The sequence below is a fragment of the Staurois parvus genome, unplaced genomic scaffold (genome assembly GCF_062004578.1).
Source record: "Staurois parvus isolate SC_StPar_1 unplaced genomic scaffold, SC_StPar_1.0 ptg000052l, whole genome shotgun sequence".
Classification (NCBI taxonomy): domain Eukaryota; kingdom Metazoa; phylum Chordata; class Amphibia; order Anura; family Ranidae; genus Staurois; species Staurois parvus.
Genome location: NW_028317848.1, coordinates 8,290,466 through 8,351,413, shown reverse-complemented (window position 1 = coordinate 8,351,413; position 60,948 = coordinate 8,290,466). Strand labels below are relative to the sequence as shown.

Genomic DNA, 60,948 nt, shown 5'->3' with positions numbered 1-60,948 from the left:
ACCTTCTACAATCTACCTTCTTTTAAACCTTCTACAATCTACCTTCTTTTAAACCTTCTACAATCTACCTTCTTTTAAACCTTCTACAATCTACCTTCTTTTAAACCTTCTACAATCTACCTTCTTTTAAACCTTCTACATTCTACCTTCTTCTAAACCTTCTACACTCTACCTTCTTCTAATCCTTCTACACTCTACCTTCTTCTAATCCTTCTACACTCTACTTTATTCTAAACCTTCTACAATCTACCTTTTTCTAAACCTTCTACACTGTACCTTCTTCTAGCCTTCTACATTCTACCTCCTTCTACACTCTACCTTCTTCTAAACCTTCTACAATCTACCTTCTTCTAAACCTTCTACACTCTACCTTCTTCTAAACCTTCCACACTCTACCTTCTTCTAAATCTTCTACAATGTGCCTTCTGTTAAACCTTCTAAATTCTACCTTCTTCTAATCCTTCTACACTCTACCTTCTTCTAATCCTTCTACACTCTACTTTATTCTAAACCTTCTACAATCTACCTTTTTCTAAACCTTCTACACTGTACCTTCTTCTAGCCTTCTACATTCTACCTCCTTCTACACTCTACCTTCTTCTAAACCTTCTACAATCTACCTTCTTCTAAACCTTCTACATGCTACCTTCTTCTAAACCTTCTACACTCTACCTTCTTTTAAACTTTCTACAATCTACCTTCTTTTAAACTTTCTACAATCTACCTTCTTTTAAACCTTCTACAATCTACCTTCTTTTACACCTTCTACAATCTACCTTCTTTTAAACCTTCTACAATCTACCTTCTTTTAAACCTTCTACAATCTACTTTCTTTTAAACCTTCTACATTCTACCTTCTTCTAAACCTTCTACACTCTACCTTCTTCTAATCCTTCTACACTCTACCTTCTTCTAATCCTTCTACACTCTACTTTATTCTAAACCTTCTACAATCTACCTTTTTCTAAACCTTCTACACTGTACCTTCTTCTAGCCTTCTACATTCTACCTTCTTCTAAACCTTCTACACTCTACCTCCTTCTAAACCTTCTACAATCTACCTTCTTTTAAACCTTCTACAATCTACCTTCTTTTAAACCTTCTACATTCTACCTTCTTCTAAACCTTCTACACTCTTCCTTCTTCTAATCCTTCTACACTCTACCTTCTTCTAATCCTTCTACACTCTACTTTATTCTAAACCTTCTACAATCTACCTTTTTCTAAACCTTCTACACTGTACCTTCTTCTAGCCTTCTACATTCTACCTCCTTCTACACTCTACCTTCTTCTAAACCTTCTACAATCTACCTTCTTCTAAACCTTCTACACTCTACCTTCTTCTAAACCTTCCACAATATACCTTCTTCTAAATCTTCTACAATGTGCCTTCTGTTAAACCTTCTACATTCTACCTTCTTCTAATCCTTCTACACTCTACCTTCTTCTAATCCTTCTACACTCTACTTTATTCTAAACCTTCTACAATCTACCTTTTTCTAAACCTTCTACACTGTACCTTCTTCTAGCCTTCTACATTCTACCTCCTTCTACACTCTACCTTCTTCTAAACCTTCTACAATCTACCTTCTTCTAAACCTTCTACATGCTACCTTCTTCTAAACCTTCTACACTCTACCTTCTTTTAAACCTTCTACAATCTACCTTCTTTTAAACCTTCTACAATCTACCTTCTTTTAAACCTTCTACCTTCTACCTTCTTCTAAACCTTCTACACTCTACCTTCTTCTAATCCTTCTACACTCTACCTTCTTCTAATCCTTCTACACTCTATTCTAAACCTTCTACAATCTACCTTTTTCTAAACCTTCTACACTGTACCTTCTTCTAGCCTTCTACATTCTACCTTCTTCTAAACCTTCTACACTCTACCTCCTTCTAAACCTTCTACAATCTACCTTCTTCTAAACCTTTTACACCCTACCTTCTTCTAAACCTTTTACACCCTACCTTCTTCTAAGCCTTCCACACTCTACCTTCTTCTAAATCTTCTACATTCTTCTAAACCTTCTACACTTTACCTTAATTTAAACCTTCTACACCCTACCTTCTTCTAAACCTTCCACAATCTACCTTCTTCTAAATCTTCTACAATCTACCTTCTGGTAAACCTTCTACATTCTAACTTCTTCTAAACCTACTACACTCTACCATCTTTTAAACCTTCTAAAATCTACCTTCTTCTAAACCTTCTACAATCTACCTTCTTCTAAACCTTCTACACTCTACCTTCTTCTAAACCTTCCACATTATACCTTCTTCTAAATCTTCTACAATCTGCCTTTTGTTAAACCTTCTACATTCTACCTTCTTCTAAACCTTCTACACTCTACCTTCTTCTAAACCTTCTACAATCTACCTTCTTTTAAACCTTCTACAATCTACCTTCTTTTAAACCTTCTACAATCTACCTTCTTTTAAACCTTCTACAATCTACCTTCTTTTAAACCTTCTACAATCTACCTTCTTTTAAACCTTCTACAATCTACCTTATTTTAAACCTTCTACAATCTACCTTCTTTTAAACCTTCTACAATCTACCTTCTTTTAAACCTTCTACATTCTACCTTCTTCTAAACCTTCTACACTCTACCTTCTTCTAATCCTTCTAAACTCTACTTTATTCTAAACCTTCTACAATCTACCTTTTTTTAAACCTTCTACAATCTACCTTCTTTTAAACCTTCTACAATCTACCTTCTTTTAAACCTTCTACAATCTACCTTCTTTTAAACCTTCTACACTCTACCTTCTTTTAAACCTTCTACAATCTACCTTTTTTTAAACCTTCTACAATCTACCTTCTTTGAAACCGTCTACAATCTACCTTTTTTTAAACTGTCTACAATCTACCTTCTTTGAAACCTTCTACCTTCTTCTAATCCTTCTGCACTCTACCAGCTTCTAAACCTTCTGCACTCTACCTTCTTTTAAACCTTCTCCAATCTACCTTCTTCTAAACCTTGTGAAATTGTAGTGTAATCGCCAACCAAAAACATGGCCAGAGCTAACTTAGCAGCAAGGACCATTCCCTATGTGACAGTGACTGGGTATGATGAATAGCCATTCAGGCTCCATGTTCTGTATAGTGAGGAGCCAGGAATGAGAGTCATGTATGTTCCTATATTAAGAAGCACTGTTTTTTATGGCGAAGAAAGCCGCTAGAGAATGAGTGGAAGGTATGTACTCCCTTTTCTAAAGCAACCAATACTTTGCCCTCAATAAAAAAAGTGTGGGGTCAAAGCTACAGAAAGAAGTAAAGATGATATGTGTTGCTATGTATTTTATTATAATGAACAATTAGAGACCGTGTGTAGGGAGTAAAACTGTTAGATAAGAATGTACAGCAGCCTCTCTCAATAAGGGTTCTATGGAAGGATGTTGCTCAGGGTTCCTTGAGTAATTTCTGCATCTCAGAATTAGACAATCGAATTCCTTTTGTAATACTGCAATCGAGAGGGAGACACCTTCAGCAGCCCACATAGAAGTGTGGCTGGCAGACGGGGGTAAGCGAGCACTAAAACACTCTTGGCTGACCTGCAATTGCAGTTTAAAAAGACAAGCAGACAGCAGAACCTTGATTTTGGAGGATTTTGTCCTGCTCTGCCACACTAGGTGTGCATGGGGCCTACTGCAAGTTGTTGCTGCATTTGTAGAGTATGGAAACCAAACATTTCATACTCCTGATAAGTGCCTGCTGTACCATGTACTTTCATTTCAATTTTCAACTGAATGGGATATGTTGCAAGGTGAGGGGTTTACATATACTTTATGAAGCTGTTGTGTTTTATTATAGATATATCATGCATTATCCTCTGTCTCATGAGTGCTCAGGCATAAAACTATAAAAATCTCCAAAAATGACTGGTGCCTATCTTTCATGACTCAATACATGCCAAGGCTTCTACCTTCAGAGTGCATGTGCCCAGGAGCTACATTAAAGTGAGTGGACTGGGGCATTTGGAGTGTATACCTGTAAGACTGCTTGAAGGTCATCTTACATGACATGGGTGATAAAGACGTATAGGAGGAAAATCAATCTGTGCCCATCAGTGCTGCCAATCTGTGCCCATCAGTGCTGCCAATCTTTGCCCATCAGTACTGCCAATATGTGACCATCATTGCTGCCAAGCTGTGCCCGTCAGTAAGTGCCACCTATCAGTGCCCTTCAGTGCTGCCATTTAGTGCCCATCAGTGCTGCCTATCAGTGCCGTCAGTAAGTGCCACCTACCAGTGCCGCCTATCAGTGCCCTTCAGTGCTGCCTATTAGTGCCCATCAGTACCGCCCATTAGTGCCATCAGTGCTGCCTATCCGTGCAGCTTCATCAACGCACATCAGTGAAGGACAAAAATGACTTGTTTGCTAAATTTTTTAATAGAAACATAGAAAACCTTTTTTTTTTCAAAATGTTCCATTCTCTTTTGTTTGTTTAGCAAAAAACAAAACACCACTGGTGATTAAATTCCACTAAAGAAAGCTCTATTTGTTTTGATAAAAATGTCATATGGGTACAGTGTTGCATGACCGCGCAATTGTCATTCAACGTTCGACAGCGCTGGAAAGCTGAAAATTGGCCTGGGCAGGAAGGGGGTGAAAGTGCCTGGTATTGAGGTGGCTAAGGAAATCTTACGCTCATTTAAAAATAAAATACTGGTCAATGAATTTAGGTGCAAATATACCAAATAGCTTGTAAGATGCCTGATTTGTGGGCATGACTCAAAAGTGGTGGCAGAGCTCAGCTGCCAACCGCCCCCTTGTGTAGTGAGTGCACCTGTGTCGAGTGCTGATGTCATCTGATGTCATTCTCACTAGATCAGTCCTGAGTCAATTGCAGCCCTCTAAAGCACAGGCCCTGAAGAGTGTAGCTAACATGCCCCCTCTATTCCCGGTGACGGCGCTTGTCTCGGGCAAGAGCATGGAGCTGGAGACAAGCGCCATCAACCAAGACTCAGTAGTTATTTATCTCTGTCCTAACGGAAGCAAGTGGGACTTCTTCTCTAACTGGTGGTTGGTAAGATTTCGGCAGGTATGGTCAAAGCTTTTATTCTTACTTTTGGGTTGAGTAGGAAAGGGTTAGAGCCCTTGTTAGAGTTTGTAGTATCACTGTGTAGATTCACCCTCCTTATTTTTCCCGGTGACCCTTATCAATGAAACAGAAAATGTTTGGAAACCTAAAATGTTCCATTTCCTCCTAGAACAGGAATAAAGAGGTGAAGTCCTCTGCTTTTCTGAGGACAACTGTCTAAAGCTGGCCATACACTGATTGAATTTTGAGTCGTGGAGGGCCCTGTTGGCAGGCTGCAGATAAGAGGGTACCATCAGTCCTCCTGTATGGGGTCCAGGCCAGCAGGGGGACGAATCGGATGTGGGCAGGGAGGGTGATAGGCACAGTGGGGGGGAGGGTATTGGCAATTACTGGAACTGATCCCCTGTATGGCTCTCTGAAGCAGCTTAAAGCTGGCTTCTTCTCTCTCTCTCGCTGGCTTTCCGCTGGTGCAGACAGAGCCATACAGGGGATCGGTTCCAATATTTGCCCCTCCGCTGCACCCATTGCCCTCCCTGTGCACCATATGTTTCCCCCTGTGTGCCCCCACAATGCTGCCAGCTTCTTTCCTTTCCACCAGCAGCTGCAAAAGCACAATAGGATCCTCCAGGATGGAGAGTGGTGGAAGGGTCCGGTAACTATGCCACATTTACCAGCCCCTTCTTTTCCTGAATGAACGCAATGAGTGATCAGTACCAAACACTCACTGTGTTCAATCATAACTGAAGCATAGTAAACTGTGTTTTTTTTGGGGGGGGGGGCTGTCAGATTGGCTGTATGGGGGCCCGTGGTTTCTAACAGCAGCCCTGCCTGTTGGCATAACTCTGCCCAACATCCTTCATCCTGAAAGTCAAAGGAGCTGGGCGACTAATTCTAGGCCAAACAGTGAAAGCAGCCAATCAGCCATCCAATAACCTTGTGATTTCTCTTTTTTCTTTACTGAGCACCGGGAGTACAGCTATCACTATACTCCCAGCACTCTGACAGGAGAGATACAGCTGCTGTGTACAGGGCTAAGAATAAGGGGGTAGCACTGGCTATCTTCTATGTGACCAGGGCCCCATAAGTTCAACAGGGGGACCCATTGAAGTGGAGGGTGAAATTACTGGAAGCAATCCCCCTGTAGCCCCCTTGCAGTGCAGCCAGCTTCTCCTTTTTCCCCACCTGCTTTCAGCTGCTCCTGGGGGAGCCACAGGAGGATAGGTTCCAGGAATTGCATTTCTCCAGCTCCAATAATCCGCCCTTCCTGCAGCTTCGGGGAAAAAAATGAAACAATTGTTCCAGTGGACAAGTGGTAAAGTAGTTGTAAAGCCTTAAGGTTTTTTTTTACTTTAACCTCCCTGGCGATCTGATTATGTCAGTATTTTTGAATGTCAAAGTGGTACATTGTTTTGCATGGAAATTTGTTGTTTTATATTGTAGAACTGTAATTCTTAGGAATAACTCACTTAAATCTGTCCAAACAAGAGTCTAGTAAACATCCCGGGTATGATAAAGTTTGAAACACGAAATCATAAAATATAATAATATAATAATAAATTTAATTCAATAATATAATCAAACCAAAAACACTGAAATTTGAAATAGAGCACCAAGTTCGCACATCACTGAGCTCAGTCGCAGAATCGTCGCTGTCGTCACTTTCAGTGTCTGATGACAAATTTCCCCACGAATCATTATCACTCAATTCTGCAAGTGGTTCTGATTTACTATCACTGTTCTCTAGCCGGTCTAAAACCGCTTTTGACCTAAAGGGACGCTTTTTGGACGCCATGGATGTTTCTCAGTTTCTAGGCAGAAAGAACAGTAAAAATGCAGGCAGGGCACAGGACAAAGCACTCGGGACAAAATGTATGTGAAATGCTTTGATACAGTAATGTAATCATAACAGATTACAATGTATTGTGTGTATGTCATGTTTTTACTTTTTTTAATCTCCCGCCGGTTCCGCCCCCCCCGCATCGCGACGCTTGCAGGGAAGGGAACCCGGAAGACAGATGCCGGTATCAGCCGGAGGACACAGCGGGAGGACATCGGGGAATCGCAGGACAAGGACTGCAGTGTAGGAGTGTGGATCGGGGTTACTGCTGTTGGTGCTGACAATTAACCCCGAGCTACACTTGGGATCACCGCCAGGGAGGTTAATGAATTCTATGCATTAGGGTAAAAAACACCTTCTGTGCCTGGGATCACCCCCCCCCCCATCATACTTACTTGAGCCCCATCAGGATCCAGTGCTGTGCATGATTGCCAATGCTCCCCTAGCTCTGTCCCTCCTCACCGGGCAGACTAATAAAGGTGAGAACCATTGGCTCCCTCTGTTGTCAATCAAACTCTGTGATGAGGGAGTGGGTGGGCCGGGGCTGTGTTCTACTCTGCCTATGGACACAGGCAGCAGGGCTTGGGAGCGAGCCCACACGAGTGCCCCCACAGGAATTGACTTCCTATGGTGGCACTGAAAGAGGAGCCAGGAGCCCCAGCGTGTAACAGGTCAGTATCATGTGTTTAATATTTTAATTAAAAAAATTACAAAGCTTTGCAATCTTTTTTAGAGGGAGATTTCCTATCACTTCCTGTTGGGTTTTAATGACAGGAAATGCAGGGAAATCTTCCCAATGAAGACACAGATGTACATAGATAAGCTGAATGGGATTTTAGCCCTTGCCTACCCTATTAGAAACATGAAAATGAAAGGTTTGGGGTATACACACACTTTAAGAACATACATGATTTTTCAAACTAGCCGAATTGGTTTAGAACGTATCTGTAGTGAGCACATTGCCTGTCAGTGGGGGGGGGGGGGATTCCAGATAGAGATCCCCCTCCTTCCTCCAGTATTATTAGTATTCTGCTGCAGTGAGACCGGCTCTGCACACAGTCACTAAGCCCCGCCCCCTGTCCATCACCCGCCTATCCCCATTATGTCCACACTTGGCAACCTCTCTTCAAAGATACGCCTGGGGAGGGGCGGACGGAGCGCCACATAACTAGCCACTCAGAAGAGGGCGGGGCGTGTCCCGAGTGACAGGCGGCGTCTGCCATTGGCGGGGAGGAGGGTGTGGCGAACAGTCCGCGTTCCCATTTCATAACGTCGGAGCCTGTGAAGGACAATCGCTGGCTGTGACGTCACGGAGCGGAAGGGAGGGCTGCCGCGGCGGGCTGTGTGGTGGTGGTGGCGGCAGCTGCACCGGGCAGTGAGGTGGTGGCCGGGCTCCGGGGAGGGCCGCAGGTAGTGACTGTCTGTGCGTCTCTGCTGCTATCTCTTGTGTGTCTCCCATGTCGGACTGTCCCTCTGTCTCTCCTGCGCTGCTCTGTCCTGGATGTTGGCAGCTTGTTGTGACAGGAGAATGTGTGTGTGCCCCGGGCCCAGGCGGATCGGTATGTATCCCCCCCTCCTCCTCCAGTCACAACTCCCAGGGAATGGGGGGAGGGGTTGTGCTCTGAGCTGGCAGGGTCACCCAGCTTAAAGGGTTAGTCCACTTATACTACAAAGCTGCCTGTACAGGGGGAGGGGGAGAATACAAATGGGCTGAGCAGAGTTAGGTTGGGCAATGGCATAGTTGTAGGCTGTTCATGTACTTCCCGAATCCTGACTGAAAAACTCCCAGATATAGCATCACCCTATCCTGTCTTGTTGCTAGGGTGTTGCTAAGACACTCCTAGCTGTTACTGCTCACCCCCACCATCACAAGAGAGAGCTCTCCAATCCCCCCCACACGTGTGGTCCACCATCTACTGATACAGGGGAGAAAGAGAGCACATGTGAGGGGTTATGGATCAGCTGGGGGTGTCTTAGCAACGTCCTAGTAACAAGGAATGATTCCATCTCCTGGGAGTTTTTTGGCCGGGCTTTGGGAGGTACTTAAAGGCCTCCACCTATAGCAAGGGCATCATTTAACTTGGGTCAGAGCTGCAGCGTGTGTTTTTATCTGCAGACTCCCATTACCTGCATAGGCAGTTTTGTAGAAAAGGAACACTGAACTCCAGAGAAAATTGTGAACTACCTTCCCCCGCATTTCAGGCTTAAATCCCATTTTTTTTAATCTTCAGTAGCTTAACCCCTTTATGACAGCTATATATATATATATCTATCTCAAAGTGGGCGGGCCTTAAAGTATATGTAAATAAAACAACCTGTTCAGATTAAAAAAAAAAGAAATGAAAGGCAAAACATTTATAGATACTTTTTTTTTTTTTTTTATAAGTGACCACATGCCTTCTGTTCTCAGCTGCATATGAGCTTAGGGGGTTGCAGCAGCACATTGATCTTTCCAGTGAATGGCTGTGCATGGGGTGGCATGTCAGAACGAGTCTGATCATTGGAGGAGGGGACACTGAGTTCCCAACACAGCTAGAGAACTGACCACTGTGCTCTCCTGCCTAGTGTGGTCAGTTTTAATAGGAAAGCAGAGGGACTGGCAGGAACAGCAGGGATTTCACACAAAGGAAGCAAAACAAAGATAACAGGATACTTTTTCATACAAATATATGGTACAGCAGGCACATATCAGGAGTATGAAATGTTGGGTTTACATACTCTATAATGCTCCTGTGATCAGGGTTGTGCTCTTGTCAGCACTCCAACAACTGTGATTAAGCTGTTACTGACATCGCACGGTCAGCTACTGACCATCGGTGGCTGGAAGATGATGTCAGCACCATGCAGCCTATAACATTACTCCATGATCAGGAGCCCCACCTTCTGTCTTCAGACATCACGGAGCATTGAAATCTCTAGTTCTGGGGTAGTTTCACTTATCCCTCACTCCTCCGGCAGCCATCACTTCCTTCCTTTTTCAGAAACTCCAGGTGGTGGGCGGGCCTCTTGGCGTCCTCCACTATAATGCCAGACTGCTGGCTCTGAATTGTACATTATGAGGTTGGAGTGTGACTGATGGAGCTTCAGGGAAGCGGACGCATGGAGAAGAGGAAGCCTGTGTAAGCGAGGTTGGGTAAGGTAAGTAAAACTGCATGTGAAGTGCTAGGTCCTGTTCACACTAGAATGCTGTGCGGGAAACCCATGTTCTGTGTGGGTTTACCACACCGCATTCAAGAACACACTGCCCTTGCGATCTGCAGTGGGTGTCAGTGCAATGTTAATGACACTCCAAACGCAGATGGGTTTGCCCACACCAGATCACATGATATGAAAGTACCATGCAATCAGGTTGCAGTAGTGCACGCACTACTTTTCATGCGTTATGATTTCAACCCAATCAAAATCAATGGGCTGCGATCTTACCGCACAGAACTGCATGTGAATTGCACAGGAATGCACGTCGTGTTCTGTGTAATTCCTAGTGTGAATGAGCCCTAAAGCTGGGTCTAATGCATAGTTTTATTTCTCATTCAAGTGGGCTGAATGGGGGGAAAAACAGATTTCCTTGTTTACACACGGTAGTTGGCTGGAGGAATCCTCCCTGCTGTGCCATTTTATTCTGATAGCAGGGACTCCTCCGCTCTCAGAATACACTGATCAGCGCTGCAGTATGAAAGTTTGCTGCAGGCCCATTCAAAAGAAACCCATATACCGATCGAACAGGACAGGGGGGGCGCACACAGATCAATATTTGGCTGGTCTCTGCTGAACGGCTGTGTGCACCTAGCTTTAGTCATCTTTTCAGGAAAAATGAAAAGGTGAACTAACGCCAGACATCTTCCCTGTGTGGGTGATGAGTTATCAGTGCCCGTGCAGCTGCTGTAGTGGTTCAGGAAATTGACACCTTCGCTCTTCTCCGTGCAGCAATTCCGGGATGGATCAGAGCCATTCTGATTGGCCAATGCTGACCAAGAGCACCACCTTTATCCATTCTGGAAGCTCTGCAGAGTTCAGATTTCTGGACCAATACACTGGCTGCATGGGCACTGACAGCTTGCCACCCATGGAGGTAAGTACAGCTTGGGGGGGGGGGGGGGTGACAGTTTATGGTGTTCACCTCTTAATTTTTTTTCTAAAAAGATGAACCATCCCCCTTAAAGCCCAACTTTGGGATAAAATCCACCCCAGTCTAATCATTAGCATGGGCCTGGGGGTACCTCTATAAACCCCAATATTATTTTTTTTTTTTCACTAACCTTGGGGTGCTGTTACATGATTGTCCAGTGTCAGGCTCCCCTCTGTTTACTTCTTGCTAGGATCTTTATTTTGGGTGTCTGTCACTGCCTGAGTGAAGTGGACAATTCCTCTTGCTAAGCAGTGGAGGGGTCCTCTTAGGATCCAGAAGAGATCTTGCGTAAGACCATGAGGTATGAAGGGAACTGGACAGTGAGGGTCCCCACAGGTGGGGAACAGTATTTGCAAGGGACCTTGATGGATTATTATTATACAGGATTTATATAGCGCCAACAGTTTGCTCAGCACTTTACAAAATGAAGGCAGACATTACAGTTACAATACAGTTTGGTACAAGAGGAGACAGAGGGCCCTGCTCATTAGAGCTTACAATCTTGGAGGAAAGGGATGCATTGGTCATTGCAGGATGATGCAACTCCTGCACATGTGCATTTTGTACAGGGTTTACATAGCTCAGTGTACATTCCAGAGAAGACTGTGAGCCGGCAGGTAGGTTTCTTCTATTGCACATCTCTTCTGTAATAAAGAGCTGCCTGTTCACGAGTTTTATAAGTGGGGCTTTAGTTCTGTATCAACACCTGGCGGGATGGGAAGATAAGGAACAAAGATCAGTATTGAAAGGCATAGGCCATGGTCACGGGGGGGGGGGGGGGGGGGGCTCTGGTTCCTACAGACTCTTCCTTCAGTCCCAGGTCTGTAATAAGGTACAGATCTTCAGTTATGGGGCTGGAGGAAGTACTGATGGACTACAAGTATGGTGGCATCACCCACTTGTAGATGGGACTTGTAGTGTTTCTATTCAGACTGCTGTGAATGGATGGTACAGCTGTGTGAGTTGACCCACTCTAAATTAAAAAATCAATAGGACACTTCGGGGAGAAACACCCTGCGATTCAGATAATTGGAGGGGAGGTTTCAGGGTGGGGGATTGGAGAATGTGTCTGTTCAAGTTACATCCTAGATAGAAGTGTAATCTGAAACATGGTTGGAAAAGTGAACTAAGCCTTTAAATGTTCACTTGCCTTCCTCGGGTACCATTAAAAAAGCACTTTTGCTTCTGTTATTCTTCACTTACCCAGCAGCGGCCCTTTACTCCCTGTAGCACTTGGGGTTGTGGGTGGGCCCTGCAATGCAGGATTGCTAGTGTTGCATTGTGATGCTGTTGGAGTGTCTGTGACCGACAGCGAAAGGAAGCAGCTTTGAGGGACCAGTCACATGGAGAAGAAGCGGACTGCATGAGCAAGGGATAAGGTAAGTAAAACTTCATTTAAAGGTACTCTAGAGATAGATAGCAAGTTCCCCGTGTTTACATCCTGTTTATACAGGTACCTGCTCATACGTCCAGACATGCGCTGCGATGATCTGAGCCGGAAGTTCGGCCCCTTCCTTCCTCCGCAACTGCTTTACAGATCCCAGAAGACTGGGACCATTCACAAAGCGCAGTGCTCTTCACACATGTGTAGTATGAAACCAGCTGTGAAGTCACAAGGCTTCATTGCCAGTTCCTTTACTGAAGATGTCGGCACCTGCCCCCAAAGCCGATTGAAGAATCGGCTCAAGTGAGGACACCGCTGGATCCCAGGACAGGTAAGTGTACTTAGATTAAAGTCAGCAGCTACAGTATTTGTATCTGGTGCCGTTTACATTTGTTGGGTGGGGGAGCCTGGAGCTCCGCTTTTAAGCTTTGCAGTTCTTTTGGGGGAGTCCCTGCAATAGTAGTTTAGCGTTTTCCCTGGAGTTCAGCCTTAAATCAGAGAATTGTGTATCTTATTTGTTTATGTAGAGAAATCCTATCACTCAGTCCAGGGTGCATGCAGCTGTTTACATTTATGAAGAGCATACTTTGCAAAGCCTGGCACTGACTAAAGACTGCAAATACAATCAGACCTCCAAATAATTCATTTTTGTTTTTTCTTTACATAAATGCTCTAGGCTTGAGCATGTGTAGTTGTGTGTGTTGTATCTCCCAAGCTTCATTTTTATTCAGAGGGTCTGGAATTGCAGATGCACCCAGAGAAATCAAGTTATTGACTGAAGAATATTCAGCCCAGCTGATGATTGTGTCTGCAGGTTCTTGGATATAGTTGCAAAAAGATCAGTCTGGGATGACTGTCAGCTTTATGGAGGTCTTAACAGATATCGAAATCCAAGAATAAAGATGTAAAATAGTGCAGTTTACCAACCCCTAGATGTGGTGCTTGCATTAGTTTTTTTTTTTTTTCCTCCCAAGCTAAGAACCCTCTCTGCAAACACGGAAAAATACCCAGTGATTTTTGCCCAGAATCCAGTGTCCTTGTAACTTCATGTGGCTTGAACTGAAATGTTAAACAATTTATCTTTCATCAGTCTACCTTTTGAAGTATGGTTTGTAAATACTCTTCTCCCATGTAATGGAGATGAAGAAGAGGTATTTGTAGTCCAATCTAGAAAGGCCGTCTGGCTGACAATGCTGCTTCTCCATATATGCAGTGAGTGAGTGTAGCCACCCTGTGGCAGGCAGAAAGTGTGTACTTTCACTTGGGTGAGCATTATAGAGGATTGGGGGGGGTTCTGAAGCTTGAAATAAGAAAACAAATGCAGCCACCATATCTAATGACTAGAGCTTCAATGTATTATGGGTTTGGATAAGGCTTTGTGTGCTTTAGATCTTAACAGATCTTGTCCTTGTAATTGCCTCTATGTAACTACAAGGTGCCTGCTTATAAACCAATTTCTACTTGTAGGGCTGGTTCACATTACAATTCCGGATGCATCGTTTCTCCGTGTGTGTGTTGGTGTTGTGTTTTTTTTTGTTTTATTTTATTTTTTTTTTCCCATTTCGGTTGAGGATGTGTGTTCCGTTGTGTTTTGCTGCATTCCATGTAGAAAAAATGCAACTCGTTTTAATTTTGTGGACTAGGGCCATTGGAATACATGTTAAACAATGTCCATGCATCTTTGATGCAAAATAAAAATGCATAAGACTGCAATTGGTGTGAACGAGCCCTTAAAGCGACCCTGTCCTTATGGGGAAGAAAATGAAGCACAGCCACTTTGTAAAGGAAGGTTACTGACCCCTGTTGAGTGGGTATCGGCTCCAATTTTCACTCTTGCAGAGCTGAAAGTGTTGCTGTCATGCGACACTATTACTATTATTGTACAAGATTTATATAGCACCAACAGTTTCCGCATTGCTTGCCAGAATAAAGGGAGACAGTACAGTTACAATACAAAGCATAACAAGGGTTCAGAGGGCTCTGGTTGTGAGAGCTTTCAATCCAAAAGGAAGGGGCAAGTGATACAAAAAGTGAATGGCGGTAAGGGATGAGTTGATGAAGAAACAAACATTCAGTTGTTGGAGGTGGTGTAGGCTTGGGTTTTCAGGACTGCCTAAAGGCTCACCGATTAGGACAGCCTTTTCCCACCAGGGTGCCTTGAGGTTTCTTCAGGGGGGCCTTGGCAAAATGTCTAAAAATTGCCCAAAACTTGTATACAAGCCAGCGGGTGGAGGAAGCCTGCCTTTTAGTTGCACAAAGCCACAGGTTTTCATTGTGCGCCATTATGACCTTATAGCTGCCGAAATCCTGACAACCAATGAAATAATCAGTTGTTGAGCATGTTGGTTGCCTGAACATCATAATATTATTATTATTATTAATTATATATATAATTTTTTTTTTTTTTTTTAATTTTTTTTTTTTATATATATATTTATTTTTTTTATCCTCACCTGCCCCTCTCTCAGTGCTGGGGGTCACATTAGCTCAGTGATGGAGAAAAACTGAGGGAGATGGGAAACATTGGAATACTAGTCAGTACCAGTGTGGAAAAGTGTATTTGCTTTGGAAGAAAAAATCACCTCTAATGTTGGGTGTCCTACATGTGTGGATGTTGCTGCGTTCTATAAAACTATTAGAATAGCTTTTTCATTTTAGAATAAGGTGCCCCAAGACTGTTCATAATTTTAGAGAGTGCCTTGACATTGTCCATAATTTTAAAGGGTGCCTTGAGTGAAAAAAGGTTGAGAAACACTGCATGAGGATACAGCTGGACAGATTGAGGTAGGGAGTTCCAGAGGAAGGAAGAGGCTCTGGAGAAGTCCTGGCAGCGAGCATGGGAGGAGGGAACATGGCTGCTGGTGTGCTGGAGGTCTTGGGAGTAGCAAAGAGAACAGTTTGGGTGATATTGAGTTTCAGTTTGGTAATGTAGAGGAATTGTGGATGACTGTTAGTGTTTACCTCTCGTGTGCTCACACATAAGAGGAAGGGAAGTAAGTCACCTCTTCCCCCATGGGGACATTGAATCAGACCTGCTTCTTTGCCCTTCATGAACACTGTGGAAGTGGTGTGGGTGTGCTCTGTTTGCAGACATAGTGGGGGCTCACGAACCCCAGTACAATGCTTTGCAGGTTTACAATTTGCTGAAGACTGCACTTTACATTGTGGGATGTTGGGTCTTGGCAGAGCTATATGTTAGACTTGGCTTACAAGGTGCTTTTGCGACATGCAGAGGCAGTTTATAGAAGGTATGTTCAGGCGAATTAAGTCATTTTAATGACCAAGCATACACACAAAGTGCTTGATTGTTTAGTAGATAACATTGAATTGCCCAAAAGGTATTTATGCCGGGATGAAAAATGTCTGGCTCATTGGCAGGGTAAGCACTATTTGTAGCATTACAGCTCACCATAGATCATGTTTAAACTACCACTGTAAGGGATCCATGGCACCCTCCTGACGGTGCGCATGACCGTGTATATGTGATTAGCTAAGTGCACATGAGCTCAGATCAGAATATCTGCTTTGCTCTACTTTTTAGGGCTGCACACAACTCATGCAAGCTAGTGGGGAAGCACCGTAAATGCCCAGCAACCATGTGCGATGCATGTAGGTGCAGCAATTACCTGCCAGTCAAATACGTCCTGAGAAGTAATCTAAATGTGGATTGCTTTTTAGATGTGTGGCAGTTTAGCTGCATCTCAGCTTGACCTTGCAGAAATATGGCATGCAACATCTAGGCCAATACTGACACTGTAGGTATGCATTGCCTTTGTAGAGCATTCCAAAGCTGGAACAGTGCGGCCTACAGTCACATTCCCAGGATGTCAGGGCTGATCGAATGCCTGAGCAGCCAATCCAGAACATTCTGAGTGCAGAAATGAGATAATCTCCAGGGAACTTTAATGCAGATCCACCGTACAGAACAGGAGTGCTTGCAATACACGGCCATGTGAGTCCTGAATGAAGTACACAGCAAACAGGTTTATCAAGGATTTTATTATATGAATAAAATACACATTTGTAAAAATAAATGACGTGCAAAAATGCTAATGATTGCTGCTTAAAAGTAGAATGTCATTTTCCTATGTTCTAGGGATGCAGCAGATTCACCGTGATGTCACATCAATTCCACTCTGTGTGGTTGGTCATTTTTGTGTCATCGTTCATTCTGCAGAGAACTATCACCTGTCTTGGTGGAAAATTCTTCTTTTTTTTTTTTCTTGTTATTATTCAGAATGTATCAATTGCTGTACCAGAGTGACTCTTTATTGGGTTGGGCAGTAAAACTTTCAGCCTGTGGTCAGCTTTAGACTTTGGATCTGATCAGCAACGTTTACCAACAGTTATGTAGTTTGAGGTCCTGCCTGGCTGAGTATTCAGGAAATACATTGTTTGAATTGTTGGCACTTGCTCTGTATAGTTATTGGTAACTTGCAGTACATTTTTGGCCAGGGTAGATACAGAAGGGTGTATCTAAATGTATTATCGACAAGTGCCTAAAGGGAGTGCCTTTAGTATTCATAAAAATAGTATTGTATAAAAATATATTGAGCTGAATGACCTAGCGCACACAAACATTTGCAAATTCTGGCCCTCATTCTTTTAAATGTCTTCTACAAAAATGGAATCGGGTTCTCCAGTTCGTTTGTGTGTTTTAGTCATCAGCACTTGCATTTCCATAGCCTTAGTAGCTGAGTTGTGCTGCTAAAATCATCAGCAGTTACTTGCTGTGAGTAACAATCAATCAGCATGCAGAACAAATGACTCCCTATGGCCTAAGCCATGCAGTTAGGTATTATTATTATACAGGATTTATATAGCGCCAACAGTTTGCTCAGCGCTTTACAAAATGAGGGTAGACATTACAGTTACAATACAATTTGGTACAAGAGGAAACCGAGGGCCCGGCTCGTTAGAGTTTAGCTAGGTGATGATAATTTTTATTTATTTCGGGTACTTATATAGCATCGTCAGTTTACGCAGTGCTTTACATATATATTGTACATTCACATCAGTCCCTAACCCTCAAGGGGTGTACAATCTAAGGTCCCTAACTCACATTCATACATACACATATTAGGGCCAATTTAGACGGGAGCCAATTAACCTACCAGCATGTCTTTGGAGTGTAGGAGGAAACCGGAGTACCTGGAGGAAACCCACGCAGGCCCAGGGAGAACATGCAAACTCCAGGCAGGTGGTGCCATGGCTGGGATTTGAACCAACAACCCTAGTACTGCCAGTGCTAACCATTTAGCCACTGTGCTGCCCATAATGAATTGGTGGCACAATTTATTTCAGCTGTTCACTATTGTCTATATACCAAAGGGGCCAATGTTCCAACTATTGATGATCAGTTGCTACCAGTTTAGTAGCTTGACTGAGCTACTAAAAAGCATCCGTATAGCTGCCTTTGTTTGAATTGTGGCCCAGTAGAAAATGATTGTAGATTAGTGCACAGCAGGACAACACTGTGCTGGACAATTTATCAGTATTTGACGCAAATGTGTAAAAGTCACTTGATTTTCTTTAGCATAATTATTCAAGGTGCAACTGCAAAAAAGTGTTTCAGAGTTCCTTTACTGCTATCAGTTTATTTGTGACTTGTATTACAATACAAATTGTATTTTTACAGGCGCTACTACTCTTAATGTAGTTCAGATGTAAATGTACATTTCACTACTCCTCATCTGCTTGCACATCTGTCTTATTTTCTTCTTACTTCTTCCCCATCAGGTCCACTCACCTTTAATTGACAACAGTGGGTGGGCTTTGTAATGGTATGGGACAAAACAAAGAAAGGAGCTTTGTGACAGCAGGAGAAATCTGTGGTGGACAGGCAGACATAGACTATATTGTCAAAAGTATTGGGCTGCCTACCTTTTACACACGCATGAACTTTAATGGCATCCCAGTCTTAGTCTGTAGGGTTCAATATTGAGTTGGCCCACCCTTTGCAGCTATAACAGCTTCAACTGTTCTGGGAAGGCTGTCCACAAGGTTTAGGAGTGTGTCTATGGGAATGTTTGACCATTCTTCCAGAAGTGCATTTGTAAGGTCAGCCACTCGCAGTCTCCGCTCCAATTCATCCCAAAGGTGTTTTTGGGTTGAGGTCAGGACTCTGCAGGCCAGTCAGATTCCTCCATCCCAAACTCGCTCATCCATGTCTTTATGGACCTTGCTTTGTGCACTGGTGCGCAGTCATGTTGGAACAGGAAGGGGCCATCTCCAAACTGTTCCCACAAAGTTGGGAGTATGAAATTGTCCAAAAATGTCTTGGTATGCTGACTGTTTAAGAGTTCCCTTCACTGGAACTAAGGAGCCAAGCCCAACCCCTGAAAAACAACCCCACACCATAATCCCCCGTCCACCAAACCTTACGCTTGGCACAATGCAGTCGGGCAAGTACTGTTCTACTGGCAGCTGCTAAACCCAGACACGTCCATCAGATTGCCAGACAGAAGCATGATTCCTCACTCCAGAGAACACGTCTCCACTGCTCTAGAGTCCGGTGGTGGCGTGCTTTACACCACTACATCCCACGCTTTGCCAATAACAAACAGAAAAGTCTTCTGTGCACTGGTGAAGTAGCTTGGTTCACAAGAAATCCCATGGAGAATCACTTCAAGCCTTGCTGCGCTCTAGGACAGGGGCTGTCCTGTAGCAACTAGAAAGAAACGGGGCATACCAGCCTAGTGCATTATCCAGAGAAAGTTCAGTAAAAACTACTCAAGCATAAAAGATTACATGCTCATCATGTCATTCATCCATAGCCAAATGGAACCATAGCCCAGGAACAGGGGAACCACGCCAGGGTCCTAAAATGCTAATGCGTTTTGAAGGTAAGTCGTTCTTTCTCGGAGCCTAACTCTAAATTGATCACATAACCTTGCTTATCCTATTATGGGAGGGGTCTGCTATCGGTAAAACTAAATTGGTAATAAAAATATATATATTATATATTGTATGGAAAAATAAATATATACGTGTACATTAATATTCCCCTGTATGGACGTGCCAGACTGTATGGATAACAAATGGAGATGCCCATCACCCCAGTGTGTGAGCACGCTTGTTAGAAAATACAGGCTTGTCTATTATTCCATGTAATACACTTTTATGAAAGAGAACCGCTACCGCTCATAAGCAGAGCTTTTGTACACATTAATAGTGAAACTGAGGGATCGGTGTTTATCAATGTACTGTATATAGACACGTGGGGATTTTTAGGAAACAATGGCAAATTGATACTCAGTCGCAAACATGCAAAGGGATCAAAAATACCCTAAACATGGGGGTTATTCAGAAACCATAACAAATGGGAATTTCCTTGTAAACATGCAAAGGGAAAAATATCTGATAGATATTTAGTTATAAGCGTGTAAAAGGAAATAATGGCAAAAGGGGTTTAGGTAACAAATATGAAAATGTTGACCTATAGATAATTATATCTGCCATTTAGAAACCAAGTAGTATCCCTATTGCTTTCTATTTAGTAGGGAAGGGGAATCCATAGCTCCCATGATGTATGAATGATAAACACAAATATGTAATCATATATAAGTAATTTTACAGTACAATTCAATAGGAAGCATCGCGTTGATATATATTGCAGTTATAAACAGAATTAATAGTGATCGTGTGTGTGTGTGTGTGTGTATATGTGTGTATATATGTATGTGTGTGTGTGTATATATGTATATGTGTGTATATATGTATGTGTGTAATTCCGCTGGAGGATATACTAGGACACCCTATTGGTAAGATAAGGTGTCATCTTTTATAAAGCTTATTTTTATATTAAAATCTATCAATTATTTATTTGGTCACGGATAAGTGGCATGATGAGCGTGTAATCTTTTATGCTTGTGAGTAGTTTTTACTTTATTACACATTCTCTGGATAATTCACTAGGCTGGTGCGCCCTCCATCTCTGTTGATCTGATGCTTTGCATTGCACTTGGTGTTGTAAGGCTTGGATGCAGCTGCTCGGCCATGAAAACCCATTCCATGAAGCTCTCTATGCACTGTTGTGCTAATCTGAAGACCACATTAAGTTTGGAGGCCTTTAGCTATTGACTTTGCAGACAGTTGGCGACTACTTTATGCTTCAGCATGCGCTGACCCCGCTCTGTCATTTTATGTGGCCTACGTGGCTGAGTTGCTGTTCCCAGTTGCTTCCACTTTGTTATAATACCACTAACAGTTGACCGTGGAATATTTAGTAGTAAGGCAATCTCACGGATGGACTTATTACACAGGTGGCAACCTATCACGGTACCACGCTTGAATTCACTGAGCTGAGAGCGACCCATTCTTTCACAAATGTTTGTAGAAGCAGTCTGCATACCTAGGTGCTTGATTGTATACACCTGTGGCCATGGAGGTGATTGGGACACCTGAATCCAATGATTTGGTGGGGTGTCCCAATACTTTTGGCAATATAGTGTATACACTATTTGTAAAAAGCTGTAGTGATTTTTCCAAACAATGAAAAATTGTACCACTCAAATGGTGCGCAGCCCCCCCCCCCCCCAAACCTGTTAGTTGGATCAGCATGTGAATAGATTGGTGCAAGACACAGGATCAGCTTGTCAGGCTTTAGTGGACTTCAGTAAACAAAATGGTGGCTGTCTGAATACGGACACTAACTCCGTCTCGTAAATATAAATGAGATGGGTAAAAGATGGCTTCAGCCCCTGTAGAGAACTGATGCATTTTGCCCATTTTGGGGCTTAATCATAGAAGTTCTCTATTGGTGGCAAATGAGCTGAAGCCATCTTTTACCCATCTCATTTTATGTTTGAGACAGGGAGTTGGTGTCTGTGTGCAGATGGCCACCATTTTGTTAACGGCTGCGGTGATTACCGCAAAATTATAGCACATTTATTCTATGAAAGATTTGGGCAGGAAAATGCCACATTCATCATAACTGGGTCACATTTTAGCATTGCATCAGTATTGCTATTGCCAATCCTGTGACTACAGTGATAAATGTCCCATAGTGTATACCATGCTTCTCTTAAGTGCCACCCCAACACTCACACGTACTAGACAAACGCCTGACCATAGGCTATTCTATTCTATCAAGTTTAGTTCTGCTTTGCAAAGCCAGGGAGGATTTTTGATCATTGATGACAATAGAAAAGGCTCAAGGATCTCTCATATCTGGTGACTTTTGTGTTTAGTCTGAAGTAGAATTGTGATGACTGCATGTACCTCGGTAAATGTGTTTCTCATCTTCATTAAGTCATCTTGGTAATACGTGTGCCCAGTTATTCCAATCATGCATGACCTAGCAGCTTGATGTTTTGAATCTGGTCCATCGTACCTATTACTGAGCTCTGTGCCCAGTGTGCAGGGTTTGTAAAACAGGCATTTATAGTGATGCCAAAGTGTGTATGTATGTGTTGTGTTGTGTGTGTGGTGTTTTTTTTTTTTTTTTTTTTTAAATATAAGACTTGACTTTTGTAAAAATAATTGAAGTAGGCATAGTAATGGTAGATATGCATTGCAGAGCACTCTAGTAGCACTTCCTGACATAGAAAAGCATTCATGGGATGGTTTATGGCATGTTGGTGGTTAGCTCTTTAGTTTTCTTTGTATAGCTTGTCTTATTCGCAGCACGTTTTATACTGCTTTAACCACCTCCCGCCCACCGTGTAAGGTAATGACGGGTGCAAGGCAGCTCTCTCGTTCAGGGAGGATGTCATATGATGTCCTCCCACTCCAACTGTGCATGTGTGGCTCCGGGAGCGCGCAGCGCGGCGATCAGTGGTGCGCTGTGTCCGTCTGACACAGCGTATCACCGATCAACGGAAAGAGCCAAAGATGTTGGCTCTGTCATGTCATCAGCTGTGTCCAATCACAGCTGATCGCATGTAAATAGGGAAATGCTGGCTATTGGCGTTTCTCTCCTCATGAGCTGTCACGCTGACAGCTCAAGAGGAGAGCTGGTAATCGGCATTACTCAGAGGGGACTGATCATCGGGCACTGATGATTAGTACACCCTGATGATCAGTGTAGCCCCAGCAGTGCCACCTGCCAGTGCCCATCAATGCCACATATTGGTGCCTACCAGTGCACATCAATGCCACATATCTGTGCCCATCTGGGCTGTCTTTCAGTGCTACCTATCAGTGCCGCCTAACCGTGCCACCTATCCATGCCATATGAGTGCTGCCTTTTCAGTGCCCATCAGTGATGCCTGTCAGTGCCACCTATCAGTGCCCACCACTGCAGCCTCATTAGCGCACATCAGTGAAGGAAAAAAACTCACTTCTTTACAAAAATGTGTAACAAAAACCAAAACGTGGGTTTTTTTTTTTTTCTTCAAAATTTTCAGTGGTTTTTGATTTGTTTAGCAAAAAATAAAAAACCCAGAGGTGGGTACCACCAAAAGAAAGCTGTCTCAAAAAATTGCTAAAAATTTCATATGGGTACAGTGTTGCATGACCGCACAATTGTTATTCAAAGTGTGAAAGCTGAAAATTGGCCTGAGCAGGAAGGGGGTATAAGTGCCTGGTAGGCAAGGGGTTAATAAATAAACTCAAATGTGATGCCAACAAAATGTTCTCCTATTGTTGCTGCCTGACTTCAAGTTGGTTGGCTGCACAAAATGTAATCTTCCCAACCTCCAGACCTATAAACCTCTCCAGCAAGCTTTAGTTACATAGTCTAAAAATACATGTAGATGCTTCTTCACCAGAGCAGTCGCTTCCATCTTTCCTGTTGGACTCTGTAGGTCTTGCATGTGACAAGGGGCCTGGATGTCTCGTGTCTCTTACACATTTTCCTTCAGGCGTTGCAGCAAGATGCCAGGAATGCTTAGTTACTTCTTGTACTTTTACTATTTATGTTTCTAGTAGATGCATGCCATTGTTTGGTGCTTCGGTGCTGGGCTTGTGTCCATGAAACATAATGCTGCATTTGTTGTGCTTTATACTAATGTTCAGCTTCTTGTATTCTGCTGGGTTTTGTTACAATGCTGTTGTATAGTGACGTTCGCTGCCATTATTCTCTTATTGAATCTTTGTAATGCAGATTGTCACCAAAATAGTTTTGTTGATGGTTGTGGTATCATTTTTAAGCCACCATGTACAAAATTCCAGCACTGGCTAGTCCCTTAGGCAGTTTTCATGTAATTTGGCGGAAAACAGACATGCTAGTGTGCACGGAGCCTTAACCCCTTCACACCCGATCATCCCGGCGTGAAGAGGAGTTCCTGCGCTGGGAGGCGGACGTGGCGGGGCTTAGTGTCATGTGGCCGCCATGACCGTCACATGATCGCAAAATGTCCCGATCAAAAGAGCTGACCGTGAGTACCGCACATGTGCTGGGAGCACATATGTTTTTTGTTACATGAACGCAAATGTGCGGCCGCTCGGTGTCTAGGCCCAGACGCTGGGAGGTCGCACATTTGCGTGCGGCTGGCGTGAAGGGGTTAATGTTGTCTCTGCTTAGTCACTTTGCAGCTTGCCTTTGTACTTATTGAAACAAGTATATACTGTAGTTCAAAAGCTAATCTTGTTCAGTCCTCATGCACACAGAACATTTTTACAGCGGCTGTTTCTGGCTTTTGATGATTTTTTTCTACAGCTAGTAAACCCCCCAGCATGTTATCCTAAGTGTCCATGCACACAGACTGTAATCAATGTTTCTTTGGCTGGGAAAAAAAACCCAGGACTAGTGGGTTTCTAGAGGTGTTTTTTTTTTTTTTTTTTTTTAGCTGTAAAAACACTCTTAACACGACAAACTGGCGTTTTTGGACTTTTTTTTTTTTTTTTTTTTTTTCTTTAAAGCGGCCCAACACTAATGCAAAAACCGCTGAAAAGCTCATGTTTTTAATGTGACTTTACATGGGACAGGGTTGCTATTCTAACCCCTGACTCTACATCAGTGGGGGTGGCTGTGGTAAAAACATGCCTCAAATATGGGGTTTTACCGTCTCCCAAACGGAGCTCCCATTCAAAAACCCTGATTGGCTGTCATGAAAAAAAAACGGTATGGAGGAGGCAGCAGCAGCAGCACCCCCTGAATGGCTGTTAGCTGCGCCTGCACCGATGTCCTAAATGTGATCCACCGCAGATGCAATGCAGGTGTAAACAAGCCCTTGGCCCCTGTTCACACAGCCTTGACGTCATGTGACTTGTGACACCATAAAGTTGCATAACCAGTCAAAATGCATTTATTTCAATGGGTGCAGTGACAAAAGGTTCTTGCACTACTTTTCTGCGACTGCAATGGGGCAGAACTGGCAGGAGCTGTGTGTACTGCAAATGGGGGGGGGGGGGGGGGGTTTGAATAGGAAGTAAGCTGTGAATACAATGATGGAGAATCGTATACAGACAGGTTCCCTTACTTGCCACCGCTAGATGTCATTGCCTTTTTTTTTTTTTTTTTTTTTAAATGCAATTGCCAGTTTTTTTTTTCTCCATCACTTTATAGCTCCGAGAAGGAGCTGTCATTCACCCCGCTGCTAAAGTAAACAAAGGGGCGGCATTATCCAGTGACCCTGCAACTTCGTTTACTTTAGCAGCAGAGTGAATGACAGCTCCTTCTCTGAGTTATACTGTAAAGTGAAGAAGAAAAAACTGGCAATTGCATTTTAAAAACCGGCAATGACATTTACCGGTTGCAAGTGAGGGAGCCTGTCAGTTACACCACTCCCTCGCTGTATACACTGCTTCCCTCCTGCCCCCTCCTTGCAAACACTGCACCTACCCCCTCTCTCCTACAAAGAGGATTTGCGTAGACATTTTGGTTTCGGCACCAGAATTTTCATTTGTGCACCACTAGGGGCGGACTGACAACTCATGGGGCCCCCGGGCAATAGGGGATCATGGGGCCCCTGTGTCCTTGCCCAAGCTCAAAAAAAACTATGAAAAAGGTACCAGGGGCATCTCATGGGGCCCCCTACTGACCTCGGGCAGTGCCCGAGTTTCCAAATGGTCAGTCCGCCCCTGTGCACCTCTAGTATTTACACCTATGCTGTTCCGAATGGTAAACTGGATCTTGATACATATTTGAATTACAATTTCATTCCAGTGAAAGCGTAACTTGCTTTTACATACAATGCCTTGAAAAATTATTCATACACCTTGAAAATTTTTGGCACGTTACAACCAAAAACATAAATGTATTTTATTGGGATTTTAAGTGATAGACCAACACAAAGTAGCACGTAATTGTGAAATGGAAGGAAAATGATAAATGGTTTTCAAATTTTTTATTTTTTTTACAAATATCTGAAAAGTGTGGTGTGCATTTGTGTTCAGCCCCCTTTACTCTGATACCGCTAGCTAAAATCTAGTGGAACCAATTGCCTTCAGAAGTTACCTAATTAGTAAATAACCACCTGTGTGTAATTTAATCTCTGTATAAATACAGCTTTTCTGTGAAGTCCTTAGAGGTTTGTTAGAGAACATTAGTGAACAAATGAAGGCCAAGGAACACACCAGACAGGTCAGGGATAAAGTTGTGGATACGTGTTAAAGCAGAATTGGGTTAAAAAAATCCCAAGCTTTGAACATCTCATGGAGCACTGTTCAATCCATCATCCGAAAAATGGAAAGAGTATGGCACAACTGCAAACCTACCAAGACATGGCCGTCCACCTAAACTGACAGGCCGGGCAAGGAGAGCATTAATCAGAGAAGCAGCCAAAAAAAAAAAAAAAAAAAAAAAAAATAAAATCAGAGAAGCAGCCAAGAGGTCCATGGTAACTCTGGAGGAGCTGAAGAGATCCACAGCTCAGGTGAGAGAATCTGCCCACAGGACAAATATTAGTTTGTGCACTCCACAAATCTGGTCTTGTGGTCAAGGGGTATGAATACTTTTTCAAGGCACTGTACTTATCCATAGTTGTCTATTTGTAAATGCTTTCTTTGACATTGGAATTTATTTGGCGTTTTCTACAGAATCAAGTTGATAAACTGGTTTTTGTTTTTTTTCTCTTCGATTTTCACTGGAATACAGTCCTTGTGCAGTTCTCCAAAGCAGTCCCATGATTATGGTGGGCCCAGAAAAGCTTTTTATGGGTGCTTCTATAACCATTGCTGCAACACCCAATCTGGCCCCCCTCCATCTCCTACAAAAAAATTAAGGAAACTGTATCCCTTTCAAAATGTTTTAAATTCAAAAACAATTCCAGCAGAGTAGCTAAAACACAGTAGAAATGTCAACACGAACCATTTACTCTGCAAATATGTATTGTTCATCAAGTCTTGTGATTCACCCATTTCTTCTATGATGTTGGGTAGTAGAACTACTCTTCAAAGTCAGCCTGATGATTCTAAATGAAAAGAAAGTTAAGGAGCACAATGCCTCTAATGTCTACATTTCATGGTGTAAAATGAGGACCCAGTTTAGATTACAATGCTCATTTATTGTCTCCGGAAAATATGTAGCAAAAAAGGGAGCACCTAGGGGTGCTTCAGACTTGCATACGTTTTTTAGTGCTCAGGGAACTCTACTAGTTGAACTTGCATTAGGCCTTCATATTTATAGGCCACTAATGAGGCAGGAAGGGGATGGAGCAGAGCTCTCGGATACAAGATCTAGTCGTGATTTGCATAATATAATGCTTTGGCTTTGTAGACGCTATAAATTCGCCATATTTTTCTTGCCTGTAACTTTCTAGCACTTAATTCATCCACATATTTTAGCTATGTCTAGTAATTCCATACTTCTGCCAGCTTCTTGCTGACCAATACATCACTACAATAGGACCTGTTGAATGACGCATGCACACATTTCATTAATGATTACAAGCCTTGGGAAGTTAATGGCTCTATGAAATATGAGACAGCCAAGAGGATGCAAGAGTAAATGCACTTACCTCCTAGTTGTTGCCTCATTACAGCTCTCCTGAAACTGTTCCCTTCTGGGGAATGGAGTGGATGTCTGATGCAGGGCACTGGGATTGTTGAGTAGATGGTTATAAAGTGGGGCTGTCATGAGGAAGGTGGATGTATGCTACAGCAGTGTAACAGCCATTTGAATCTGCCAGATGGAATGCCTTTGCAATACGTGTCTGGCTGTATGGCCTTATAGGCTAGCTGGGGTGAGAGGATTACTTGAGAGGTCTCATGATGGGTAAAAACAGTTTCTGCATGTCTCCTTGCTGCATATATAGCTGTTTGGATAGCCTTGCCCTTTATATGTAGAACAGATGTGCTGCATGGATATGATTTCTTTGGTTTGTGCTAGAAAATCCAATTAATGTGCTGTTGAGTTTTGAACCGGATAGAAGTATACGCTTTCAAACTATTTAAACATTAATACCTTCCTTTCCTTTTTCTATCTGTGCATTATTTGTGATGCAGAAAGCTGATCTTTTTTTTTTTTTTTTTCTATATTGCAGGATTTCCAGGCAGAAGTTGTTCCCCATCGTTATTACTTGAGGCAATGTCTGTTCCTTCACAGCTCCTCTTTCCTCTCATAAGAAACTGTGAGATTGGCAGAATATGCAGCTCCATGTGTTACTGCCATCACAAGCGTCTCTGCTGTCGATCTGCTTACCAGTCTGTGAAGCCCAGCCGATGCTTTGCAGATGGCAAGTTTGCGTCAACATTTTGCCGGCCCAACTTGCATTGTGCCCAATTGAGGAGATATGTAACTACACCACAGAGATTTTACTTGACTCCTCCTCAGGTCAATAGCATCTTGAAAGCCAATGAATATAGTTTCAAAGTGCCAGAATTCGACGGTAAGAATATCAGTTCTGTCCTCGGTTTTGACAGTAATCAGTTACCGGCGAATGCTCCAATTGAAGACCGAAGAAGTGCTGCCACGTGTTTACAGACCAGAGGCATGCTACTTGGTGTGTTTGATGGTCACGCTGGTTGTGCATGCGCTCAGGCAGTTAGTGAGAGACTGTTCTACTATATTGCTGTTTCATTGCTACCTCAGGAAACTCTGCTTGAGATTGAACATGCTGTAGAAAGTGGTCGGGCGCTATTGCCAATTTTGCAGTGGCACAAGCATCCAAATGATTACTTTAGCAAAGAAGCTTCCAAACTGTACTTCAATAGTTTACGGACCTATTGGCAAGAACTGATTGATCTTAATGCAGGTGAGAGCACTGATGTCAAGGAGGCACTGATAAATTCCTTCAAGAGACTTGACAATGACTTGTCATTAGAAGCTCAAGTAGGTGATCCTAACTCCTTTTTGAACTATTGGGTCTTACGAGTGGCCTTTTCAGGAGCTACTGCATGTGTGGCTCATGTGGATGGTGTAAACTTGCATGTGGCAAACACAGGAGATAGCCGAGCCTTGCTTGGTGTCCAGGAGGAAGATGGCTCTTGGTCTGCTGTAACCATGTCCCATGACCATAATGCTCAAAATGATTCAGAGGTGAAACGTCTTAAGACAGAGCATCCGAAGGAAGAAAAGACTGTTGTGAAGCAAGACAGACTCTTAGGATTGCTCATGCCTTTTAGAGCTTTTGGAGATGTCAAATTTAAATGGAGCATTGACCTCCAGAAACGTGTAGTTGAATCGGGTCCTGATCAACTAAATGATAATGAATACACAAAATTCATTCCTCCAAACTACCACACGCCACCATACTTATCCGCAGAGCCAGAAGTCATATATCACAAGTTACGACCTAAGGACAAGTTCCTTATTCTAGCCACGGATGGTCTTTGGGAGACTATGCACAGGCAGGATGTTGTGAGAATTGTTGGAGAGTACCTAACTGGTGTTCACCATCAGCAGCCTTTAGCAGTAGGAGGCTACAAAGTCACCCTGGGACAGATGCAAGGCCTTCTTATGGATAGGAGGGCCAGAATATCGTCTGTGTTTGAAGATCAAAATGCAGCTACACATCTTATACGACATGCAGTGGGCAATAATGAGTTTGGAACTGTTGACCATGAGCGATTGTCAAAAATGCTTAGTCTTCCAGAAGAACTGGCACGGATGTACAGAGATGATATCACAATCATAGTGGTGCAGTTTAATTCTCATGTCATTGGAGCATATCAAAACCTGTAAGCCTACTAGGTTAAGCATCTCTATCTCCGCTTAAACATACAAAGAGTACTGTTCAGACGACCCATGGGAAGAAGTATTGTCTCACCCCTTTTTTTTTTTTTTTTTTTTTCTGTACATGGTTTACGCCAGGGGTGCTCAACCTTCCAAAGAGCAAGGGCCACTTAAGTGATTTGGTAACCAGTTTCTGTTCACAATGAACTACAGGGTTTTACTGCCCCCCCAAATGGCAAATGTAAGCCCTTAATGTGCTGAGCTCCCTATAAGGCTGCTTTCACTGATGCACTGCGGTTTACTTTCTGAAAGTGCACCAAAACTTCAGCATTTTTAGGAGTTTTGGTTTGCTTTCAGAAAGTGCACAAAATCCACAGCATATAATAGAAATCTCTGTACATGCAGTTTTCCTACAGGTTAGCTGCACTGAGCCACTGTGCTGCATTTGCGGATCATTGTGAAAGCAGCCTAATGACACTATTATAAGTGCTAATATGCCCTTTTCAAAAGTGCAGTGTATGTGATGTTTAATACACTTACCTTTTTTGCTTTTCCAGCTTCTGCTGGCATTGCCCTCCAGGCTGCTACAAATGTCCCAGAGAAAGTGTACTTGGTATCACTCCACCTGGAACAGGAGCCAGCCTGCTTCCACCACTTCTGGCTCCATGCACTCCTGATGCTCTGGGGTGCGGGTTGATAACCTGTTGATCATAATCTGGGCTTTCCGACCTAACCCCCCTCATCCGAAAGCATGAGGTCGCGGGCCACGGCAGAGGGCTCCGCAGGCCATGGGTTGATGAGCACCCCTGGTTTACATCATTTTATGGTCCAGGCTTGCCTGCATACTATGCACCTTTCTGTGTTGGAGGGTAACGTTAAGATGATCTTATGGATCATTCACTTGTAGGGTATGTACATCTTTTTCCTGTGCTGTTGCCCTGTAGTGTACTTTTGCTATTTGGTGCCGCTTCTTTTCAGAGTGCCCTAGGATCCCCCAAAACCCATGGTGCTCTGATATGCAAAGATCCACTTCAGCCAAGAAGCCTTCAGTTTATGTCCCCAACTGAGACCAACAGCATTGGTTCACATAATAGCCACTGCATGTTATCAACGCTCATAATTGCGGTGTATGTACATACCCTAACCTTAATGTTTTGCAGGTTTCCAAGTTGTGACATGAAGTATTTTAGGATTGTTTTATTTACTTAATGCATGAAGTTATCTTCTACTGTTTGCACGGTAGTCTGTAGAGGATTCCTTTTAGCTGTAGAGTAGCATGGAAGCAGGTGGATGAAGACACAAGATTTTCCTCTGGAGTAGCCCTAATGCTTTATGAAGCTGATAAGTTTCAGATCATCCTTGTCTGCTTTTGTCATAATTGGTGTCAGACATGGTACTATTTTGGGAGATAATTCACTCAACGGCTCCTTCCAGTGTGACAAAGAATCTGTCTACTCTTCCCCTAAGCAGCAGGTAGGCATACGTTGAATCTGGCAGACTGCTCAGTGATGGGCATGCCTATCAGGTACCAGATGTTTTTATGAAGGTTCCATTAGTTATGGTGAATGCAGCAGTAATTTTATTTCTACCATGGATAAGAACGTTTGCTGCACTTGAGTTGTTCTTGGACCTCCAATGTTTGTGATATTTTCTTTGCTGCATATAAATTCTAGCTATATCACTGTGGCAAATGGAAGATCTAAACCCCAGGATCAGGAGTTTATGCTGCCCGATCACCTATTTGAACCAGCCCTCAGAAGTTGAGGAAAAAGACAGAATGTCAGGAGTACACAAGTCAACGCTTTCTCCCATGCAAGCCAGGAAACCTGCATCTGATTGCTATAGAAAACAAGAGCTGTTAACTCTCTGCCTTTTAATCCCTATTCTTACCTACCAACCAACCAGTCTTCATGTCTCTGTTTAGTCACATGTCTGATGTCTGGGTAGTGGATGCATACCATTTTTCTAGATGTCTGGGTAGTGGATGCATACCATTTTTCTCGATGTCTGGGTAGTGGATGCATACCATTTTTCTCGATGTCTGGGTAGTGGATGCATACCATTTTTCCAGATGTCTGGGTAGTGGATGCATACCATTTTTCCAGATGTCTGGGTAGTGGATGCATACCATTTTTCCAGATGTCTGGGTAGTGGATGCATACCATTTTTCCAGATGTCTGGGTAGTGGATGCATACCATTTTTCTAGATGTCTGGGTAGTGGATGCATACCATTTTTCCAGATGTCTGGGTAGTGGATGCATACCATTTTTCCAGATGTCTGGGTAGTGGATGCATACCATTTTTCCAGATGTCTGGGTAGTGGATGCATACCATTTTTCTAGATGTCTGGCTCATCATTTGAGATGAAAAAGTTGGTTTGATGCAGATAGGGCAACTCTTACATGATTTGCTTAACATGAACTTGCAGCAAACGCTGGCAAGTACATTACGTGTGTGTGGGTTTTTTTTGTTTTTTTTTTGTCTTCATGTGAGCAATTAGGCTAGCACTCTCCCCCATGTATTTAGTGGGGGGTAAAGTTTAATAGAAGATAAATCCTGAAGACCTATTGTGCAAGACTGTTGGAGATGTGTAGACGTCACCCACAAAGTCTCACACCAGGTAGTTGCATTCATTGTAGGGCCTGATGAGAGCACCATTTGCTCCTGCTAAATGAGCGATAGGTTACAGATTGTGTTTTATAGAGGGCCGTGGCTGTACCACACCTTTTATTAAATGGATTTAGTCTGTCTCCTTTCCACCTCCCTCTATAATGATTCCCATGTGGATGTGACATTTCAATGAGCTGCCATCCTGAGCGCTTAGAACCTCGACACACTAAACGGTTGTCCAGCACAGACTGGGAAAGGTAACCAGTAGAGATGACTGTACTCCACTGGTCTCTGCAGTGTTTGGTACATATGTTTATGGCTCTGCTGCTGAAAGGATAAGTTCACCTTTTAGAATAAAAATAATAAATGCACATTTTCTTGCAGGTAAATGGGATGTGCGAGCAAGCAGATGTACCGACAAAATGAACTATCATGGTGCTTCAGTTGTGGTAGTTTGAGGACTACTTGACTACATTTCTAACTCTCCCGAAATGCCCCTATAGCGTTAGACAGGCGTTTAATGAGCTTTCGTATGGGCGTTGTACGAGCATTAAAAATGCTCCCCAAACACCCTAAGCGCGATTTTAAAGTGTTTTTATAAGCGTTAACACCACACAACAAATGCCTATAATAAACGCCTGCCAGGTGTTTGAGGAGCGTTGACATAGACTTGAATGGGAGGCATTGAAAGGCTTTAACTCCTGACTCGACATGAGGTTTCACTTTTGACATGCTAACGCTTCATGTTTTGCTAATGTGAACAGCACTGTGTGCTGCCCATAGTATCATTTCCATAGGCGTTTGAGGAGCCCCTCAAACGCCTGCTTTCAAAGCTAGTGTGAACTGAGCCTAAGGCTGTTGGGACTGATGATTGACAGGTGACTGTGAATGAGTGATGCAGCCTTGTGGGTGGAGCCCCGCAGACCATGTTTTTTTAAATCTGACAGGGTGGAGAAGATCCCCAATTAGCTGTCAAAACAGGGATCAGGGAGAGTGGGGGCCCTTCTGATTGTAACATGTTATGAAAGGTGAACTTAACCTTTAAGAAAATTTGCAGCCCCTCACTGGAAAGGCTACAGAGACACTTGAAGGGCTACAGTCCTTCACCACACAGGAGCAATCTACAAGCAGGTCCTGAAGAACTCAAGGTATTGAAGCATGTAGCTAAGTATAAAGCCTGGTTCGCACCTATGATTGTTGCAGTCTGCTGCAGGAAAAAAGTCCCTTAACCTTGCCAAAAATGGAGCAGCTAATAAATGCATCAATGTGAATGTGCCCCATAGGAAGCTATGTGAAATGGACTGTAGTGTGTTGCTGCAAATAAGCACTAAAAATGCTTGGGTGTGAACCAGGCTTTTAAGCCCAGGGAACTTGCATTTTTAGGAGACTGAAACTGCCAAATTTTATTTTTTTTTTCCTCACCTCAAATATTTTACAAAAAGGCAAATATTTACCTTCACATGACCACTTGCTTAGTGAATATACTTCTCTAGAAGCTTGCCATGTTCAGTTTTATATATTAAAAAATGATGGACAAATGCAAACTGAAAAGTTATTTTTAATAACATTCCGAAATGATGTATCGCTTTTGTTGCCTGAACACAATCTAGTTTAAAAAAAAAAAAAAAAAAATGGCTGTATAACACAGGCCCATGAATAACTTGGTGTTCGTGTAATGTCCCAAATAAATGTCAAAGTTCAATTTTTTTAGTTCTAATGTAAACCTGTACTTTGACCTGGAATACTCTTGTAGATGAGTTACATCAGAGTGAGGCATCTCTTTATCAGCAGTCACTTAGAAAGTACAGAAGCCATTGGATCAGCATGACGACCAGGGAACTAGAATTTAGAACGTTTTATATTGGCAGCTGCTATACTACTCAGTAGGTTCCTTTTTTAGGACAGGGGTCTTCAAACTTTTTAAATGGTCAGTTTACTGTTTTGCAGACTGTGGCCAATGGGAGTAGAAAATGCCCCCTCATTCGTTTTTAGTGTAAGTAATCTAGTGCCCTTTTGTTGGTATCAGTGGTAATAGTGCCCCATTGTAAATGGTGGGAGGAATGGCACCCCATAATTAGTGGCAGTTGTGGAGGGAATGGTGCCCCAAGGGCTGGCTAGAGGCAAGCATAGGGTCACATCTGGCACCAGGGCTGCAGTTTGGAGACCACTGTTTTAGGACATCATATAATTGTTCAGCAGTATGTATGTATACAATTTTTAAAGCCTTTGTTCATATCAAAGCTACCAAGTGTGTCATTTTTGCCTTTTTGTTTCTGTCTCTTTGACACTGTTAGTAGGACTGTTACCTTGCCTGGCCAAATACAAATTGTATAACCCACTAGTTTATGTGCCCACCAACACTTGTGGTCACTAAATCCCTATAAAACGGATATCATAATCCTGGGTAATGTTTTTTTGTTTCAGAATAGCCAAATAGTTTTAAATGCGGTGTTTTTTTTTTTTTTTTTTTTTTTTTATCTCTGTACGCTTTCCACAGCGTAAAGGCATCCATTTATGGCCGTGGAGTGTATGTGTATTACGTTCAGATGCACAGCTGTACTCCCAACTACAAATGCAATTGCACCCTGATCCAGTGCCCCCAAATGCACAATTTATTAGTGCCATGGTCCTGCTTTCACTCTGAAGACTGTGGGCAATGCTTTTATTAATGGAAGTGATAACTGCCCTGTTTTCACACAAGTGGCGTATTTTTTTTTTTTTCTTGTCAGTACTGGTAATTTTATAGAAATTTTTTATTTTTCTCTCTTTTGGGGTTTAGTAACACTTTGAGCATGCAATATGTTAATGCCCCATATGGCATGTGTTAAAGTGTTGCAGTAAGGTAGCCTATTATTATGAATGAATGCATTAAGGGAGGGGGGAAAAAAAAAGGAACATGATTTTTTTTTTTTTTTTTTTTTTTTTTTTTGACCATGCAGCACACCACAATACATGCATGGTATGCTAGTTGTGGCACACTGGAAAGCATTGTGCTTGCGATGAATGGCACCGCATGTAAAGCGGGGTTATTGCCAAAGTCTGCTGCTGCAGTGCACATGTGTGAATGGGTCCTGAAAGTCTTAAAGGAAACCTGTCAAGACACAAATAGTGCTGCTTGGATGACTTGATTTTATAAATGCTAGCTCTGGACCTGTCATTATCTTTCTTCAGTACTTCTGATTTGGATAAAGCATGCAGCTAGAGAACTTGGGAGTCCTGATCATAAAGAGTAACTCGGCTCTTGCTGTGGAAAGAAACGGAGCCCTCTGAGTGATCATTGCATGTACATTGCAGGGATTTTGACAATTTGTAGAAATTCTACTTTCCTTTTTTTTTTTTTTTTTTTTTTTTTTTTTTTTTTTTCCTTGCTCTGAAGAAATTGCTGTTTTTCTTACAATGTCCTTTGCAGGTAATGTTAGAGTCTCGGTTTATTATCGGCTGGTGCACTGTTAATAGTTGCAGGGACTGCATCCCTTTTAGAAGTATTAAACTCTGGTATCTTGGTGGAGACTTCTGGGAAAATCAGTGATCCAAACTCACAAGCAGGAAATTACATTTCTGGGGGAGTTCTGTATGTCCATTATGTACAGAACACTTCCAGGTTTTATAATCGATTACAGCATGTGCAGATTAAAAAGGGAAGGTCATTTTTAACAACCTTAAAGTATTCCTAAACCCACAACCATAAAATTGATCTGTATATGAAGTAAAGTATGCTTGTTATACTCTGTGGAATCTAAGGGGTTAATCCTCTGCATTATGTGAAAAGAATGTTTGATCCTCCCCTCCTTCCACAGTCTCCAATGCTTTGCTGATAGTACAGAGCTCTAGGAGACGCACATGCTCAGTTTAGTGTGCATTACTAAAGTATTTTTACTGATGTCACAAGACTATTTACTGCTGATGAGAGAGGGTATTTAGCAGTTTATATTTACTAAAATTGCATTTTCATGTTCTGTGGGAGACCAGATATACTGAATGCAGGGTCCTGAGTTTAGTAACACTTTAAATTACAACATGGTTAGTGTGGCAATTTTGTTTTTTATGAAAGTGGAGTTACCCTTTTTAAGGGCTGATTCATGGTTTTATGGTCTGTTGTGATTCATTAAGGCAGTCCTTTAATAATGGACTGTCATAGATCCACAATATACCAAAGATCACACATGACCCTTTTTTTGGGAACACACTACAGCTTGGCAGTTGTTACTACCAAGGCAAAGGTTAAAAGATGGGTGGGGTGTGCAAATTATTTATTTTTCTTGGGCTGATCAGTCGCTCTTCTTTTGCTGAAAAAACATGCTCTATAGACCAAGCTAAAGTGCCAGATTTTAGCCAAGAATAGGCTTTATAAACACTTTCTGATAGCTGGTCCTTATGCAGATTTGATCTCATGCTAGGGCCTCTCTGAGGCTTGTGTAGCAACCTTTGTAAACATGATATGAGTGTTTGGCTGCATAAACTGCTCCACAATACCAATAGATGGCCAAATTCTGAAGGCTCTCTGAGTAAATGCTTATACAGATTTATACAGTCTTTATCTCCTACCCATTTTGATTCTTAATTCTTGATGCCCTGACTGGAGAACAAACCTTTCCTTCAGTCCACTCACCTTTTATTTAAACCTAAAAATGTCTTCCATACAGAGGCATGCAATATCTGGTGTTTTTTTGTTTTTTTCCTAGTCTCCCTTCCCTTTTTTGTGTGTTTTCTCCCTCTAGAGATAAGAACCGAAAAGGTACAATAAGGAGCTGCATTGCCCTCAGGTAAGTACACTGCTCAAAAAAATTAAAGGAACACTTTTAAAACGCATCCGATCCCAATAGTGAAAAATATCATGCTGGATATCTACTGATATGGACTAGGTAATGTGTTAGGAACATAAGGATGCCCCATCATTTGATGGAAATGAAAATTATCAACTTGGAGGACTGGATTCAAAGATGCCCCAAAAATCAAAGTGAAAAAATGATGCAGCAGGCTAATCCATTTTGCTGAAATTTGATTGCAGCAACTCAAAATGATACTCCAGTAGTTTGTATGGCCCCCACGTGCTTGTATGCATGCCTGACAACATTGGGTATGCGCCTAATGAGACAACGAATGGTGTCCTGGGGTATTTCCTCCCAGATCTGGACCAGGGCATTACTGAGCTCCTGGACAGTCTGAGGTTCAACCTGGTGGTGTCACCTATTGGTTTAGATCAGGCAAGCGTGGGGGCCATTCAGTGGTATCAATTCCTTCAGGAATTGCTTGCATACTCTCGCAACATAAGGCTGGGCATTGTGCACCAGGAGGAACCCAGGACCCACTGCACCAGCGTAGGGTCTGACATTTGGTCCAAGGATTTCATCCCGATACCTAATGGCAGTCAGGGTGCCATTGTCTAGCCCAGGGGTGGGCAAACTTTTTGAGTTGAGGGCCGCAATGGGTTCATATATTGGACCCGGGGGCCAGACCAAGAGTAGATGAATGATGTGTATGTGTCATCCATAGTAAGTATAGTAATATTCCCCCATAGTAAGCATAGTAATTAATCCCCCATATAGTAATTCATTCCCCATATTCCCCTGTGTCAATTTACTTACCTTTGCTCTGCGCGTTCCTCTCGCCGTGTTCCCGCGCCGTTCCGGTCTTCAGGGCGGACTGTGAGAGAAGCCTAGCTCCCCTCACGTTCGTCACGCTGCCCCACCTACACACATCCTGACAGCCAATGTATCGCGCTCCGCGGGCCGGATTAAAAGGTCCGCCGGGCCGTAGTTTGCCCATTGCTGGTCTAGCCTATAGATGTCTGTGCATCCCTCCATGGATGTGCCTCCCCAGACCATCACTGACTCACAACCAAAACTGTCATGCTGAACAATATTATGGGAAGCCTAACGTTCACGGCTTCTCCAGATCCTTTCACATCTGTCAGGTGCTCAGGGTGAACCTGCTCTCATCTGTGAAGGGCACAAGTGGCAGACCTGCCAATTCTGGTGTTCAATGGCAAATGTCAATTGAGCTCTATGGTGCCGGACAGTGAGCACAGCGCCCACTAGAGGACGTTGGGCCCTCAGGCCACTCTCATGAAGTCTGTTTCTGATTGTTTGGTTAGACACTGAAACCAGTGGCCTGCTGGAGGTCATTTTGTAGGGCACTGGCAGAGCTCATCCTGTTCCTCCTTGCACAAAGGAGCAGATACCAGTCCTGCTGATGGGTTAAGAACCTTCTACGGCTCTGTCAGCTCTCCTAGAGTAAGTTCCTGTCTCCTGGAATCTCCTCCATGCTTTTGACTGTGCTGGGAGACACAGCAAACCTTCTGGCAATGGCATCCTGGAGGATTGTGCCATCCTGGAGGAGTTGGACTGCCTGTGCAGGTATTGCCTCATGCTACCAGTAGTGACACGGATCCTAGCCAAATGCAAAACTAGTGAAAAACAGAAAAGATGAGTAGGAGAAAAAATCGGTGGCCTCCACCAAAAAATCCATTCCTGTTTTGGGGATTGTCCATCTAGTGCACCTGTTGTTAATTTCATTAACGCCAATGCAGCTGAAACTGATTAACAATCCCTCTGCTACTTAACTGACCAGATCAATATCCCAGGAGTTTAATTGACTTGATGCTATACTCTGATTAAAAACTTCCTTTAATTTTTTTGAGCAGTGTGTAAGCGATTTGTCGAAGAGGGTACGGGCTGTCTAAGCGGTCATTTGTAAGAAATTGGGGATCAGAGTACCTGCTGTCTTCTCCCTATTGCGTACAAAGCCCTGTTCTATGCCACTACGTGTTCTAAGTTCTTGGTTTGAAATAATAGAATTTTGAAGTTTGCTTTCCTCGAGATTAAGATTATTATTATTATTATTATTTTTTTTGTCTATGGCATGGTTTGTAATGCTTTTTTGATGTAGCTGTTTTCAAAACTTTTGATATATAGGCTTTCAATGTATGCGTATGCCGGGAAGAACCCCTACTTTTAGAACTGATCTTTTGTACTGGCCTGGAAAAAAAATGCAATAACTTTCATTTAATAGCAATGTAACACTCCATTTTTATATATGTATTTGTTGAAAACTATATTACTTTTGTTACAATCTATCAACACCCATAGGCTTATTTGTAAGGCAGCACAAAGAGTGTATGTGTGTGAAATATATAATAACCTGCTGGTTACCGCTTTGTTACAATGAAGTTTCATCCCTCCTCCAATTTTTAATAAATATATATATATATATATATATATATATATATATATATATATATATATATATATATATATATATATATATATATATATATATATAAATTTTTTTTTTTTTTTTTTTTTTTTTACCAGGACCACAAGCTGTTATCAGATCTGCAGGGGAATGCTGGTATTGCAGCCTAGCATAGAGATATGAGGCTCTGTGAACTCCTGTATATCTGAAAGGTTGACATTGGTCTGTTGTGCAAATGTAAACATTGGTGAGTTGAAGTCATACAGTTGCCAATGAGTGGGGACATCTCAGAAGTAGTCGTTTACAGTGTGTGGGGAGGAGCCTTTGTGTAATGACACTAACCACGTGTATGCAGCTTTTCAGTCTGCTAGAATCAGATGATGCAGAAAAATGAGGTTGCCATCTCCTCCAGTGAGCTATGTTCTCATAAATATTTGTGTCACATTGTGTCTACCTTATTAGCGTGTGGGGACACAGATGCATTCTAGCAAGGTATGGCCCAGAATGGCAAGGCATAATAGAATTTTTAGCACAGCAAATTCCGTTTTAGCCAAAGTGTTCTGACACTGTTTCACAGAAATCTGTGCTGTTCATCAGTATGCATTGAATACTTCTTCTGACACTATACAATCTACAAGGTTCTAAAGGTATTTAACAGCATGTCTAAGTAGACGTCTGTCTTTTTGCTCTGTAAAGACCGGACTATTGACGCACATAACTTATTGGACTTTTTGGGACACCGTAGTTTAATATATTAACGTTGTAACTTTTAATTACCAGGGAGAGTCTGTACTGGAGCCTGAGTTCTTTGTTTTAATAGCACATATTTGTTTTTATATACAAAGTCATATCTGAACTGTTACAGTATTTAAGTTGCATTTATTATTGTATGTACTAAATGTAGTGTATATGCTGTAAGACAAAAATATTCTCATGTTTAGTGTATATATAACTGCTTGTATTATTAAAGCTCTATGCTAAAAACACATTTTTAATGTTTTTTTTCTTTTGTCATTTGATTAGGGATATGAAGTTTTGCTTAAGTATTTTACAACCTGCATTGTATTTTTAGGGAATTTTGGTATGCCTAAACTCTTTTCATGCTCCACTGTGCTGTGTTCTTTCCCTGTTTGTATGTACAGGGAAACTACATCTCTGCTCTTTTGCATCCTTACAATTTTTGCTCTGTCAATTATTTATTTGGTCTTTTTTTTTTTTTTTTTTTGTGTTTCTGGGGTCATCCACCCAGAAATGGTTAGAAGTGGAATCTGTTCTCAACTTAGTTTCTGCCACTAGGCAAGACATAACTTTTAGTGGTTTTCTCAGTTGTCATTCTCAATTATTTAAATATCTAGCAGGACCTCAAGAGATGTAAAACGGTCAGGTGGAGTAAGTGCCATTCACATATATGCGGTTGACCCGCATCCAATCCATATGACGTGAAATACCATTGCTTCCTATGGTGCCTGTCCGGTGCACAGCCAGGTCAGTGCAGTTTTACAGAGTCATGTCTGTCTGATTTCTGAGCATTGGCTTCAGGTTCAGGTGTGGATTACAGGCTATTGACTTCTATGGGAACCGTTCCTAAACTGCATATTTGTGAACAGGATAAGAGCCTGAGCTAATCCTGTCCTGAACCTGTGAACAGCTATTGTATCAAATAGCTGTGAACCTGAGCTTCAATCCGCACCGCACATGTGTGAAGCTGCTCTAAAGCTGGGTACCTACTAAGAAAATTGGAAGAAAAATTCTGTAGAAGGAATGATCGGTTAATTATCTGATCATTTAGTATAGTGCTTTTGACTTTCATTTGTTCTCTCGGTGCACACTGTCAAACCATCAAATGGCTGGTGTCATAACTGATCACACCCGCACCAGCATGGCAGTTGAATATCAAACGGGCTAAGATGGTAGCTTCCTTGGCTTCAGTTTTTAATTCCGCTTTTAATATTTGTTTTAAAAAAAAAAATCAGGACTGGTAAATTATGGACCAGCGCTAACCTGCTCTAAAATCATGACTCCCAATGTGCAGCAAATCACTCTCCTCTCTACCTACATTCCCTAAAAAATGTGCAACTAAGTATATAATAACTACCCTATAATCAAAACCTTGTGATAAACAATCACATATATAAGGCGCAGAAGCTCTTCAATTATCTCCTTTTCCAGTGCATACAAAGAAAGTGCAAATATTATCTAACACCCCCCTATATTGTACCATATATCAATAGATCAAATAAAGTGTAACATACCATATGCACATATAATAAAATATCCAATACCGTATAACATCCCCTTTTTGTTGTGCAATATTGTAACAGCTCAAAGTGCAAATAATATACAAATTAAGTGCAAAATAGGTGTTTTTTTTTAAATTATGATGTCTGTTTTAATGTGTAAAACAATCCCCTCATGCACAATAAACCTTTTTGGCTCTTACCACCAAACTGTGCTTTTCCACCAACAAATGAATTGAATAAACTCACCAGAGTGATATGCTGGTCAAACCATGATATGTTAGACTTATGGTGACTGAGGTGATACACAGAGATGAAACACATCCTCCTACATAAGGTTTATCTGCAATCTTCTCTGCATCTGTTCAAAGTCCAGAATTTTATACAGCTTTCTGAGAGTTCAGGAAAAATTAGGGGGGGGGAGCTGATGCAACACTGCAGAGCTCAGTGAGTGGAGATCTGAGAGCTGATTGGAGGAAAGGGACACACCTCCTTCACACAGCTCACAGGAACAGAGTTGAGGCTGTAGTCTGGTGGAGGTCCCTCCCTGTCACCATTTTTCTCTTGGTGTCAGGAAAACTTGTCAGTGACTCATGCTAATAGAGGAACAAGGTAGCAGACAGAAATTACACTTGGTGCTCTTAACTGGGACAAGTGCACGCTATAGAGGGATATGCTTTGTTCATATTTCATGTTGGAAGTTTACAACCACTTGAAGGAAAATTTAGCATTTAAACACACAAAAGCATAAAATACAGCTAATTGGGGGGGACGCATGGGAGGATGTTGATATTGAGTGGGGAGCCCAAAAGCTTTAAACTATTTTACACCAACAATTCATATTCCTGATATGTGCCTGCTGTATCATGTACTTGTATTAAAAAGTATCCTGTTTTTCTTTGCATTGCTTCCTGTGTAAAATACCTGGCGATCTTGCCAGTCCCCCTGCTTTCTTATGTCAATCTGACCTTGCTAAGCATTAGAACATATTAGTGGACGGTTTTCTGGCTGTGCTGGAAGCGCAGCCTGCTTGTTCCTCAAGGCAAATACTTGTGCCAACACCCCCCTGCACAGCTCTTCACTGGGAAGGTCAGGGTACTGCTTTCCCCCTTGCCTCCTGCTGCCACACCTCTGCAGTCTCCACCCCCAGCTCTCTAAGCAATACAAGAACAGAGGTCATGTGATCACTTATACAAAAATTTTTTGTTTAATGTATACACAAATGTTTTGCCTTTCCTTTCTATTTTGAACTGAATGTGTTTGCCTTTACAAGAAAAGGGTTTACCTACTACTAAATGGCTTGTGAATTGTACCTTTTCAGGCATTTTTCACATCTGGAGTTTTAGGATCTCAGGCAGAATCACTGCGATTCTGCCTGCAATCTCATCACATTGCAAAATGGCAAAAATGCACCGCACGTTTGGGTGCCAGTACTTTTCAATGGCACCTAAATGCGGTGCAGTTCTGCTGCAATTGTTGTTGCAAACAGAATTTTGTGACGCTTGTTGCCCAAAAAGGAACAAGCTTTTTTTGGGCAACAAGCTTTGCACAATGCAGGTTTCCATGAATCTCAACGTGATTTATTGCATGACACTCATGACAGAATCGCACTGTTTAGGTGCCTTTGATAATGTGTGGCACCCAAATGTGTGGTGCGTTTATTGCCACTTTGCAATGTGATATGAGATCGCAGGCAGAATTGCAGCAGTTCTGCCGGAGATCCCAAAATACCAAATGTGAACAGTGCCTTAATCTAAAGTTGCTTGGGCTATTTTTTTTTTCAAAAGGCAATACTAATCTATTGGTCTGTCTCTATTAATGGGCCACATGTGGCCAGCCGGGCCCTCTTTTTGCAGAGAGTCAGCAAGGAGCTACCAAGATCTGAAACCTTTTTGTCTGACACAGGGGAAAAGCTGTTTTGGGGTGGGGTTCAGGTAAGTAACCACTGAACACCAATGTAGCAGAAGTTTTATTGTTGCCACTGAAAAACAATGAAGAGGGAGGGCATTTATTGCTGATACTGCCACTGAACACCAATAAAGGGGAAGGTAGGCGGGGGTATTGCAGCCCCATTGATTGCATTTATATAGCCGTGCATCTTTTTTCTTCAGGATGGTGTGAGAGGGGGTAGAACAGCAGTACATAGGTGAGCAGAGGTGTCCCTGGGGATGGAGCTTCTTCGAAGGGGTTTATCCCTGTTCTATGCAAATATTTTCTTGGTTTAATTTTGATATGTACATTATGGTTGTTGCCAGATATTGAGAATTGTAAAGAAAAAATTGTAAAAGAATAGTTGACGAGTGTTAAATCTCTACAACAGCTTCAAAACATGACTGACCCTTCTCTTCCTTTTTGGAGTACATTGCAGCTGTGCCATTTTCTCACAAGTCCTGGAAAACCACCATCCCCACTGCTTCCCCTCACTAGCTTTGAAAAGCTATGCATTTCATTATCTCCAATTAGACCTGGCTTATCCATGGCCTTCAAGATGCTTGTCCTTGTGCTGCCGACCAGTCCACCTTTTATATTTCTAGTTGGGAAGCTGACCTTGGCGTCAGTCTATCGGACCAACAAAAGGAGCGTATTATCCAATTCACGAGCACGTCATCCTTCTCCAATACCATACAAGAAACAAGCTTCAAAATCTTGTCCCGTTCCTACAAGGTTCCTTCATCTCTTTACAGGATCTTACCTCAAATCTCCAAGTGTTGGAGATGCTTAATTCAAGGATGCACTTGCCTCCAAACAATTTTTTTACAACCATTTTGGACACGTCTGTATCCTGATCTGTAAATTTAATTAATGTGCAATTGGGGAATGATCCTGTGGCATGCTTGCTTTACCTGGCTTCCATGTCATTAAGAAGATACAAATGCTTTCTCACAATACATATTCCTAATGCAACCAAGGCTTGTATTCCTTTATTCTATAAACAGACGATATACCCCCCACCCCATGGGGGTCTGGCTTTGAAAAATTTAGGAAATCTGTATAATGGAAGCCTTTTTTGCCTCTTCTAATTACAAAGAACAAATTTGTAAAATTAATTTTTATTGCTTTGATTATACCTTCGCTGCAAATTACTCTACTGGCTCGTTGACTGCCCTCCCTGGAGGTGGAAGACGTTGGATCCTGGGGACCTGAGAAAAGTCCAGCCATTCTCATTCTCGGCTTAACCAAGACACTGGAGATCCACCCAGTAGGCCACCACATCAACCCAGGGACCTACAAAAATTGTAGGAACAGCCTTTCACTCAATTTGTAGATACAAATGTGGAACTTAGGCTGTTTTTAACATCACCAATCTAAAAATATGTTAACATAGATTGGTAGGGATTCGGGTCTCTGTTCAGAGCTGAGCTATAGTTGGCCCATAATAAATGAAATAGTGAAAAGGTAAGCCGGTCCATCATCTACCACCCCCCCCCTTCCCCCTCTCACATAAGCCGAATACTTTTTAATGTTTTGGAATGTACTTCGTGTCACTGTAACTTTTCCCCTGTCCCACCCTCACTGGTTTTTCCATTAAACCTAGTTGTTTCTGAAGCAGTTTAGCTGCAGCCAGTTCCTTTCAGGAATGAAAACCGGTGCGGTATGCCAAAGGCAGTGTGTCATGTTCGGGAGAGTCAGCAAATGTTTTCTAATTGCTGCTGAATTAGAGGGCCAGAGGCCAGCAAAATGTGCCATTTATCTTTAGGAGGAATTGGTGCAAAACCTAAGAACATAAATGTAATTTATTGCAGCTTTCCAGTCCTTAGGATGGTATTAGGATACGTTCACATCAAGTGCAGTGGGACTGCATTGGGCGGCTATTCCAGAGCAGTTACATTGCAAGACAAGGCAAAATGCATTGTCTCCTGTGTGGCCAATTCATACCAATGTGTTGCGCTTGTGCGCAGTCACTGCATGATGGCTGAACTTTTTGAAATGTGACTGTGACCTTTCAATAAAGATTTAAAAAAAAAAAAAAGTGTGCAGTGGGATTGGTGCAGCAGCACTGTCTACAATGCACACCAGTCACTGCAATGTAACAGCAGCTGGTGGGAATGAACCCTTAGCCACGGTTCTCACCAGTGGGAGTTGTCATGCAATTTGACAGTTTCAAATTGCATGACAAGCCACACCCTATTGTCAACATGGAACCATTCAAATCGGTGCGACTCCGATTTTGAAAGTAGTTCCTGAACTTATTTTTGCCGATTTTCAGGTGCGACTTGCATTGATCTGTGCATGAAGTTGCATAGATGTCAGGCATGTAGCAATCATGCACACAGAGATGGACGTGGTCATCCATTTTGCTCCAAACCCCTCCATCTTGTATCTCTCTCTCTCTCTCTTAAATCAGATTCCTCTAATATCCCCCCTCCCTCTCTGTTGAGTGACATGTAGTCTGGATGATGACAGAGATCACAGGCAGCAAACTCATTGGGAGGGCGTCATGGCTATAAACCACACTATCTGGTGCCCCTATGTCTGCGAGACTCTTGCTGGAGAAAGGGTCATAAAGCCATAAACCGAGCCCTCATTGAGCTTCAAAAGACATGTCAGGGAGTCGTAAAACAGACTTACATTTTAAAACCCATTTTTCCATATTTTATATCTTCAAATAGGAAATAATTACACAAACATGGAGGACATATTCGGGTGGCTCACTTTAATACAAATCACCTGGTATATTACACCCCCTATCTGACATATACAAGAGAGCAGAAAATTATATCTCCTTAACCATTCAAGCAGGTATGTCATATTTCATATCTAACCATTAAGCAGATGATTCTGGGTATTAATCTACTCGTGGATAGAATGTTATATGTACCTAGGAAAAGTTATTGGCCATAGTAATAATTTGTGAAGGCTTTGGTCATCGCCGGAGCTCCCTGCCTACACAACCCCCTCCCCAAATGAGGCGATTGGTTATCTGCTTCAGGGAGACACCCTGTGTAGTTCCTAGAAAAAGCTGAGTTGAGTTAAGTTGAAGAATCTCCCTTTTAACATAGGAACTAACTTTGGGAGATGAGACCCTTTTTGGCTCTGAAACCTGATCTGCTTAACCCAGGACGTTTGGCAAGTACTTTACCTCCCTAAATCTTTTTCTATAAATATTTTTTATTGCACCCTTTTGACCTTTTTAGTAATAAATCTTACTTTCTGAAAGTGTTGAACTGTTTTTCTAAAGCTCTTTAATGTGAACTAAGAATCCCTACCTCTGAAAAGCGCTACTGTGTGTGTGTTAAACTTTCGGTATATCTATGCCTGCGGTGACAGTGGTATATGGATGCTTATGCAAACATCATAGTGTTATTGCTGATATTGCCGAGTTTCCTCTTTCTCTGTACAAAAAGGAGGTGGTTGCAGTGTGAAGAGTTAAATGCATAATTAACCTAACCCAGTAACAATTGCTCCCAGGCTGCAGGTACACAGGTTGTGGTCGATTAGCTGGAAAATCTTTGTGCAGGGTGCAGCTGGGCATGGCATTGTTACGCACGTGACAGCGCGGTTTTAGATTGGCTAGTCCTTCGGTCACGAGTTTGGTGAGAAGGGCTGGGGTCTGATGCCGCGATCGTCACAAGGCAAGCCGCATATGAAATCGCCCTGGGTCTGCAGTTTTAGTTTGAACCGAGGCTTCATTTTTTGTTTTCATGCTGTTTCTGCATGTTACTATAAAATGGTCTGCTGACCCTGTCAGTGAACTTGTGTTCTTGTAACCTATGTGCACTGAACTGAAGTCTCAAACACGGCTATCTGATTTCCCAGCATTTTTTTTATTTTAAATATTGTAAACTACAAAACAACATCCATGGAGAAGGGGAGAGGTTTGTAGGTCTAAACCCCCCCCCCCCCCTTCCCACGGAAGGGACAGGGGCTGCTGTGTCTTACCTGTGTCCGCGACTCCGTGTCCCACGTCGATCCGGTGCACAAGGTGCTGCTGGAGGAGGGGTGCAGAGGGTGTTCGTCCGGTGTCTTCATCTTCCTGGATCTTGATCGCGATGTGAGCGGGATGACAAGCCACCCCTCGAATCTGGCTACACCTCTGGCATCACTGGGCAGCCTATGGCAGCCTGTCCCTCCCTCTGCAAGCTCCGCCTCCTTGCCGGTGATTGGCCGCCAGATCTGTAGCTCAGAAAAGGCACACAGGCGGCCAATCACAGGTGAGGAGGCGGAGCTTGGAGTGGAGGCGTTGAGGCGGCAGCGTGAAGATTGAAGATCGAGTGAGAGAGTGGCTGGAGAAGGAAGACAGCTGATGGTTAAGTGTCTGTGCCTGAAGGAGGGAGCCCGGGCTGGAGCAGGGGACAGCATAGCGATGTAAGTATAGTTGATGTCAGTGGGAGTAATAGTGCCCCATCATTAGTGTCAGTGTGGGAGGAATAGTGCCCCCTCATTGGTGTCACTGACACCAATGAGGGGGCACTATTCCTCCCACTGACACCAATGATGGGGCACTATTCCTCCCACTGACACCAATGATGGGGCACTATTCCACTGACACCAATGATGGGGCACTTCCTCCCACTGACAGAGCACTATTCCTCCCACTGATACCAATGATGGGGCACTTCCTCCCACTGACACAAATGATGGGGCACGATTCTTCCCACTGACACTACTGATGGGGCACGATTCCTCACACACTGACACCAATGATGGGGCACGATTCTTCCCACTGACACGAATGATGGGGTACTATTCCTCTCACTGACACTAATGATGGGGCACCATCATTGGTGTCATTGGGAGGAATAGTGTCTCATCATTTGTGTCAGTGGGAGGAATAGCGCCCCATAGTTGTCAGTGGGTGGAGCTCTAACAGGAAGAGGTGGAGCCTAAAGAGGAAGGGGTGGAGTTTGCAGATGAAAGGGTGGGACAAATTTAGATGCGGGGGGCCTGATTTTTAGTCTTGCCTAGGGCAGCACAAAACCAAAATACACCACTGCGGTTAGTACCTGTTGCATAGGTTACAATGTTTTGGTTTTTAGTACGGCTATGTAAGTCTGACTATAACAAGATCCTTGAACCGATAAATGTCTCTAATGAATGGCTGCATCTGTCCCACACATATTCATTATGTTTTGGAAAAAGCTGTCCTGTTCATTTGCCGCAGAATGATTTTACACTTTCAGATCTGTTTTCTCCACAGCATTTCTGTTGTGTTTTTTTCCATTTATTCCTTTTCCTTGCCACCATCATGTATGCTATATGCCCAAAAGTGTGGGTACCTGACTATTGTATGTATGGCTATATGAACTTGTCGAACTGCATATTCCAAAACTGGGGGTATTAATATGGGGTTGGCACTCCATTGTGGCTATAACAGAAGAATGTCTGTCGTATTTCTAGAAGTATTTTTGAAATGTCAATTTTTATTTTTTTTTCAGCCAAAATAACATTTCTGTGGTCAGGTACTGATGTTAAAGGAGAAGACCTAGCCCACAATCAACATTTCAATTAATCCCACAAGCTATTCTGTAGGGTTGAAGCCAGGACTCTTTTCAGACCACTCAAGTTTCTCCACAACCAACTTCTCAAACCATGACTTTATGGACCTACCTTTTATGTATGGTCATGGTGGAGTACAAAAGGGCCTTCCCAAAACGGTTGTCACAAGGATGAGAACGTACAATTGCCTGTCTTTGTGTATTATAGCATGAACTGTACTCTAAATGTCTAGCTTGCATCTTTTTAATGTGTGTATTTTTTTTTTACTAAACAGTTGGAATCCGCTGTGCAAAGCACTCTACTAATGAACAAATAGTTGACCAATCGTTCCTCGTAATGGAAATCTTCATACAATTTTCTTATCGTGTGTACGAGCCTTGAATTTTGGCTTTATGGTGTGCTTGGTTATAAGAGAGATCCTTGGCTCTTATCGCCAATGTTGAGAGGTTTATAGTAATAGGAAACACTGAAGTGGCTACCTGCAGGTTGCTAGGCAAGCCAAGCCAGCCTGATTAGTTATCTTGCTGTCTATTAATTGCAAACAGTGACTTTTATGAGTGCAGTTATCTGTGAAGCAGCTGTTCAGCTGTTTATTTCATAGATCATTCCAGTATACTGTAAGGTTCCATGCACACTGGCTTAAAAATCGCTGCTTCTACAGGAGTTTTGTGTTTTGCCTGTAGAAGCAGCTCAATATTATTCTATGTGTCCATGCACATTAGGACGATTAGAGGCGTATTTTAAGCTCAATGTTTGGAGGCAGGAAAAAAACCCTTCTGGTTTTGTGTTTTTTGATTTGTAGCTTTCTGGCAGAATAAAAACACTAAACTTGCCTAAACCATGTACAAAAATGCTCTATATCAGCATTTTTTTCTGCCAAGGGAACTGGCTTTTTTTCTGTTTCTTTCTTTTTTTTTTTTTTTGTAAGTCCAGTGTGCATGGAGCCTAATGGTTATGTATGAAATGTCAAGACTAATTTATGCTTCCCAGTCTCACATGTGACTTGTGAGAACGAGTAGTCTTGCAGAATTGCACTAATGAAGATTCTGCTAAGGTTCTGGATTTTGCATGAAGAATTTAGAATGTGTTAATATTTATTATACATTCTTTAGGATACAGGTGAAACTCGAAAAATTAGAATATCGTGTAAAAGTTCATTTATTTCAGTAATGCAACTTAAAAGGTGAAACTAATATATGAGACTCCTTACATGCAAGGTAAGATAGTTCAAGCTGTCATTTGTCATAATTGTGATGATTATGGCTTACAGCTCATGAAAACCCCAAATCCACAATCTCAGAAAATTAGAATATTGTGAAAAGGTGCAATATTCTTGGCTCAAAGTGTCCCACTCTAATCAGCTAATTAAGCCATAACACCTGCAAAGGGTTCCTGAGCCTTTAAATAGTCTCTCAGTCTGGTTCAGTAGGAATCACAATCATGGGAAAGACTGCTGACCTGGACAGTTGTGCAAAAAACCATCTGTCAGGAATGGACTCGCCAATGGTGGTGGGACTCATCTGCCTTGTGGGCTGCAGTACCAAGGCTGGCCAGCAGGTGCTCTCAGCAGCCAGAATCTCACTCCTGCAATCAGGCCATCACCTGAGGCTGATTGCAGGAGGTGTATTTAAGCAGGACCAGGCCTGTGATCAGGGCCTTGGTGTATGTTTGTTTCCCATGAGCCCCTGTACCTGCATCCTGTCTGCTTCCTGCCTGATCCTGCTTTTGATCCTGACTCTGAACCTGACTCTCAACGAACTCCGCCTGTCCTGACCTCGGCTATTCCTGACCACTCTTCCGCTCGCTCCTGGTACCGTTTGCCCGTTAGCTACCGTCCCGGCCCGCCTGACTACGTTGTGCTCCCATATATAGATATAGATATATCTAGATATAGATATAGATATATCAGTTTGGGTTTGTTTCACCTTGTTGTATGTATTTGTGTTAGTTTTGGGTTTGGTTTGTTGCACTGCATTTATGTTTGTGTTGTCCTTAATAAATTACCTTGTTTACACGCTATACCTGAAGTCTGTGTTTCCCTGTGTCGGTCCACACACCTCTGGTCATTCCCAGGGCCCTGACACCATCGTTGACACCCTCCATAAGGAGGGAAAGCCTCAAAAAGTAATTGCAAAAGAAGTTGGATGTTCCCAAAGTGCTGTATCAAAGCACATTAATAGAAAGTTTATGTGGAAGGGAAAAGTGGGGAAGAAAAAGGTGCACAAGCAGCAGGGATGACCGCAGCCTGGAGAGGATTGTCAGGAAATGGCCATTCAAAAGTGTTGGAGACAAGGAGTGAACTGAGGCTGGAGTCAGTGAATCAAGAGCCACCACACACAGATGGATCCTGGACATAGGCTTCAAATGTCGTATGCCTTTTGTCCTGAACAACAAACGTCAGAAGCGTCTTACCTGGGCTAAATAAAAACAGACCTGGTCTGTTGCTCAGTGGTCCAAAGTCCTCTTTTCTGATGAGAGCAACTTTTGCATCTCATTTGGAAACCAAGGACCCAGAGTATGGAGGAAGAATGGAGAGGCACACACTGCAAGATGCTTGAAGTCCAGTGTGAAGTTTCCACAGTCTGTGTTGATTTGGGGAGCCATGTCATCTGCTGGTGTTGGTCCACTGTGCTTCATTAAGTTCAGGGTTAACGCAGCCATCTACCAGAAACTTTTGGAGCACTTCATGCTTCCTTCCGCAGACGAGCTTTATGGGGATGCTGACTTCATTTTCCAGCAGGACTTGGCACCTGCCCACACTGCCAAAAGCACCAAAATCTGGTTCAATGACCGTGGGATTACTGTGCTTGATTGGCCAGCAAACTCGCCTGACCTGAACCCCATAGAGAATCTATGGGGCATTGCCAAGAGAAAGATGAGAGACATGAGACCGAACAATGCAGAAGAGCTGAAGGCCGCTAATGAAGCATCCTGGTCTTCCATAATACCCCAGCAGTGCCACAGGCTGATAGCTTCCATGCCGTGCCGCATTGAGGCAGTAATTGCTGCAAAAGGGGCCCAAACCAAATACTGAGTACATATGCATGCTTATACTTTTCAGAGGTCCGATATTTTTCTATGTACAATCCTTGTTTTATTGATTGCATGTAATTTTCTAATTTTCTGAGATTGTGGATTTGAGGTTTTCATGAGTTGTAAGCCATAATCATCACAATTATGACAAATCACGGCTTGAACTATCTTGCTTTGCATGTAATGAGTCTATCTCATATATTAGTTTCACCTTTTAAGCTGCATTACTGAAATAAATGAACTTTTGCACAATATTCTAATTTTTCGAGTTTCACCTGTATGTTGTCTGGAATGTATTGGCTATATGAATTTAGCTGTATGAATTTGTGGGCTTTCCAACCTTCCCCTCATTATATGAAAACAATATAATTCATGTAGTTATACAGCGCTGCGCGAACTGTTGGCGCTATATAAATCCTGTATAAAAATAATAGCCACAGAAATTTGATGTCCATTTGCTTGCTTCATATTCTTGATGGTTTCTTTATGCTAAAGCTCCCTCACTTCTACACCTGTAAAACCACAGCGCCTTCTAGATCACTTAAGGCTGTCCCCTTTTGCAGGTATAGCTTTGTAATGCATTAAAAATAGGTGTCTATGCTGTTTTAAATCCAGAAATACACGGTCTCGCACTGCTTTGCACATGCTCAGTTGTTCTCCATTTTTAGGCACTGCTGAATTTGTAGAGGCTGATCTGCTGACGGCCTTAATGTGAAATTGTACCCTCCTATTCTTTACAGACAAAGAAGCTGCTTCTGTTTAACTGCCATGATGCTGTACATGTGATGAGTTATGACACCAGCCATTTGGTGATTTGACAGTTTTTGGTTGACAGTTGGCAATCTTGGCATTCCAAGAATGTAACTGTTTTTTTAAACTTTTAAATTGATGGGTTTAGTTCCTCTTTATGAATTACTGCTGCTCAGTGGCTGTGGCAGTGTCTTCAGCAAAATGGAAGCCTCCAGCAAGAAGAAGCAGGAGCAATGCTGGAGGCAATTTACAGCTCACACTTTATTTTGGTAGCATAATTATTAACGTGGAATGTATGTTATTTGCTAAAGAACATCATCATTATTATTTATCAAGCTGTTATAGATAAGGTTCCACTTTAGGGGAAGTAATCGATGGCTGGCTTCTTCTGTATTCTCCCTGTGCTTACCCACCAAGGATGCCAGCACCATATCACACACACATACAGGGCTCTGGTGCTGTTGTGTAAAAAAAAAAAAAAAAAAAAAAGATTTTGCAGTTTACTTCTGAGATCTCCTGAGAAGGCAGTGATGTAGCCTTCCCAGAGGTAGCTGTGAGGCCCTGGCTATGTCACCAGTGCCTTTTTAATATACCAGGAAATTGGATCAAATTATATGTGAGTATTAGTCATTTTAATGAAACAATTGACTTTTACATGTTTTAATATCCTAAAGGGAATTTTAGCATTTGCGGGGGGGAAGAGGATGGGGATCCATGTCCACTTCAAAAGGACATCTACATCCAGGGGCGTTTGCCTAAGGCGGCATTTTTCAGTGGAGTGGTGGCAGAAGTGACACATATGGCAGCCGGTGACTGAGGATGGGGAGCAGGTGAGGCACAGTAGTGCAGGCTGCTGAAGGGTGTCCGACTCTCATTCCCGGATCATTGTCAAAGATTAGTGCAGAAGTAAGATGTCAGGCTTTCCTGATCATGGCTCCCAGGGTCTCTCATCTCTTTCACACAACCAAACTACACCACTGTCTACATTACCTGTAAGTTTATCCATAATGTTTTTTTAAAAATGTAGGAGATAAAGGTGCCAAGTTTAGCTCCTTTTTGAGTTTTCATGATGGAACCCACTGCAACTGGGCCTCCTTCCCCAGTTTGTGCTTTTCAGTTTTGGTGAGCAGGTTCTCAAACAGAGTTGGGTTTAGCAACAAACACGCATTGTTGGTTTCATTTCTTGCACACCAAGAATTAATCACTGTAGTTGAGTGTGAATGTTTCTTCAAGCATGAAGACACAGTGTGTAATCTTATTCATATCTGGTATACTATGTTAGACTGTGAAGTCCACCTGTAAGTAGGTTGTGCCCTGCTGGCGGTGATATGGACTCTAAAGTGGGGAATTCAAGGTAACTAAATGGGATACTTTCTATGTGCAGGTAATGCAATAGGTTTCAAATAATCATTTGTGAATCTGTCCTTCTCTGCAGCCAACCTATTAAGGCTGAGAAGCTGGCTATGTTTCCAGTTAAGAATCTGGTTGTTGTGGGCAGTGGCTCAGTGAGAGGGTAACTTGATTGCCAGCTAATTACCTTTTTCTCCTATTATAGGTGCGTTTGACACTGTATTTTATTCTGGTTTATGTTGTGGCTGAGGCCTGTGTCCAAATGTGCCAAATAAGGACAGTAATTCTCCCATGCTATTGTCTCTGCCTATTTTAAGCAGGGAAGGTAGAGGGGACCTCCACCCTCCTTGTTTTGCTCTTGACCAATGCCATAGGAGTCTTCATGAGGTTCATGATGCCATCAGGTGAACTCAGACTGTGAATTGGTTCCTTTTTGTACGAGAAATAAAGTGCTGAGAAGAGCAAAGTTCAAGGCTGGTTAAAACGATGAGTGGCTAGTAGAGTACATCACTGCTGACAAGTGGAGTAGTAAAAATCCCCAGAAAGTTTGACTGGGGAGAATGAAACCTGTTTGTTGGGATTCATGGGTCTTCCACCTGTGTCACCTGTGAGTGTGGACTCTCTTCAATGTTGGGTCTTCTCCAGAGGCACTGATGGTGCAGAAGTTATGCCACTAATGCCCCAGGGCCCAACTCATGGAAGGTCTATCAATCAAGGGTGACTTGTGAGCACACAGATGTTGGAGACAGATCAGACAGAACCTGGTGGTAAGGCCCAGTCTTGTAGCTCTGATCTTCTGTAGGGTTACTGAGGTGAGTTGTATGAACCTGTAGCATGGTCTTGGTAGAGTTAACAAGAAGGTTTAGTAGATTGCAGTGAAGGACAGGGTTCAGTAACATTGGACCATACTCCAGAAGAGTGGAATACTGGTCACATGAGGTTTCTGGTACAGACCGATCATTACACCTGAGAGCTGTTGCAAGGCTACCTTTTTAAACTTTTGTTCAATTCCTGAGAAAGATCTGTGCAATGTTTGCTCTGCTAAATCCGCAAGAAATGAGAAGCAGTCTTTTAATATGACTCCTGTATCTAGACCCTTTTGAGATTTTGTGGTATGAGTATGGTCTGAATGGGACTACTTTTTTTTTTTTTTTTCTTAATTTTTCATAATCCATTTTTCAATTGTATTAAATTGGCAAGTACTTCATCTTTTCACCAGAGGTCAGCCTGTATAGGACCAGCATTATTCAGAATATTTCTGATCAATAGAAACCTTCGGGGGAGAAAAAACCTATTTGAGGCACCCAGATAATAGGGAACATACTGAATTGCTAATTATGTGTAGGAACATTGCCAAGACGCTAAGAAAGCCTACGCACTTTGCATTTCATTTTAATACAATTTTACAAAAATCTATTGCAGTCGGATTAGGCAGACTTTTTTTTAGTTTTCCTGCATGAGTGTGCAGTCTTATAATTCTAGGTTGCACATCCACCCAAAACGTTATTTCTATGTTGGAAGCACAAGAACATTGGTGCTGCAGTTATGGGATCCATTGGAAATTGGCAGCCATGAATGTTTTACTTGGCATTACAGCTCCAGTATAAATGAGTTCATCAGGCAGGCTGTGTCCTCTTAGGTCTACACACTGGCTGCTCACATTTGAGCGTACATACCTGTAATTTACTTACAGGCTTTCACATGTCACGATGGGTAAATACTGTATATAGTTCTGCTTACAGAGTGCTGGCATTGACCTTGCATTGCAAATAATATTTCTGGAATGTGATTGGTCATCGTAATGACGTGATTCATAGCTGAGCTGAATTGTTCAAGTCACATGCACTCAAAAGGCCTTTCAGAAAAATGCCTCCAGCCTGAAGGCATGTGCAGTAAGATATAACTGTGTTGCTATATGTGATCTGTCTGCATCGTCTGTTCACATTCAACAGTGTAACTGAAGCTACAGTAAACCGTGCAGCTGCTATAGTGCTCAGCAACACAGCAGGCCACATAATGTCTCTGAAAAGCACAACTCACATTTGACAAATTAGTACAGTGTACACCCGTACGAGGGCTGTTTGCCCGCACAGCAATTTTGCAGATGTTCAGGCAGTCCCATTCATATCAACTGGGACGCTGCTCCCAATTTGACAGTCATGCAGGTGCATGGCCCCAAACACACACATCCTGTGTTCAGGGCCGTGCTCCCACACCTACACAGATGTCAAATTGGAAGGGAGCTGCTGTGTCTGTGCAGCCACTGCATCCCAATTGACATGTATGAGACTGCTTGCCTAGGGATGCACAGAACACCTGTATATCCCTTTGCAGGCAAATATGGCCCTTGTATGGGTGTACACTGTAGTATGCCCCTATGAATGGTGCCATATTTTGGATAAAATGAATGTGTATGTGCCTACATCATCCAGGTACCCCTAAAATACATGCTTTCAAGCCTTATATATTGGAATTATTTTTTTCCTATCCTCCTCTCTTTGGTCCCCCTGCATTTAAAAACCTGTTTCCTGCTTTTCCCCCTATGATTTAGCTCTTCTTTAAAAAAAAAAAGAAAAAATTGCCCATACAAACTTTAAGGCAGAATATTAATTGGCTTTAGACATGTGCATACCCAAAATTTTAATTTTGTATGCATTCGTTCATTGAAGAATACGTTTCGTCCTGTTCGTTGTGTTGAACCGATTCGTTTTCAGAATTTGTTTCGTATCTTCAGCATTCATTTCGTACATTTATTATCACAAGTGGATTCGAAAAATGTTGCAGTTTTTCCAGAAGATTGCAATATATTATTGAATCGGATGGATTTGGTGTTTTCAGACGCTAGTCCAACCCACCAAGAGAAATTATTATTATTCAGAATTTATATAGCACCAACAGTTTGCACAGCACTTTACAACGTGAGGAAAAACAGTACAGTTACAATACAATTCAATACAGGAGGAATCAGAGGGCCCTGCTCATTTAGAGCTTACAGTCTAAAAATGGCATGAGCTGATTGGACAATATCAACTGGTGTCATGTGTATCTGAATTAACAAATTAAACGCAATTCGGATCCTTTCGTTATCCAAATTAGCGGACGAATTTGAAAAATGAATTAATTTCTACATGGGCCCGAATGTGGCATTATCGTACCATGTGACATTATCTGCCATCATCTGAATGAGACAAATGCATTCGTTTAATTTCGTTTATAGCTTTTTTTTTTTCTGTTTCGTTTTACATTAGTACATCCAAATCTCTGAAAATCTCGTCTGAAAAACAAAATTCGCATGCCGAATTGGCTTGCAATGTAATCTTAATTTGAAATCTATTAACCCCAAAGCAAATTGTAGGTATGGTTCAGTTCTGGCAGTTGGTCAATGCTGCCCTCTAGTGCTGCACAGCAAATTAAATCTACCCTGTCACTTTTCAGGCTAAAATACTTTTAGTGCTTCTGGAGATGTTCAATTAAAAGTCTTTAATGTGGCTGTGTGTCAGGAATCAAGGAGTGACCAGAAAGGTGTGGACTGACACAGGGAAACGCAGGTAATATAGTACAGTTTATTATTAGCCACCCAGATATATATCTATATAAACGCACAGTGAGCAAACCAACCTTCCACTAATCTTTAGGAGGTGCAGGAACACAGGCGTAGTCAGGGCTGGAGAGGTGGAACGGTCAGGCCGGCCGTAGGGTTCTGTAATGACTGTTTGGTGGTACCTCTAGCGGTCCTCAGGGCAGGATTCCCCAGGGCGCGGAGTCTAAGCCCCAGTCTGCCTTTTCACCAGCGCCCCTGATGGTGGGGATGGACTTGGCGCAGGACTGAGACCAGGTCGCGGCCCCTGAGTACAGCTGCTAGTGGTAGAGGGATCCGCCAGAGGTATGTGCAGGTACGGCTGGATCCGTGCAGGATGGATGGATGGCAGAGTAGTTAGCGTGGTCAGACAAGCCGGGTCGGTAACGGTGGAGGCAGATCAGTACAGAGCAGCAGGCAAAGAGTAAACGGGTCACAAGCCAAGGTACAGCAACAGGAGGTCAAACAGCATAGGAGTAGGCAGAAGAATAGTCAGGGATGAGCCAGTAGTCAGAACAGGAGACGGTCAACAGAGATCAGGATCAAGCCGGGTCAGCAACGAAGCAGGAACACAGGATACAGGTACAGAGGCTCATGGGAAAACATACACCAAGGCCCAGAGCACAGGCCTGGTTATGCCTTATATACACCTTTCTACAATCAGCCCCAGGTTTGGCTGATTGTGAGCTTCTGGCTGCTAAGAGCACCCGCTGGTCAGCTCTGGTACTACAGCCCACACGGCAGGTGAGTCCCACCACCAGTGCTGAGTCCATTCCTGACAGTACCCCCCCCTCAAGGAGCGGCCTCAGGACGCTCCAAACAGTCCTTAGTGGGCAAAATGTTCCACCGCCTGGGTCAGGTAACTGGCTGAATATCCTACTGCCGGAGTAAACCGGCTGGCTGGGTTTCCTGCTGGTAGACTTCTCTTTGTGTAGGAGAACCCAGGAAGGCAGGTCACTGGGCACAGGATTTCCAGGAGCAGGCTGGGTATCAGTTATGGGCCAGTTTAACTGGACATCAAGGGCTGGCATGTCGGGCTGTGCAGCGGGCAGAGGCACGTCAGCGGGCACGACAGCGGGCACAGAGTCACCGGGCACCAAGCCATCTAGCAGAACCGCGGGTACCGGGTCACTAAGCTCGACAGCAGGCACCAAATTAACTGGCACGACAGCGGGCACCAAGTCATCAGGTATCAGGTTATGTGGCTCGACAACGGGCACTGGGTCCTCAGGCATCAGGTCATCTGGCTCGACAGCGGGCACCGAGTCAACTGGCATGACAGCGGGCACCGAGTCATCAGGCATCAAGTCATCCGGCTCAACAGCGGGCACCGAGTCAACTGGTACGACAGTGGGCACCAAGTCAACTGGCACCGAATCATCAGGCATCAAGTCATCTGGCTTGACAGCGGGCACCAAGTCAACTGGCACCGAGTCAACTGGTACGACAGCGGGCACCGAGTCAACTGGCACCGAGTCAACTGGTACGACAGGGGGCACCGAGTCAACTGGCACGACAGCGGGCACCGAATCATCAGGCACCGAGTCAACTGGCACGACAGTGGGCACCGAGTCAACTGGCACGACAGCGGGCACCGAGTCAACTGGCAGGATGGTACAGTGAGTGGGAGCAGGGTACTGACATGTGGTAGATTGCTGGGTATACTGGGCTGTCACTGGGGGGGGGGGCTGTCACTGGGGGTGCTGTCGGGAATGCAGGAAAAGAGCTTTGAGCAGAGGAATGATGAGAAACAGGACTGGTTCGTTGCAAGCTGATTGAGGCTGGGTGTAACAAGTCTGACCATGTCTGCAGTAAGGGTTGGACAACGCTCAGCTTACACAAGGCCTGTCTGGTCAAAGATTGCACTGCGTTTATACACTTCTTTAGCACATGTGGTGAACATGCTGAATAATGCTCCAAGAAGCAATCCGGATCATCCTCCAACAACCATACCAGTGATATTATTTGACTCGCCCTGAATGGAGGAAGGAATTCATCCCTGCTTTCAGGGGTACTAGATGAAGCCAACTCAACACAAGCCTGAATCAATGGTTGCACCTCAGAGAGCTCTAGGTCCTGACCTACTAGGGAATGAGTGACCCGTATGCACTCTAGTAGCTGATCCCTGGTATACTCCCGCAGAGTCTGATAGGCATATTCTCTGTCATCAAAGACTAGCATAGACAAATATATAACCTCATCAGGATGCATCCTTTACAACAAGTCAAGATGGCTTCCCTGTGCAACCACTTCTGGTCAGAAAAGGCCTTGGTGTGATGTCAGGAATCAAGGAGTGACCAGAAAGGTGTGGACTGACACAGGGAAACGCAGGTAATATAGTACAGTTTATTATTAGCCACCCAGATATATATCTATATAAACGCACAGTGAGCAAACCAACCTTCCACTAATCTTTAGGAGGTGCAGGAACACAGGCGTAGTCAGGGCTGGAGAGATGGAACGGTCAGGCCGGCCGTAGGGTTCTGTAATGACTGTTTGGTACCTCTAGCGGTCCTCAGGGCAGGATTCCCCAGGGCGCGGAGTCTAAGCCCCAGTCTGCCTTTTCACCAGAGCCCCTGATGGTGGGGATGGACTTGGCGCAGGACTGAGACTAGGTCGCGGCCCCTGTGTACACCTGCTAGTGGTAGAGGGATCCGCCAGAGGTATGTGCAGGTACGGCTGGATCCGTGCAGGATGGATGGATGGCAGAGTAGTTAGCGTGGTCAGACAAGCCGGGTCGGTAACGGTGGAGGCAGATCAGTACAGAGCAGCAGGCAAAGAGTAAACGGGTCACAAGCCAAGGTACAGCAACCGGAGGTCAAACAGCATAGGAGTAGGCAGAAGAATAGTCAGGGATGAGCCAGTAGTTAGAACAGGAGACGGTCAACAGAGATCAGGATCAAGCCGGGTCAGCAACGAAGCAGGAACACAGGGTACAGGTACAGAGGCTCATGGGAAACCATACACCAAGGCCCAGAGCACAGGCCTGGTCATGCCTTATATACACCTTTCTACAATCAGCCCCAGGTTTGGCTGATTGTGAGCTTCTGGCTGCTAAGAGCACCCGCTGGTCAGCTCTGGTACTACAGCCCACACGGCAGGTGAGTCCCACCACCAGTGCTGAGTCCATTCCTGACACTGTGAATATCATTTTTGCTAGTTTGTCTCCATCTTCTCTTTTTTTTTTTTTTTTTTTAAGTGATATCTTTACTTATTTTGAACAATTGTGTCATGTGTCTGCATCCACTTCTGTAGGCTGCCCGTATGCAGCTTAGGGCCGATGCAGGCACAAAACAAATACACAATGACAAATAAAAGCAGCGCAAAAAAAATGTGAAACACAATAGCAAAGTGGGAGTATGATG

The 60,948-nt window shown here is 43.0% G+C and overlaps 1 protein-coding gene across 1 annotated transcript; it reads left to right on the top strand.

Moving 5' to 3' along the window:
* Positions 1–8,253: 8,253 nt before the first annotated feature.
* PDP1 (pyruvate dehydrogenase phosphatase catalytic subunit 1) lies at positions 8,254–40,187 on the top strand. The gene is made up of 2 exons (XM_089666899.1): positions 8,254–8,444; positions 27,764–40,187. The coding sequence occupies exons 1-2, from the start codon at positions 8,387–8,389 to the stop codon at positions 29,401–29,403; spliced, it is 1,698 nt and encodes a 565-aa protein (XP_089523025.1). The 5' UTR covers positions 8,254–8,386; the 3' UTR covers positions 29,404–40,187.
* The last annotated feature ends 20,761 nt before the right edge of the window (positions 40,188–60,948 follow it).

Coding starts and splice junctions, on each gene's coding strand:
- PDP1 (XM_089666899.1), top strand. CDS start 8,387: ATGTTGGCAGCTTGTTGTGACAGGAGAATGTGTGTGTGCCCCGGGCCC. Junction 8,445..27,763: donor CCCCGGGCCCAGGCGGATCG/GTATGTATCCCC, acceptor TCTATATTGCAG/GATTTCCAGGCAGAAGTTGT.